General features: G+C 37.5%; 1 protein-coding gene across 1 annotated transcript; it reads right to left on the bottom strand.

Moving 5' to 3' along the window:
* Window positions 1–13,978: 13,978 nt before the first annotated feature.
* Window positions 13,979–39,845, bottom strand: CXXC4 (CXXC finger protein 4). Its single transcript, XM_022567066.3, has 2 exons — window positions 38,760–39,845; window positions 13,979–20,535 (listed from the first exon to the last, which is right to left on the bottom strand). Exons 1-2 carry the CDS (start codon window positions 39,828–39,830, stop codon window positions 20,491–20,493), a joined length of 1,116 nt encoding a protein of 371 aa, XP_022422774.2. The 5' UTR covers window positions 39,831–39,845; the 3' UTR covers window positions 13,979–20,490.
* Between the last annotated feature and the right edge of the window lie 32,244 nt (window positions 39,846–72,089).

Raw genomic sequence — 72,089 nt, 5'->3', positions numbered from 1 at the left:
ATAAACCCACGCACATATGGTCACCTTATCTTTGATAAAGGAGGCAGGAATGTACAGTGGAGAAAGGACAGCCTCTTCAATAAGTGGTGCTGGGAAAACTGGACAGCTACATGTAAAAGTATGAGATTAGATCACTCCCTAACATCATACACAAAAATAAGCTCAAAATGGATGAAAGACCTAAATTTAAGGCCAGAAACTATCAAACTCTTAGAGGAAAACATAGGCAGAACACTCTATGACGAAAATCACAGCAAGATCCTTTTTGACCCACCTCCTAGAAATGGAAATAAAAACAAAAATAAACAAATGGGACCTAATGAAACTTCAAAGCTTTTGCACAGCAAAGGAAACCACAAACAAGACCAAAAGACAACCCTCAGAATGGGAGAAAATATTTGCAAATGAAGCAACTGACAAAGGATTAATTTCCAAAATTTACAAGCAGCTCATACAGCTCAATAACAAAAAAAACAAACAACCCAATCCAAAAATGTGCAGAAGACCTAAATAGACATTTCTCCAAAGAAGATATACAGACTGCCAACAAGCACATGAAAGAATGCTCAACATCATTAATCATTAGAGAAATGCAAATCAAACTACAGTGAGATATCACCTCACACCAGTCAGAATGGCTATCATCAAGGAATCTAGAAACAATAAATGCTGGAGAGGCTGTGGAGAAACGGGAACACTCTTGCACTGCTGGTGGGCATGTGAATTGGTTCAGCCACTATGGAGAACAGTATGGAGGTTCCTTAAAAAACTACAAATAGAACTCCCATATGACCCAGCAATCCCACGACTGGGCATATACCCTGAGAAAACCATAATTCAAAAACAGACATGTACCAAAATATTCATTGAAGCTCTATTTACAATAGCCCAGAGATGGAAACAACCTAAGTGCCCATCATCGGATGAATGGATAAAGAAGATGTGGCACATATATACAATGGAATATTACTCAGCCATAAAAAGAAACGAAATTGAGCTATTTGTAATGGGGTGGGTGGACCTAGAGTCTGTCATAAAGAGTGAAGTAAGTCAGAAAGAGAAAGACAAATACCGTATGCTAACACATATATATGGAATTTAAGAAAAAAAATAAATGTCATGAAGAACCTAGGGGTAAGACAGGAATAAAGACACAAACCTACTGGAGAACGGACTTGAGGATATGGGGAGGGGGAAGGGTAGCTGTGACATAGCGAGAGAGAGGCATGGACATATATACACTACCAAACGTAAGGTAGATAGCTAGTGGGAAGCAGCTGCATAGCACAGGGAGATCAGCTCGGTGCTTTGTGACTGCCTGGAGGGGTGGGATAGGGAGGGTGGGAGGGAGGGAGAGGCAAGAGGGAAGAGATATGGGAACATATGTATATGTATAACTGATTCACTTTGTTATAAAGCAGAAACTAACACACCATTGTAAAGCAATTATACCCCAATAAAGATGTTAAAAAAAAAAAAAAAAAGACTTCCTTGGGATGAACAAAAGTTATCTGCTGTGTGCTCCCAAGTAAGCCCATGCCTAACTCCATCAGTTTTGTATTCATTCCCTCTCCAATAACGTTCTCAGAGCTACCATGTGTCAGGTTCTGTGCTAGGTATATGTGTCATTTAAATGTCTTGTTTTGAGAACCTCTTTGATGGCAAGCCTTATTTAATTTTTCATCTCCTGAGTCTGGTAAAATGGCTGGTACATAGTGCACTTAATATTTTTTTTAACTGAAATACAGATGAATACGTTATATCTAGTTTTGTTAGGGAACTTTTGACAAAAACCGCCTGCCTTGGCCAATCACGATAACAACCACTCGCCTGAGTTGTCTAAGAACAGGAGATCCTGAACACGGTGCTGCTGAGAAAAACTAACAGGGAGAATTCCGGAGGGGCCAAAAGGAGGGAGGAGACGCCAGCCCATAATATGTCTTCTAAGCTAATGGAGAAGAATTTGGGAGGGGCCAATAAGAGGAGGGAGGAGACACCGGCCCACCTGTCCTGCCGACCGCCCAGAAACGCTCACACTGGAATCGATCTTGGCTGAGAGATGGGCCTGCCACCAGGAAGGACCCTGAGGTCAGACCAAATATGGGCCAAGCAAGATGATTGGCCAGAGACAACCCAGAACGCTAACCCCATTACCATAAAACCTGCGACTGCGAGTCAAGTGGCAGAGCAGTTCTCTTGGGTTCCTTCTCCCGGGTTCGCTCTCTGGGCGCCCCTTTCCAATGAAGTCTTTTGCTTTGTCAGCACGTGTCTCCTCGGACAATTCATTTCCCTGTGTTAGACGAGACTCCACTCTGGGGCCCTGAAAGGGGTCCCCCTTCCTGCAACAGTTATATAGGTATCAATGATCCATAGCACGTAGGCCTGTTCAAAAGACCAAGAAAACATAGGTAGAGATTCAGGCAGGAATGTAAGCCCTTGCTATAAAAGCTTCTTATAATTTGTTTAATTGTATTAACATTTTTAAGTAGTTCTATGTGTCAAGCCCTATGTTAGGTACTAAAGAGAGTATAGGTATAAAAAATGAATAGGGTTTATTCCCATATCACAAGTAGCACATAGTATAGTGGGGAAAATAGAGTATGTACCAGCCCATTTCAAATGTATGTGACAACGACTGCATTAATAAAATTATAAAAAGAAAGCACTTTGGACTGGAGTGATTAAAGAGTGCTTCCAAGAAGAGAAGGCATCCAAATTGCAACTTGAATATATAGGATTCTAATTGGTAACAAAAAGGAATTTCAAGAACAGAGAGGAGCCTAAATAGAAACATTGTAGAGGAATAATATTTTGAGATATTAACTGAGATTTGCCTCTTGTAATGTATTTCCTTTTACTCTTTGCCCTGTATTCCTCCTCTCACATTAGGGGAAAGACAGAATATCACTATATACAAAGAAAAACCTTTTGATTTTCAAAAACTAAAGCTTTTAAATCTCAAAAGGCAAGGCTTTTGCAGTGAAAGAAACTAAGCCCTGAACCATTCAAGGTATAAAGTTTATGCCATAAACAAGGAATAAAGAACCATACGTCCCCATTCAGATTACATAAATATTCCACAGACTGAAAAAAAATGCAAGATAACCCAGGAGGAAGCTAGGGCTTAGATATTGTTAGATTCCTGAAAAGGACCCTGCCCTCTGCCCTACCTTAACTTTGGAAGGTATAATTAAACCTTTAGGCTTGAGATACCAAAAAACAGGATGGGACTAATTCAAACCCAAAAATAAGAACAATAAGGGCCAGCCTTGATTAAGCTGTTAATAGGGCCAGGCACTATTCTCACCAAATTTTGAGTCATAACCAGATTATGAGGGACTGACCATTATAGTATTCCCATTTTATAGATGATACAAGTAGGTTACAGAGAGGTTAAGTAATTTATCCAAAGTCATTCCATTAGAAATGGCAGAGTTGGTATTTGAATCTGTAGTCTGATTCTAATTAGGGCTCATAATCATTTTGTGCTATCTAAAGAAGACATACTGTGCTACCTAAGACTTAGATTCTAACCCCAGCTAGGTTTAGGGATCAACATGAAAACAAGTGCAGTTGTAGAAAAAGAAAATTACATTTTTTTGCATGACTGAATTGTGGACATAATCTCCATAATAATGAGAGCCTTTATGTGAATGATCTCCTTCAAATCTTCCAATGGCTCTATGAGCACAACTATAATTATAAATTTAAATATGAAAACATGGAAGATCATATATATTAACTTGGCCAAGCTACCAAAGTGAGTAGGTGGCCCAGTTGTCTTTGAACTCAGGCAATCTGACTCCCAAATCCATGTTCCCAGTCACTATGCCATCCTTTTACAGGAAATGGTAACTGTGGTATCCATGCTAATGCACTGCTTACATCTCCTGTGGGCAACATGATTGACTGATGCCCCAACATGACTACTGTCCTGATAGGTCCACCTCTGCATTCATTTTAATGCTACACTTCTTACTAGTAGCTCCCATGAAATGACTGAGCATGGCAAGGCTACATATGCAGCTCCTCCAGTGGGGATTTTGGCTCAAGGATTCCCATTGGCCTAACCAAATCTTCATGCGAACTGTGTTACAGTCTGAGACTCTACTTAATTCCCCTTCCTTGCCTCTACCACAGCTGTCAAACCTATATCATGATCTGAACCTTGCCCTCACCTTCTGTTGCTTCTTCCCCCAATAAACCTCTTCCATGTCTAACCCTCTTTTGGCATTTGCTTTTCTGTGAGCCCCAACTAAGGCACGTGGTACAAAGTGCGGTCTGAGAAAACAAGTGGTAATATGGGAATTTGGTTATGTCTCACTAACCACCCATTCTGAGTAGAAGGAGTGTTGCAGAAAGTCCCTGGCACAAGGCCCAAGTGCTAAAGATTTCACTGTGGATGATGATTTGCCTTTCAACTATAATGACATTTAAGACATTTAAACATTCAGACATTTAAACATTCAGACATTTAAAATTGTACTGATATTGACACCCTACAGAGAGTGAGACACTAAGAGCCATTATAAGTAGTTAATAAGTATAAGAACTAGAGGGACTCTTAGTAACCTACAAAAAGCCTTTGTCTCCTAGAGCGGAAGAGCAGATCAGCTAAGTAGCAGACCAAAGATCTGTTAAGTCACAGAGTTCCACGGACTTCAGAATGCTCAGCAGAGGAAGAGCTGTTACACTAAACTCAGGACTCTTTGGGAAACCTGGGATCTTGAAATACGGGATGCAGACATGCAGACAGTTGCCGCTGAGGATGTTTGCTTGGCACTGACCCCTCAGAGCTTGCACAGGTGGCCTACAGCTTCACTCCCTCCACCCCATGTTAGAAGATGCTGTACAGACCACAATTCTGCATGGTAATGGGTATCCCCTAAAGGACCCACCCCTACCTCCTCTCCTGGCTTCCAGGACCTTAACTAAAGCTCAATCCCAGAATTATCCAGCTGGGTGTTTCTGGGCTTGATAGGGAGCGCAGAGATTATATTTCAATGTATTTGTAAGAATTAGCTAGCCTGTACCAGCAAGAGCCTGGAAAGTAGCCCTGGGGTTGCATCTAGAAAGTGCTTAATCAAGAGGGCCAGAATGTAAGACTGGATAAGGAAGAATTCATTGACTTGGAGGGAAGGGGCACTTTCTACAGATTCAACCTTCTCCAGGTTTAGCATCCTGACACAGGCCCTCAGGGAATGGGCAAATTCACTGCTTGCATGGATCAGCTTAAGCAGATCTTTCTTGAAACTGTGCTACATGCCAATACTCATGCTACCCAGTTTTTAATCCTGCACTTTCCTTATACAAGTCACACATCCCTTGCGTTCTAAAGGTTCTCCCCACCTTCTCCTGATCCTTCCCGGAATAAATTTCTTGTGCTTCTCATCCTGTATTATTGTGTGCTTCTAGGTGAACCTATACTAACACAAAAAGTAAACACAGTCAGCCGAAGGTTTTATAGGAGCAAAAATAGGAAATGAGGCTGGAAACTAAGGTCCAGATCTGATCATTCACCTTAAAAGCATGTCTTCACCCCTCAGTGATGTGTTTTAGTGAGAACTGGTGATTTATAGCAAGTATTTAACATAAAGGTTGCTGGGAATATAATAATTGAGGAGTCAGGGTGAGAAAAGAAAAAGGGATTAGGGGTCAGACATTTGAAAATCATATAAACTTTTTCAAAACTTGAGGTAGTAATGCATATACCTTGGCATAGATAAGTAATATAGTTATGTTTAAATGATTGACTAACCAATGGGAAATAATAGGAGGTCAGTAATCCCCTTTTTCAATTTGCCTTGGAGCAGTCGCCAGACCCCAAGGTCCAGTTAGGAGGCCCTTTCATTCACCCTTAGCAGAGTTCTGGTGAAGTAAGAGATGGGGCAGCATCCATTTGAGAAAGCATACCTGATTGTATATGAAAGGTTAATACATTTAAGAATGAATTATTTCATTTAAAAATTAATCACCACACATGTGTTGATGTCTGATAGAGAAAAAATCATTAAGTAGTAATTAAGACGGGACTATTTGTCATTGGATGAAAGAGGGTTTTCAGGGCTGAAGGCGGGGTAGGAGGGAGACCTCAACAGAGGCAGCTTCTTTTAAAGTTGCTAAAGTTTGTTTAGTGATTTTTTTCAGTACTTTCCATTTCTTGAAATATGTTCTTGCTTACAAAATAGAAAATGATATAGAAGGATATCAATCATTCCTTTAAAAAAGCAAAATAAACTAAAATTAATGTCATGCTGATATGGACATCAAATGTAGATGAGGCTTATTAAAATGTATGTCTGTTTGGTGTCTAGTTTAACTGTATACTTGTTTTAGTGGAAGCTTTTGAGAAATATAATATTCATGTAATTATATAAGTTCGTGAGCTATTTGTGACATTAACTCTAAGAAGCGACCTTTTTAGGACTGAGCAGAGCACTGGATCCACTTAGTTGACTTCCTCATCCTGAAGAAGAGACATGCAAATAAGTAATTGAACAATAACTTGTGTGAAACATTACAGAGAAATAAAAGTAGCAGTAATTATATACGAATTGTCTAATATCAAATTATATAAGAATTCTTTATGTCAACTATCATTTAGGCTTTTCTATATGTGAACTTATCAATGTCATCAATGTTGTAAAAGCATAAACGTCTTGTTTTTAGAATGACTACCATCTGCTTTTTAAAAATCACTGTTAATACGTATGTGTATACATTCTACTAATGACTCAGGAATGACAAATAAATTGAAAATTCATAAATATGGATAGAGAGTCATTATGAAGTCTAACCATTTATTTTAAATAAGGTATTCCAATTCGATTGAAAGCATTCATTGTCATAAATAAAAGCAAGCATTTTCTTATGAGCATAATTAAATTTCCTATAAGCATACTTAAATGTCATGCTTCTTAGATTTCACAGCAGTGTCCCTGGATCAGACTTTTCATGTTGATGTCTGTAATAAAGGTCTATTTCAATCAAAAAGTTGTCTCTTACTATTCAAATATAAAGAGAATCTTAACTCCGGATTTTACAAATTATTCTTTCTTAGCATTACCTATTTTAGGTGTTTTACTTTTATACATATGTATTTTAATCTGGTTTGGCTTGTACTCATCCCTGAATCACTGGTCCACACATTTATTGATCTAAATGGGCTCGTGGGCTCCCTCCTCCCCCTTAATGTTAAGGATGTGAAATCAGTCTACCTGAACCACAGGGACAGAGAGGAGAGAAGGGTCTCTCTCATGTTGGCCCCAAATTGAGTACAGATTCAAACACTTGGGAATACTACCATGTCTCTCCAACAATATCCCAGGCCCCACTTACTTCTTTCTTCTCTAGCTAAGAGATTTAAATGCTGGCAATGATGAGGGTGTCCATTTCCCTATGCAGTGGACAGTTACTGCGTTTGCCTGCACTGCATCTACTCCCCCTTGCCGTGGTTTTTGACTCCTCTTTTCCTCCTACACTGATCCTCCACTCCCCTCAGTACAGTTGAGAGTGATACATTTTCTAGCTCTCTATATTTCTAAGTGGAAGTCCAGTGTACAGGAATTAGACTTTCCTTTTCAACAAACATACTAAGCATCACTACCACCCATGGTTCAGCTTCTTCTATTGTGCCATCTTTGTCTTCAGAGTAATGTTGTTATAATCATTTAAGTATTTTATTACATGTAGTTTTATTATTTGATAAGATAATACCATAAAGTGGGAAATATGACTTTGCTGTTCCTAAGAATAACAAATAAGAATTTTCTCATGAGCATAAAGTAATTGAGTCCAAGATGAAAACATTAAGTGTGCTGAAACTAGTAAACCTTTGGCTTCAATCCTTCTCATTGGGTCCAATCCAGTGAAATGAAGGTTCAACAATGGGGCAGCAAATACAACTTGAAGAATCTGTGCAAAATGCACGTTAGAGTTGGTGGCAAAAATCTGGATCGTATTTTGAAATTTTGTGATCTTGTCTTAGTTCCCTGAAACAAATCCTCTCATGTATAATCCTATAGCTAATCTTCTGCACGATCAACATTTGTACCCATTTCTATAAAGTAATGGGGTAATTATAAGGAATGGAATTTTGCTGGTAAGTCTATCAAACTCATTGTAAAGTGCCTTCTTTACCCCAGGAGCAGTGTTGTGCTCACGTAGATCCAATCAGAGACATAATGGTATTGTGTGCACCTGTGTGTTGTGTGTGTGTTTATGCATCTACATGACTAATTAATAAAAATGGACCTTTCAAGTTAACCAAATAGAGTTATCATACAATTACACAGAAATTAATTATCCTATTGGAATTCCAGTGAAGATGTTTCTGTCTCCTCCCTCCTGCTGCTTCCTAGCTCATTAACCCTTCAATAAAACATAGTGTAGTAGGTATTTATCGTCAGATCCCCTTCCTTCTTTCTTCCCTCTTCCCTCCTTCTCTCTCTCTCTCCCTCCCTTTTTCCCTCTCTTCCTTCCTTCCTTCTCTTATCCCTCCTTTCTCTCTCTTACTTTCTCTCCTTCTTCTCTTTTCCCTTCTTCAATCCTTTCTTGCTTCTTTTCCTTCCTGTCATTCTTTTTTTTTCCTGCCCAGTATCAATTTCCTTTTTTGATTCTATCATACCCTGATTTTCCCTGGATTACTATTCTTTCATTCTCAGTAAATGTGGTAGGGAGAGGCTTATCTCCACTCTGATCTTAAGGGTAGGTTAAGATTAAACACAATTTTGCATTTTGCATTTGTATAAGATAAACCAAAGCTTCCCTCTTTACAGTGACTAGTTAATGTGTTGGGCACGTAATCCAATATAGGCCAAGGATTTGTTCTGTGATTTTTGCTGAACTTGTCAGGAAAGAAAAATTTTCCCTATAAAAGCATTCCTAGCAACAGAAAATAAATATTTAGAGGCGCTAGTGGCCACAACATAAACAAATAAGGCCTCAGAATAAAGCCAACTGAAAGTACTATAGAGACAGAGAGAATAACATAAAATAGTGTGATCCTTGCTTTAGGCTTTCCTCAGGACTTTTCAGTTATCTGAAACAATAAATTCCTTTCATTGTTTACACCATTGTGAGTAGTTACACATTTTACCTTCTTTAAGGTGGGAATGACTTACGGACATAAAAAGTTCTGACTAGAGCCATTTTTATAGAAACCAGCACTTCATTTACTCTTCTAGAAAACAGGAATACTAATGATATTGAATCTAACCGTCTGATCTGTGGTTCCAACTTAGCAACTCAGAAAAAGACTGAGAAAGTTGGGACTACGGTTATGAGGATATGGATGCACTAGATTTTTTATATTATCTGATATTTATTTTTTCATCCTTTCTCTGTACAACTCTGCTGTAAGTCCTAATTTGACTACAAGCATAAAGTAAGGAGTGACACACTTTACTTCCTTTTAAATGCTTTAGGACTTCGAGTGAAATACCTTTTTCAAACTATAGCCCATCATTTAAAAACCTGTTTACCCACTAGTCTCTGAATAAACCAGTAAGTAGTCTGTTAAATGAGGCTCACCTAGAAGTCGTTGTTTACTTAATTCTCTTTTCAAAAGTAAGTAGATGAGAGAGTCACCTACAATATAAGGATCAAAATGATCAAAAGAGCTATTCAGAGATACTCCAGAGGCAGTGAATAGCCTCACTGTTTCAAAGTTCACAAAGTAAGACATATTAACTTTATGTCATGAATGAAATGCAAATTTATCTTCCAATTACAATTGATATTTTAGAGTTTACTATTGGTGGCAGCTGTAGGGACAATTAAAGAATTCTAATTAAAGCTACTTAAAGTGGATAAAGCCTATGCCAGATTCCTCCATCTAATGCAGTTTCTGTCTTTTAAAGACAGAAAAGGATCCACAGTGATTTTTAATCTAAATCTAGAACAGGTTTATTTACCTATTACATGTTACTTCCACTAATAACATAAGGAATGCACACATACATTATGTAATAGAGGATATAAATGTTCAACATTGGCAGCGTGTGTGATGATTACCGACAAGAATTAATCAGCATTCCTCAGGCCATACACAATGCAGTTAGAATAGAAACAGCAAATCTGTTCAAGTAATGCAAACATGCTGCATAAAAGGCTAAACAAGTAAAAGTATATCATCAGCCGTGACTCAAATTACATCCTTAAATTGTGTGCCAGCTTCCTTTAAATTAGCCATTTAAGAAAGTCTCTGCCAGAATTTATAAAACTGGAAAGTACTACATCTTCTCAGGTTCACAATTTTGTCATGGTGTGAGAATGCATTTAATAATTCAGTGTGTAAATTAACCCTTCCTTGATGCAACAGATAGAGTACAGTGGATACTTATGTGATGTTTTTCTTAATGATTAATCTGTTGATAAACTTCAGAAGTTCTATAGCCATCCATGGGGACAATGTGCCCAAGTTCTCAAAGAACGTGTAGATTGTAGTTTTATTGCTAAATTCTTTTCAACTCAATTTTTTTATTCTTGACATTTCATAAGAGTCTCAACATTTTATATCAAACTGTGAAATCAAGCATTTCAGTTTTTGTTGTAGTCACTGCTTGTTTTCTTGTTCTGGATATATTGCGGGTCCTTGGGATTTTAATGGACTGAAATAATTACCATTTATTTCTTTCAGATTTGGAACTACTCATTGTTTAGTCCTCAGAACTCTGGTGGTAAGGACTCAATGGGGGAACTTGTGGTATGTAGAGATTTCTGTCAAATGGTAGGTTTGAAACTGAAACTCGGGTCTCAGGAAATTCTGGTACAAAATGCTTTCTCTTGTATGCAATAATGAAGAAACACTTCTAACCATGCTCTCTGGAATGCATTTAGGCTATTAATGAAAATAGGCATGGCTATCTCTGTAAAGAATCAAGTGTAAAGAAGAAAAACAATAAATATTAAGAAATTTGTACTCTCATATTTTTATAGTCATGAGTCAACTTGTTCCTCATGAAGGAAAGTTTAGACAAATCTGAAAACCTTATTATTCCTTTTGTGACTGGGAGTCAACTAAACAATCTCAATTCTTGATTTGTAATTTTAACATCTATCCATTTTCTGCTCAAACATTTCAGTTCCCAGAGATGTTAAATAAGAGAGAATGATTTTATCTCCTTTGATGAAATTGCTCACAAAGAATATAAAAATGGACAGATACATTGTGTTATAGCAGGTACAGAATTATGCTTAATATTTTTAGTGCACTAATTCTGGTCAGCATCAAACTTTGAACTTAATGTATTTATATTTGTGTTAGGAGAAAAGATTGCCATATGTAATTGCTGCATTAGAATGTTTATGATAAACATAAATAATAAGTGTAAGTTTTTGCATGCAGTGAAGATGGGATAAATTGAGGGGGATGAATAGTCAATCACCTGTGGATGAAAGGTAGGGGCTGGGGTAAATAAAGGCCAAAAAAAATATGGGTCACTGGGAAGAGGGGAAAATGGAAGAATTCACCTGTAAAAGTTTTGCTTGGGTTTCCATTGCTTCTTTACCCTGGTCATTGTGGGAGATGGGTACTAATCAAGTAATGCTTAGAATGAAGGTGAAAGTACAACTGTTGTAGGTGAGTCCCAGATCTCAGTCCTTGCCCTTCCTCTCCTTTATCTATCCACACTCACTCTTTTGGTAATCTCAACCAGGCTCATTTAAAAAAACTACAATGTATATCCCCAGCCTATAAATGTCCCTTGAACTCCAAGTCCATATACCCAATTGTGTGCTTGACATCTTTACTTGAATGTCTGAGAAACAGCTTAAACATCTAAACCCCAAATTCCGTCTTCCCGTTCTCAGTTAAGGAAAGGACAACTTCACTTCTCCAGTTATTCACATCAAAGGCCCTGGGGTTATTATTAATTTCTCTCTTTCTTACATACCTAAAGCCCTACCTATCCATGCAAATTCTGTTTCCTTTATTTCCAACTATGTGCTGAATTCAACCTCTTTTTTTTTTTTAACATCTTTATTGGAGTATAATTGCTTTACAATGGTGTGTTAGTTTCTGCTTTACAACAAAATGAATCAGTTATACATATACATATGTTCCCATATCTCTTCCTCTTGCGTCTCCCTCCCTCCCACCCTCCCTATCCCACCCCTCCAGGCGGTCACAAAGCACCGAGCTGACCTCCCTGTGCTATGCGGCCGCTTCCCACTAGCTATCTACCTTACGTTTGGAAGTGTATATATGTCCATGCCTCTCTCTCGCAACCTCCACTGCTACCATTCTGTTTCCACCATCTTATTTCATTTGGATATGGCAATGGCCTCCCCAGACTGGTCTCCCTTCCTCCATTGTTGACTTTCTGTAGTCTTTTCTCAACACGGTAGCCAAAGTAGTCCTTTTATAAGTTGGATCATGTCCCCCTCCAGTCAAACACTCCAAATATTTCCCTTCTCACTCTGAGTGAAGGTCAAAGTCCTTAACATGACATGGCACAGTCGTATCCCTCTTCCTTCTCTAACCATATTGCCTACTCTTCTCTCTCTTACCCGTTGCTCTCCAGACACAGTGGGCTTCCTGCTGGTCCTTGAAAACTGCAGGCCCACTCTTGTCACAAGGTCTTTGTACTTGCTCCCTTTGCCAGGTAGGCTGGTTCCAACATAGCCACATCGCTTACTTACTTACCTCCTTCAGGCCATACCTCAAATGTTACCTTCTCCGTCAGGCTTTCCCTAAATACCCATTTAAAATTCCAACTCTTTTCCTCATCCTCTCACCCCACTTGGCATTTGAAATCTCATTTTCCCTCCTTAATTTTACCCATATTATATATTACCATGTGACATTTATATTTATTTACTTCTTTGTTTATGACTTTTTTCTTTCCACTAGAATGTGAACTGTATGAGGGCAGGGATTTTTGTCTTATTTGCTTGTGAATATATTCTGGTTGCCTAGATGAATGAAGAGCACATGATAAATGTGTAATATCTTTTTATTGAATAAATTAATTCATTAATAAATGCTATGAAGAGGTACAAGTTACTCTGAGAGCCCATAATAGGTGAATTTGACAAAGTTGTAGAAGTCCTTTAAAATGTGAAGCATTAGCTAAGTTCTGAAGAATAAAGAGGAATTTTCCAAGAAAATAGAGAAGGCAAGAAGATTCCAAGTATTAATAGCAAAATGAACAAAATGTCCTAAGGTGAGAGGCAAAACCCATCTTGCAAGTGTAAGGACTGGAAGAAAGTCTAAAAGTGGCTGGAGCAGAGAGAAAGGGATGACATGATATGGGATGGGACTGTAGAGCCAGACCACAAGATCCTTGCAACCACATTTAGGGTTTTATTCTAAGAGTGATGGGAAATCACTGACAATAAGCATGGAATCACATGAGCTTTGTGTGTGTGTGTGTGTGTGTGTGTGTGTGTGTGTGTGTTTTAAAAGAACTGCTCAGGCTGCAGCATAGAAAATGTTTGAAGATAGATAGGGATGGATGGAAAGAGAATACTGTGGTAGCTAAAGTGACTCCCATGAGAAATGACAGCAACTTGGACTAGGGTGGTGGCATGTCTCAGGTCTTTTGAACCTTCCTGTTTTTCTCTTCTGCCATTCCAGTCTTTTTGGTTCACTACTTTACCCTTAGATTTTACAACCCAGGGGTGCAAGAGTCTTGCCCTCTTCTCTCAGCTGGGAAGACTTTGACATTAAAGAGCTTCACTCCACCATCTCTTGCCACTCCTTCACATGATGCCTGCTCCATCCACAACAAACATTTTCCACTGTTTTTATTTATTTGTGTATTTATTTCAACTACTTGGTTGAGTTCCATGGTGATGGTAAATGTGTCAGGAACAATGTTTTATTCATTTTGATATCCCCAGCAGTTGGCACATTGAAAATAACAATAATACTTATTGAATAAATGAGAAATTAAAGCAATTGCTGGTTTGCCAACACAAGTTATTCATGATGTTCTTCCTGCTGCTGCTCTGTAGACATCACAAATTTTGGAGAGATAAAGGCCTTTTCCATATGGTCAAAGTATATAAGCTATAGATCAAGTCATCTATTAGTGCTTGGATGTACACTTGAAGCTCAAATATTCATACGTATAAATAGACATCTCAATAATATGTAAATATAGCTAAAATGTTCAAATTATATGAAGAAAATTAATACATTTGGGGAGCAAATTGTATGCATAATTTTCAAAACAGTCCTTTAAATGACTGCAAGTAAGACAGAGTGAAGTGTTATTAACTTATTAAAAGAGCCCCTAAAATGCTCAAAAGATTCCATGTAGCTTCCCCAAATCCCCTGATTCCCAGAGAAGAGGTTAAGTATTAGAAGACGCTGAGTCACTAAATTCAAATGCAACTGTACAATGGTGGCAGAATCTTTTACACGAAAGATGTTTAATAACCTACAGTGATCCTTAGCTACTGGGGGCATGAATTAAACTCTATCAACTAAAAGCAACACACACATATGCACACACAGGTTAATCTATCTGTCTCCACCCCCCCACACACACATGTTAATTCAATATTAATAGAATTATAAATATAAATAAAAAATTATAAATAAAATTATATGGTAATTCACGGAAAGGTGAGAAAAGTTCTTGAAGGCTACAATGAATAAGAATTTTCAGCTACATATGTTTTATGATGGCATCAAAGGTTAAACAGTGCCATTTAAATGTTGTTCTTTTCCAACCTCCCTTCCAACTGTGCAGTTTTCCTGAAGCCATATAATTTTAAATAGAAGATCATTTTTCAGAAAAGTCATAAGCAGAAGATCATAATTCAAACCAGGCAACCAGATTCTCCTAACTTCTAACTATCAAAGAAGTCAGTAACTCAGTCCTGTATTAAAAATGCTTTACATGTAGTCTTTACATGATTAGAATAGCTTTTAAAAGTGTTGTTCTTAGAAAGAGACATGGACACTGCTTCCAATTTGTGAAATTACAACACCTGTTGACCAGAATGATTTTTGTCATAAGGAACATACTATAAACAAAGCACAGACTTAGACTTAAAAGATAGTTGACATTTCATTTTATATAAATACATGGAAAATAAGAAATATTGACTTAAAAACTGGCCAAAAAAACTGAATTGCATAGGAACAAAGATAGATCTTAAGCCAAGATATTAGAATAAAAGATTAGAAACAAAATTTCCAAATAAGCAAAAATGTCCTACATAGCTATGATACTTATGGAGTGTACGCAAATAAAACCTTCAATTTGTGTTCACTGTGTTTACTGCAAATAACATTTTTTCTCCATTAAAAAAAGAGTGGAAACAAAATGGGGAATAACCTCTGCATAAAACATGTCAACTAAAACAACTGCTACCAATAAACATACTTGAAAAAAATGCATGATTTTCCAGAAACCATATGAAATTATTATCTGGTTCAATGTCTAAATAAGTTATAGAGCTCCCCTCTCCTCCCTTTTTGGTTAATTCAAACTATTTTGAAGAATTATTCTCTTATCATTACATATAAACCTCCAAGTATTTGTGTCCTTGAAGATGTCAAGTAAGGAAAGTATTATCTTTGAAAATCCAGTTTTATATTTTTGCCATATTGTTGCTTACACCAAAATATAACAAAGAAGCATAGCAACTCACCTGCAAAATTGCTGAGTATCCAGAAACTCTCAAGTTTCAAGTTTCCTAATTCATCTTTCTCACACTATGTAATCCAATTCTGTTGCCATGGCCAAGATATTTTATATTAGTGATATTATTCTGACAGAGCACATCCTGAAATTTATAAAATTTACAAAAATCTTCTAATGTGGTCTTTTTTCTGTGAACACGAACTCTTTCAATTGTTTAATGTTCCATGTTTGCAACCATATTAATGATTTCCAAGATATAATACTGTGTTCTATGTTTCCTGTAGTTTATGAAGCATCAAAAAAGTGTTAATAAGCAGCATGGGTGGACCGCAATATTCCACAATAAAAAAAAGTAACAATCTCAGAGTATTTCTGGGAGTGGCTGAAGATAGAATTCCAGTGTTGCACATTTCTTCATGCATCTTAATGCTTTCAAGTATTATCACCAGGACTTTTCATTCACAGCACAAGGAATTCATGGGATGCTTTCTCCTGGCACGCTTACGAAGAAGGAAGGAAAAAAGTTTAGATACGTTCATTTCTTCTTCTATTAAGGGGACTTTTTAAAGCTTTCAACAAAAATATATCATTTAGAAATATGAAAAGGATCATGTTCTTTTTTTCCTTTTTTAAAAATATATAAGAAAGACAAAATATATGAAGAAAAAAGATGAACAAAACCGGAATATTTTATGAAAAATTTATATACAGTATTCATTCTGCTGACATAAGGGCAAGTGTAGAATTAAAAATGGTTTTATCATAAAAAAATTAGACTTTCAGGATCTCAGGATCATATGCCGATTACTTAAAATCTCACAAATAAAAATTTGTTCATGGAAAAAGAGATCTTTTGAATACTAAAGTCCTTTATTCAACAACACAGAAATTTCACAAAAACAACTTTACTGGGCAAATTGAATGTGTTTTTTTTTTTTAAGTTTTTTTTTTTTTTTTTTTTACAGTTTTGTACATGCCCCGTAAGTAATTTTCTTTAATAAATACACTGTTTTCCAAAACTGCTTTTTTAATAATTGCACAAGCATACATACACCTTACACAAATATCTATTAGAAAATTTAATAGATAACTGCACAGTTCAGAATAGGAGAACACTGTGAAAGGAGTACATTTTGTGGCCCATGTTCCTGAAATATCTCTGACTTCCTCACAGTTGTGAAAATGGAATCCCTCCTAACAAAGTAGCTGTCTTTTATTCACTAGGAATACAGATCTCAGTGTGAAACTGCCGAATTTAATAAAAACAAAATCTGAAACATTTAGCTGTACATGAGAACCAACTGTTTGATATCACTGTGAATCTAGCCATGATCAAAGACCCACTACAGCTTTTTGCTGAACATATTTGACCCTGAATAGTGTGCTCATTTAACTGCTTTCCTTTTTTCATTATTTGATTACAGATACTACCAGCTTAAAGACTTTATTTGCTTTAGTATTAATTATACAACTTACATGCCAGGGGTTCTGAATGAAAGGAAGGGAATATTCCTTTCTTTTAGTGATTGCTTAATATTAATTCATAGGAAGCCTACCATCTCTTGCTCCCTATAAATGTATTTAGAAGAAGAAAGTTGGGTGTTGGGAATTAAGCAACCAGGAGACATTTTTATACACTCTTACCCTGGGGGAAGACTATTACTGTTTTTTCTCCCAAGGATGGACACATTTCTACTTGTAAATATGCCTCTACTTATGCACAGACAGGCAGAATCCATCAGAAAGCCACTTTGGGTTGAAGGCCTGGAAGGAGAAAGATTTGCACTCTGATGTTCTTGTGATGTTAGGGTGCTGAGTGACAGCTGACAAAGGAATGGGTCCACTGTACTACATGCCAACACCCCAAATACTTTCCATGGTCTCCCCAAATCCTGACAGAATATGGCATCTCCTCATCTACACCTAGAGAAGGCAAGACTCCTGTGTACACAGATAGACCTCTCGTACATGGTTTTTTTATTTGGCTTATCTGATATGTAATTTGTAAGATGTAATTTTTAATCAGATCTACATCTGATCGCTATCTTCTGAATTTTCTTGATACTGAATATGAAACATACAGTGAGGAACTTTTAAAAGTTACATTTCATTGGTATTTTAGAATCATGAAAAATGTAAATCTTTCAATCCCTCAGGGCTGTAATGATACGCTTTACAAGTTCTCGATACATTGACTTACAGGGGAGATAACTGAGGGGAGGCTGGAAGAGTAATATCTTTCAACATCACCAAAGAGAACCATATATGCACCCTACATTATATAAATACAGTTTAACCAAAAGCATAAAAAAATGGGCGGTTTAAAAAAGAACAATGTCAAGAATAAAAACACATAAGAGAATTCAAGAAAAGCTGCACTTCTCCATATCAATAATCAACAGATTTTCTTTCATTAAAAAATTGAATTGACATGTAAAAACACGACATTTTACAATATACAGATTCATTAATTCTTTAAGAAAACAAACAAAAACACACCAGACATGCAATACTAGCATGTATTTTAGACTCACAGTACATTGCTATGAGATCTTTATATGTTACCGTATGCCTAATGCAGCCTGAATAAAAGTTTGTTTCAATTCTGAAATAACAATCATCATTTTCCAAAAAGCCAGGCAACCTTACCATTCAAATGTGAAAGTAAGTTTCCACTTACTTGCAATTCATTAGCAAATTGGTTAAAAAAAAGTCAAATAAAATAAAAAATGGAACAAGAAAGAACTCATACAGCTCTCATTGGTCCCACAGCAGAAATAGAAATTCCAACTAGAACCTTCAAAGGAATATACATCAGGTAGAAAGCTATCTCAAAATTAATATACATCACGTTTTAATTTGTGATAATTCTCTTCTCTAAACATGGATAAGTGTAATACATAATGAATTTTCTTCAACAAGTCTACTTGACAGTAACTGTAGACCTTGCATTCAGATCCTAGGCAAGTTAAGTCACATTGTTTTTCACACTGGCGTTTGTTAAGTGCCTTCTCCACACCCAACGATGAAGTGCTCTTTCTGAGTTTAAAAAAGTCTCCTCTGTCCGTATTATTTCCCATTCAAAACTACAACTAGCCTTTTAAAATTATTCATGTTAGTTTTTCTAAAACTTTACAGTCCTTTTCATCACCCTTTCTCTTCTCAAGTTATTTTTCTTCACATAATCCATGTTGCTAACTTTTCAGCAGGTTTATGGATGTCACGGGCTACAATAGCTGGCTAGTGACTAGAGGACAAAAGTTACAGTAACATGGCAGCTTGGATACTCTATGTGTTTTTGCTAAACTCCGTTTTATTCCTGACGCTGAAAATAGTCTTTCTAATCTGGCAGAAGAAAAAAAAAAAAAGAAAGAAAGGAAGAAAACTCTTAGGGATCATGTCATCACAAACATTTGTCCTAATGGGACAGCCTTAAGAACCCTGACTGCCAGAAGAAAACCAAACGCTACCTGAAAAGGTAGCACGGGTCCTATGAAGCATTAGCTCCTTTTGTTTAGGGGCTGTTTGCATTTATGGAATTCCACAGACTGTGGTCCTGCCTTCTCAGGAATGAAAGCATCCAGTGACAAAAATGGGAATGGAAGCAATGGAACATTCCACTGAGGGCCTAGGGGAAGGCCACCACTGCAACCAGGAGGCTGTGAGAAAGGAAGATAAAAAGAGATTTAAAAGCCTCACTTTCATGAATGTATTTCATTCTTTTGAATTTAAAAACGTACCTAGCCATGCCTCATGCAGGAGGCCTTTACGTATTCAAATTTTAAAACAAAACTACCCTTTTAATATCATACATGGAATTTAAACATTTGGGTACATTTTATTAAGTGTTTATTTATTTTCTACCAAAAAAAAAAAGAGCAAAAAATAGACAAACAAAAAAATACATACAACCCATGTTGGGCTGGGGAAAAATAAAGTCAGTCATAAATTTCTCCCCTAAGATATGATACTTTATCCTGTATCCTAGAAAACAGTTTAAAGAAAAAAAAAGTATACAACTGATTCTGCATGTTCCAACTACTCTGAGTACTCCGCCTTACAGTGCCACCCGAGACAAGTCAACTACACTAAGGATTTGGGAGGTATACCCTTCTGTACAGCTCGTTTGTAAGCAATGCAAGTGCATAACCACTACTCTAATATAGTGCTCAAAAGATTAATTGAAACTTTCCTAACATCTTCCCCTCTTAGAACAATACAACTGAAGGTAATTGCTGGATGCATCATCATCTTTTAGTCTCATAAAACTTGGCATCAAGTCTCTACGGAAAGATGCATGGCAAAACATGCCACTGCTGTTGCTGCTCCTAGAAACAACTGGCAAAAAATATTTAAAGCTAAAATTTATTGCTCCAGATTTAACTCGCAGAACCAGACTGTTGTGTACAAACTGTTAATCTCCATAGATGCTCAGAGATGATTGTCTCCTTGTGTCTAAACACACAAAATACAAGCTGCTATCTGTACAGTTTACAGTACTGAAACACATATATTTGAAAATGAAGTATAGATATGTACTTTGCAAAGATACATGATTTTACAGCAGGGGCTTTTACCCAAACTTATTTTTTACAGCCACTTTCAAAATAGACAACAACTTCACTAGGATAGCTAAATTACATCAAAGAAAGAATCAGGGTATTGAAAGTAAATAGACTGGCCAATTCCCCAAGCTCCCAGATTATTTTTATATGTCTTTTTTCTTTTCTTTTCCTTTTTTTTTTTTTTTTGAAGAAACCCCTATACATAAAATGAAAATAATATCTGGATATTTTCTTCGGTGGTGGACTAAAAGCAGTTTCTTAAAACGAGACACTTAGTTTGCCTTTCACTTCCAAATGCCTTGAGAATAAGATACGCTACTGCTTTAAAAGAACCATCGGAACGCTTCAGCGCTGGGAACAGGCGTTCTCTATAAAAAAAGAGCAAGAAAACAAGTTAAGCTTTCTTTCTGTGTCAATAATAAAATGAGATTTTTCTCCTTTCCACTTCAGTGATATTTTCAGTCAGCTATACACAACATAATGACTTGTATATTTCAACATTTAATAAAAAAATAAATGTTTAATCTTAGAATATTACAAAAATTAGAGTATTGAATTTAATGATAATTTACTAAATATAATGATTAAAACATATTGGTCTAAAAAATATAGGACACACAGCCTAGAACATGGATGGCAATCAGAAGAAAGGGGGAGGTTCAAACTATTAGCCAATAGTAGGAAGACCAGATACAGTATATACTTACATCAGCCTTACATAGGCTGCATTTTTTTTTTTAATTTTTTTAAAATTTTTTTTCCCGCCCCCCCCATAGGCTGCATTTTAAGTACGCTTGCTAGAGCCAGCAAGCGTACTTAAAATCTGTATCTGCTACATACATATGCAGCCTGTGTAAGGCTAATGTTCAGAATTCAGTGAAGTAATTTCTTTATTCTGGAGAGTTTCTTTTACGACAGGACAACAAATATAACATCAATATTACGTCTATATTTAATAACTACTAATGCTAAACATTCCTACATATAATGGAATGAGAACTATACAGACAAAATATACCACTATTTTAAAATGTCTGCATTTGCAACAAATTAATGTCATATATATGAGACAAACTTATAACTAACCAATGATACTCAATGGAGCATAACGATCCTTTTGCACCAGAAAAATACTATAGTTTTCCAAAGGAGTAATAAGCCAGCACTAAATGTATGAGCAATCCTTTTAACGAGAAGCTTACAGTTACTGTGGGGTTTTTCGTTGGATAAACAGTAGTTAAACTATCAAATTTTCCTTTATTTATTAACGTTACAGTAATTCATCATGCCATACTCCTCTTTATAAAACAGAATCACATGAGTACATATTGATGATACATGAGGAAAAACAAGCTAAGAGTAAATTTTCCCGTAGGGCAAAAAGAAGTTGATTTTCTTCCTTAGACCTGTCCAACAAGCCTGTGTAGCCTATAAGACAGCTGCTATAGACTAGTAAGTATGTAAATTGGTATGTTGAATATTACCAAAATACTGAGTAGGTATAAAAGAACACACACACACACACACACACACACACACACAACCCTTGTAAACACATCTTAAGACAGTGTTAACAGCACTTGAATTTTCAAAAAATACATGAAAAATTCTACTACAAACACTCTTTAATAATTGAGCTTAGCTTTTATTTACTTTCTCATATATGACTTATTTGGTTGACAAAGTCCTACTGCAGCAATGTCATCTAAAAATAAAACTGTGTTAATTGAGATGTCAAACGAAATTTAAATGAATAAAATAACCATTTTGGCTTATCTGTATTAAATAGAAGTTTAAAAAAACTGTGCTCATAGTCAACATGATACATTTCACAATGAACGTGTTAAGAACAAACTAACGCTGTCTAATTCAAGTTTACATACAGGTATACAAAAAATATTAAAACTTGTGAATATTTTCTAAAATCACAAACAAAAAGGTCCATTATTCCCAGAAAAATAGTACTGACTCACATTGTACTCCCTACTCCTCATGGGTTAATCTGTCTTCTTCTCGCCAGTTCACTACGCATACCTGGATCCCCATCATTTGACTTGGTTGGTGAGAAAAACCCCTTTACTACTTTTAAAAAAGTAACTTTTAAATGATATATGTAATTATATATGCTCATTACACTTATTTAATCATTATTAAAAGTACTGTATGAAATAATAAGAAAATATATTCATTCATCTTAATATTCGTGCTTTACACACACACATATATATATATAAGCAGTAAATGAAAACCTAGTTTACACCAGATGCTAACTTGCTGCCTGATGCCAGCTAAGAATAAATTTTATATAAGTATGCATACTTATATAAATGTAGTCATTTTTAACAAGATATTACACTTATTTAATCATTATTAAAAGTACTGTATGAAATAATAAGAAAATATATTCATTCATCTTAATATTCGTGCTTTACACACACACATATATATATAAGCAGTAAATGAAAACCTAGTTTACACCAGATGCTAACTTGCTGCCTGATGCCAACTAAGAATAAATTTTATATAAGTATGCATACTTATATAAATGTAGTCATTTTTAACAAGATAAGTTAGATCTAAGCATATCCATGCATTGCAGAATCACACATGAAAAATAAACATGTGCATATATATCCATATATATTCACATTTATGTGTACAGTATGTGACAAAGAGATGCCAACTTACTCTCAGATGCCAACTGGAAATAAGACTGTAAGTATATACTTATATATCTTGTATCCTGATAAACATATATGTTTATGAAGATAAACAGAAGAAATGTATGGAGCACATTTTTTAAATGAGATGAACTCCTTATGTCTTAGTTTCATTTTTAAATCTCTCTTCCAATTCTTGGCTCTTCCTGTGCCCCTTTCCACCACTCGATTTCATCTGCAATATTTAGGAAAAGCAAGCTTTATAAAATGCCACCCGAGATCAAAGGTCATTGTTGTGAGGAAAAAGATAATCGCTTCTCAATGCTTGTTAGCACTAAATAGTAATTAGATAATGCCGATATGAGAAAAGCAGAGAGCTAGTTTTCTTTACTGACATGACCTGTCACAAAATTGCACTGTGATGTGTACATATTAGTATGTATCTCCAAAAATAAGAATACAGACAATTCATTGCTACAGGGAAAGGGAGAAGGTAAGCAGGGATGCACCTATTAAAAATTATTTCTCCCTTATATTAAGATCTTTGAGGTTGAACCCTAAAAATGATTAGTTGGGAAATCACCTAAAATATGTGAGAAAATTTAGGAAAACCACCGGTGCATTAATTGGAACAAATCTTCAAGGCATTCACCAGAAACTTGAAGTGAGGATTCTCTAAGTTTCATTTCAGGGTTAAAAAAAAAACAAAACTCTTCAGCATCCCGCAGGCCACACAAAACAGATGTATATCCAATCTCCTGCCCAATTTTCACTGGGCTCACTGGAAATTTCCTTAAGGCCTGGATTGATTCTTTTAAGCCAGAATGGGGGTAGCAACGCTGTTTTCATATGTAAACCATTGGGTTAAATTATGGGTTCTAATTAAGTCTGTCCTAATTTGGGGACATATCTTCTCTAATGAGGTCATCTTTGTAAGAGGACTTCTATTTTAAATGGTTGGGGGGCTTCACCACACCAATGTGGTGGATCAAGCACCCTAACCAGCTACTTTCAGGTTATATAAATTCAAGAGTCCCAGCTGGGGAATCACATTCTTGATGAGATTACAGTGACTTTCTGGATCTCAGTGATGCTTGCAGGAAATCGTTATCCTGAGTGACAGGGAAGCCAGATTCTCCAGGAAGTGAAGGGGGTGGGGAGGTAAAGAACAGAATTGAGTTGATCAGCATTGTTTAAGGCAGTCTTCACCGCTCACACCGGTGCAAACACTGGCAAACAGCAGCCTTGCTCCCAGGAGGCCTGGGGAGAAACCTGCAGCCCCCAGTTCTTCTGGTACTGCTGTAAATTATGGTGTTCCAGGGAATTCACCCCTACAAGAGCCAGACCCAGAATGACCTTCAAGTTTAAAGGAATGCCTTCTGTTTTCCTCCTAAATAACTTTAAAAGGCAAATTATTGAATAAAATAATTATATAATCCAAACCTAAGTACGTTTTACATTTACTTCTTTAAAAAAATGAATACAAAAATTATCAATATGTCTCTGGCAGAAATGTATTTCAGCTTGATTTTCATTAAATCAGCAATGAAGAAATAATTAAATGACCTAAAATCAGTAAACATCCCCAAATCCGCTACCTTAAGAATTTGAGCATAACTTTCTCTTTTGGTGCTTGGTAGGCAGTCATGTGAACTGTGGTATCTTTAGGTCGGGCATGCACCTACATACTCTTGTTTAAAATATGTCAAGCCTAATAAAAACTCATCTCCTAAAATCTCATCTCCTAAAAACTGAAATCTATACTTTCCTACATATGAATTTATATGGGATTGGCTATTCACGTCTAGCTAGATACAATATGTAAAATGTTGCAGTATTCAGGACACCAAACAAAACTAATCATTTTTAATAAAGCTAGACATGAGTTTTTAAAGAGCAAATAAAAGACAACTCGATGCTGAAATTCACTTCAGAATGCATAAAAGTTATAAATTGAGATAATAATTAAGACATTAGCAAATTCTGTAACTAAAGTTAACTATATCTTTCCAATATTTATTCATGTAGTTTCTAATCCAAAAGTCTCAGTGATTCACATAGGCCTTCAGAATTCTATTGTGAAACAGGATGGCTCTAATACAATACTTCCCAAGCTGAAGTCAGTATTTTGGGGTACCATTATTCTTAGATTAATCAAAAAATAATTTCCTGTTTCCCCATTTATTATTAATTAAAGAAACATAAACACCCAATCATTTTCCGATCCCCATATAATTATGGGAAGTATGCTTTTTCCAACCAAAAGCAAAGCAATTTCGAATTGTAGTTAGCCAATACAGCTTCTTATAAACTCTTTTGTAATACATATATTTCAAATAAAAACTTTTGTTTTCACTGTGAGAAGCTCCACTATAAGTTTCTTAGACTTCTGAGCATCTAAGTCCTTGAAATTGGAACCCCTCACCGCATTTGATTTACCTCTTTGCACTAGAACTTGAAAACCTTAATGAATCACTGAAATTCTGCAACAGGAAGTACATGAATAAATATGACAAAAAAAGAATAGCAGGAATCATTGTTTGCCTTTAGACATTTGATTATATTTTGTTTTGGCTTCATATGAAACTTTCAAACTTTGGGGTATTGTGCCTGAACAAAAGGAAAAGGATTCCTCATGGTTAAAAAAAAAACTACTTTTTTTCTGATTTGATTCACAAAAAATGCTAAAATATCAAGTTATATAGGTTCTTAATTTTTGTACCAACAAAATTTCAAAACCTAATTGGAGAAATGGAAAATTGTATTACATATACTGTACAATATTGTGAATGTGAAGGCACACACACATGCACATTATTACAAATTTGGATGATCAGTAGTTATGGTCTAAAATGATACCTAGTAAATGTTAGAGACTCCCCAAGATGTTTTAGGCAAAAATATTTTTCTATATCCTATTTACAAATAGTATATTTTAAAAACCATAATCCAATAACTATAGTAGAATTATTAGCAAGCACAGGTATAGCATAGTTCAGTAAGTTTGAGAGAACAATTAATTTATGATAAATGATAAACTCACAGCCCAATAATTTACTGTTATAATAAAAAATAACTTTATATTTTAACAATTCCAATATTTTAAAATATATGGATTAATATAAGTATACACTGTTTCCCCTTTTCAAAGTACACCTAACTTACTTTCTCATTCTGTCCTGTTGTAATTTACATGTATCATATATGTGCTGTCTACCAGATTAATTTTTCTCATAATTCAGATTCATTCATCATATAACTGTACAAGTCTTTGGTATGCTCACACCTTATTTTGGCCATGATCCAGATGTAAACTTAAAACACCTATCAAATACCACTAATGGGAATATTAGACCCCTCTTTTAAAGGGAGAAAGCACCAAATAAGTAACTGCATAACTTTTATGTCTCACATTTTTGGGGGTCTTAAATGTGATTATAAGGAGCATTCCACTTTTCTGGTTTCCAAACTGACATTTGGGGCCAGGATTTCTCTGATTAATGGTGGAACTAGAGATGGCTTTTTCATTAGGATTGATTCCCTGTGGGCTATTGCTCCTGCTACTTCTTCTGCCTTGCAAATATGAGGGCTCTTCCTCTTCCCCCCTCCTATGAGAACACCACCACCCTCCCCATCACCACTGTGATGGCATGACTTTAAACTTAGCTAACTTTTGTAAATGGAAAGATGAGATTATATACTATGTTGGAAAGGTGCTAAATCAAGTCAATATGGTGGTAGAGCCAGTAAGGAAAACAACTGTCCAAAGGTGTGTGTGTGTGTATATGGGGAAGGAGTGGGTTGGTAGGAAGAGAAGTAACAGTTTGACACCAAGATTCCCACTGGCCCAGAAGTGGCCAAAAAAGGCACCCACTTTTGGCCTCAGTATCTAATGTAACTACTTGATTTAGGCAAGTGTCTTGATTAATGCTATATAGGACTATATTTCAATTGCTTTTGGTAAAATCACTTCAAACCACATCCTTCCAACAATAAGCAAATTTATTGTGTTACACATGGGTAGTTTAGTGATTAAAATATTCTTGGATTTATAAAAATAAACTATAATAGGGATGGTACCAGGATAAGCAGAAAGAGAAAAAATTTTCAACAATCCATAAATTTAAAAGATGCTTTTGAAAAAATATTTTATATATTATTTTTAACCTATGTATAAGAGGAAGTGTGAAAGGAAATTAAAAGTAAAATTGGTATTAAAAAAGCAAAAATCAGGTTAATAAAATCAATACTGTCAAGAATGATTAAAATATCTAGAGTTAATTTTATTTATATATGCCAATGTTTAAATCTTTATGAAAAAATATATGGTTATATGATAGTGAATCTGAATAGACATACATATATATGAATGTATGAATTCATATATATATATATATATATATATATATATATATATATATATATATGGCAGACACAAGTTAAATAATTCTATCTCCCCTCAAAGTCACTCTACTGATTCCTGTTGACTACAACAATACCTTTAGGTGAGATCATTGCTAATTAGCTATTGAAAACACCACCAGCATTCTTTTCATGACCAAGTTGTTGGACAATTTTTTTAAATTTTGGTTATTTTTTTAAAGCAGACAGTGAACTGTCACCTTTTATTGAAGAGAAGAAATATTCACATAAAATGTGAAGAAATGGGAGGTCAGTTAAAAAACTTGAGGTAATTTTTTTTTAATTTTTTTTGAGGTGATTTTTAAAACCATCAAAGCCATGATTTGGACAGCCTCTAACTTCTATTCAAATAAAATACAATAGTTACACCTAATCTCTATAAGAAATTCAAATTATGGTGCTTCTTTTTGATTATTAGAGATGTGGGAATTTGAGAAATATTCATTTTTTTCTATATTACATAAAAAGTGAAAATAAGTTTAATAGAAAATTCCTCTTGGGCTAAGTTCTATAATATTTTGAATGTAGTCACTGAACTTCATTTGGTTCAGTATCTTCTATGACAAAAAGCCAACCACTGAGATAGACCCAGTCTAGAAACCAAAGCATGTTTTATGTCCATTAATTGCTTGGAGGAATTTAGAGAAAATTCCAAGCATTTCACAGTCATTAGATATTATCAGCAAAATAATGTACTTGATTAAAACTATACTTCTGAGAATCACATGTTGCTTGGAGTATTTCTTTAAAAACAAAAAACTTTTTAATAACCGCAATTGCCATTACACTGAATGTTTAAATTCACAGTCATGCTGACTTCTTGGTTTCTTCCCTTAATTTTCTGTTTAAATAATAAAATTAAAAGGTATATAGTCAACAATTTTAATTTAATCAAGTTATTACATGTTACTTGGCTCTTTAGAAATGTATTTTGGTTAATCTCCCTCATTAAGAGGGCATACACTCTGAAGCAGTCTACATTAACACGGTATCACCATATCTTGTTCTAGAGCAAGTCCTTAATTTAAGAGTCAAATTTCTCCTCAGGGAATTTCCAGGTACTACTTCTTTTTCTATGTGTATCATGTACTCCATCTTCATGCAAACAGAGTCACAATCGCATAGTTAACTAACTAGTAGAGTAAATTAATAAGCCTAACCTTTTTCAGGCACAGGATTTATAAGCTGTAGTGATTAATATTCTTTTCATCATTTTTCTGGACTCTTTTCTATATGTGCAATTCTGTATTTTCCAGGAAATTCTCTGTATAACGCCTTAAAAATTACACTGATATTTTTGAACAGTTAGTTGTTTATAGATGCTGATGGCCTGTATCTCCCTAAACGCCATCATCAATTTTTAGCATCAGTTTTCCCATCTTGGCATTTCTATGTTTCTAATTACAAACTTGAGCAAATTACTCTTAAAGAGAAATTAGGAGGAAAAAAAATCTAGTTAGTTTACATGAAACTATTTTATCCACTATGGTAAATGAAAAGAAAAAATGCTGAGTGGTTCTAGTGAATCTAAACCCAGACTCATGGCATCTTTAAAATAAAATTTGAGGCATTAACCATTTCTACTAATTTCTTATTTAAACCAGACTCAAAAAGATGACCTTGAACATGACAATCCTTTCTGCCAACATGCTCCTTTCTCATTTCTCTTTAATCTATAACACTACAGTCTGCCTGTCTTCCCTCTCTCCCTCCCTCCCTTTCTTCTTTTCTTCCTTCCTTTATTTCTTTCTTTCAATATAGCTCTTTCTCTTATTCAGGTCATACAAGGGTTTCCAGTACTCTGTAAAATATGCTTCATATAACAAGACATACTGTAGATTCTCAGTATGTTCAAGGCAAGAATTCCTTTTTCTTTTCTTATTCCTTGAAAAATTCTGGAGTACTAATAGAAAACTTAATACTACACAACATAACCACATGAGGTAGCCAAGTAGAAATCACAGATAGCAGTATGTGTTTCTTATCTAGATCTGGGAACAACTAGGCCAAGGATGAATTAAGGAATCCCAAGGCTTTTAAATAGGTGTGAGATTGCTTTCAGAGTTTTCTAAAGTTACAATTATATCACTTGAAATGCGTCCATTATTTGGGGCTGAGAATTAAGAATGTAAGTAGGGAGCTAATTATCTTGGATGAAAGATTAAGATGTAGAATTAGGGAATGACATAGGTATTTTAAAAAGGCAGTTAGGAATAAAGAAAAGTTTGAGTTCCTTAAGCGAAGATGTGTGTATGTGTATGTGTATGTATCCACAGCACTTACTACAAATCTCAGAAAATAACAGTTCCTACCTAAAGATATGTTGAATTGAATTGAATTTATCAAGGGTTTGCCATGTGTTTAGTATATACCATGAATTCATGAATATACCTTATAGGTACAGACCTGCCTAGGAGAAGTAAAGACACACTGCTTATAGAAACACATTTACATTTTACTCTTTATCTTGGTAACATTGTTCCATTTACAAATGTAATTTCTTTCCTCACTACAGATTTGTTCAATAGTGTTGTGGCTGTCACTAAACTAGTGTTTTTCAAGCTTTTTTGACTGCAATCAACAGTTGGAAATACATTCTACATAGCAGCCTAGTACATGCATACACATACATTTATGTGTACATACATAACTGAAACAAAAGTTTAACAATATGTACTCTTACTACATGTGATACACATATATTTTCTGCTCCATTCCATTCTATTCTATGTTCTAAAAATCCTGGCGATAAGCCAACACACTGGTTTTCATGGACCACTGATGTGTTGTCACCTGCAGTTTGCAAAACACAGCTTCACACCATACAAATAACATGTACATGTGAAAAGCATCACATGAGGAAAATCCAAACCACTCCACTTCATAACGCATTTAACTCTATGGATAGCAGCCTTACATAGAAGAACCAATATGTATATCCTTTGGCATTTTAAAGGCTAGTGTTCTCTATTTTGTTTTTCATGACTGACAATTAGAGCACACTGAGTGTTTCTGAGAAGATGCCACATCTCACTTTGCATTCATCTACATACAACTGAGAATTTTATCTCTTTTCCTCATTCTCGACTCCATTAAAACCATCCCTGATCTCATTTAACCTATAAACAAGAACATTTCCCATAGAGAAGTCTTTGCCCAGCACAGTTATTTTTCTGCCACTGATTCACCATCACTCATAATCATCATTTCCAATTAAATCTATATAGTCTATTATTCTTTTAAAAATTTATTTCATCTCTTTTCACTCTGTAAAGTTTTAAAGAAAATACATCTTCTCCAGAATTTGCCAGATTTGCTGAAATACACAGAAATGCCCGTGACTCTTCCTGCTCTATAAACATTTATCCCTTTCTTCTATCATCCTACTTGATCTCTATCCTTTTGATACTATCAATCATCCAGAGGTTTTTTTTAAGTCCTTGAGCAAGAAGCAGCACTTTCACCACAGTTTCCCCCATAGTTTGACACTTTTCTTCACTTGCTCCAGAACGTCCTCTGAAATATGAGTTTAGATGAATATGACACCTAAATGGAATCCCATCTTCCACCCATCTTGGAAGTATTCAGTTACACTCGGGAGTTATTCTACCAAATGTTTCAAAGGCATAAGTAAACATAATAACATCAGCTAAAACACAATCTGTTTTTCCTTGTCTCTAATTCAGCTGCCACTCCACTGAACTTTAGACTCAGCTCTGACTCCCTAACCAAATGTATTGAGTCAAGCATGAAAACATTATCTCCCCCCTTTATTCTTTCCATTCTCTGCAAAACGTCTATAACTGCTTCAGCAGTTATAGTCAGCAAAGCAGACTTCCATACCCTATCCTGACAGAACTTCTTCTAGATACTGCATTGCACCTTGGCTTGAATATCTCTTTCTCCTTCATTTTTAAAGCTTTCTTGGTTAGTATTCCAAATCTTTTAGGGCTTATCACTATTTTCTCCCAGAAAACCAACAGCGTTTTCTATTATTGCTCACTAACTTTCTTCATTTCATAAATAGTCTCTTCTTATTAAAAAGAAAAAAGAAAAAGCTCTGCGTAGTCGCTTCACTTTTTAATCTCAAAAATGTGTATCTACCTGTTTAACTTCCTACACACTCACTCTCACACACACACACCCCATCTTCAAAAACAAGAGTAACTCTACAATTTTCCAGTGTTTGTAAATATGTTCTCCAACCAGAATCTGTGACAAGCATTTAACCATTTCTTACAATGATTTTCTTAAACTCACAAATGCACATTTAGAACAACTCCTGTGTCTGTCCAAATAAAGGAAATAGTAGCCAAAAAAAGGTATTGAGTTGAAACGCACATACACACACACACACACACACACACACACACAAAATCTATTAAAAGATACAGAAATTTATGGTAGTGGTGTGCCTTTGGTGAGGAAGGAGGATTTGTTTATCAGGTTTATCTCTTTCCAAGTGAAATCATGCCAGATGTTTGGTGAACTGGATGATTAAGACAAATATTCAGAAAACTCAAAGCCACAAAATAGTCTACATGGGCTTTAATTTCTGATAACTGTAAGTAACTTGTTGGTATACTGAATTATCTGTAAATGTAATTGTCTTCTCCTCTACTTTTTATTGATGACTTTAAATTAGGAACGAGAAATCGTATAGCATCTTTCAGTATACAAAGAACATGAACCTACACACAATATTAAAAGTTGTAGTGAAGGTTGGTATTACTATGTCCATTTCACAGATGAGGAAATAAAGTTCAGAGAAGTAATGCTGATGTAGCTAATATTGTTCAACTGGTAAGTTACTTGAAACTAGTGGCTCTTCCCACAATCTATCACCTAAATGTAGCCACAAGGGCCCAAATATTATTTTTAATTATAAAATAAGTGAAAAGCCAAGAAACTAGTAGTTTATTTTTTCTAAATATAATTTATATTTGGTTTTATATCAGCCAAAGAAATGCATATTTAGCTATTAGTTCTTTGGAAAAGCAGTTGTTTGCTTTGCCACTGTCTTCTGAGTAAGAAATGTAACGTGATATTGATAGGTTAAAGATCAAAAAAATAGAAAAACAAAAAAATTTCACAGGTTCGCTCTCATACCTGGCTATGGATTCTTATGCTCTTGAAATAAATTAAGAGAAAGCCTTGAAGTTTCACAGAGAAAAAAATATTTCTCATAATGTTTTAGAGTAGAAGTTAACAAGCCTGCTGGGATCCTTTTAGCCCCTGCAGAGCTAAGTCTTCAACATTATTAAATGTCTGTCGCATCTGAAGTATGCTGCAACATAACTCAATAAACAACAGAAAACATGTGATGCTGAATAGAGGGAGGCTTTTCGATTACCCTGCAGAATAATTCAATTTCAGGACAGGTGTTTGCATGTGATGGAACAAGATATGACTGAAGCATAAAACCACCTGTGTGTCCCTCCCTCAATATTTTGAAACTACTAAGGATAATAGCATAAATGCTAGATGAAAAAGTATGTTAAGAATGAGCAGAAGCATTGCAGCACAAATGAAGGAATACAATTATGCATGCACAAAATCCTCAAAATTTACACTGATCCCACCAAAGAAAGTACTGTCTTGAAAACAGGTTTTTGTTAAAAAAAAAAAAAAAAAAAAAAAAAGATATTATCTAGAGTGCTCTACTTCCCCAGCCAAGATCATCTGACGTTCTAATTGGTGACTGAAAAATCACACTTATAAAGGTGAAAGATTTTACCATTATTTTGGGCTCATTTTTGCTTTTAAAAAACTAATCCAAAAATAAGAGGAAGGGCTTCCCTGGTGGCGCAGTGGTTGAGAGTCCGCCTGCCGATGCAGGGAACACGGGTTCATGTCCCGGTCCGGGAAGATCCCACATGCCGCGGAGCGGCTGGGCCCGTGAGCCATGGCCGCTGAGCCTGCGCGTCCGGAGCCTGTGCTCCGCAGTGGGAGAGGACACAACAGTGAGAGGCCCGCGTACCGCAAAAAAATAAAAATATAAAAAAATAAAAAATAAAATAAAATAAAGAGGAAAACTGAAAGAGAAGTAGTCCTTTCTCCAACTTGCATATTTACATGGGCCTTTCAATAAATCTTGAATTTAACCTACTAATTTAAGTAGATATTTTTATATGATGAATGAGCTCATTTTTAATATTTGTAAAATGTGAATAAAAATAAATGTAAGAGACTGAAGCATATCCAGGCTTGTGAAACTTATTGGATAGTAGGACATTTTGTTACATTTTTCCAAAGCAAAATTAAAAAGTGAATTGTTTTCTGGTAAAAGTAAACTACATATTCAATCTGACCAATTGAGATTGAACAGTAAGTTCTAAGAGCACCAACTACTTCAGATGAGTTTTTTTTTAAGATACACTTCAACCTGTTCCTGGGGAACACTCCAGTAGTTTTTTGGTTTACGTTTATATCCAGTGTCTCCAGGATCACCCTGACATAGTTCTTCAGTCTCCAACCTTGTACTCTAGAACAAATATGGATGAAATGCCCATGTCTTTTTACACACCTTTCAGTTTTTAGTCTTACAGACTATTTTACTAAATTGTCCTGTATTTGTCAATCTGTAAGTCTGCACTGTGCAAAATTCTTAATTATTCACCCGGGAGAACAGTTGATTAAAACTAATGAAAATATGCAGCAATGCTTCAGTAATCAATTCATTAAAAAGTTTAAAAATCAAGTAACTTTTCTTTCCTTCATCACTAGATATACTTTCCATTCTCACTTAAAATATCCAAATACTTTTATATGATTAAAGTCTAAAGTTTGTTGTTGTTATTGGCTTTTTGATTATTTTTATTTTGTTTAATGATGGCTGAACTTCAAACAAACATTCTTATAGGATAATTTACAAATGCTTTTAATTGCTTTTATTCTACTATTCCTAATTGCCATCCAAAAGATTGGTTAGAATTTGCATGATGTTTGGATGAGAAGGGGTATGATTTTCATTTAGGAATTATTTTAAAATATGTGGTTCTTTTAAAAACAACTTTGACTAACTTGTATTAAATCTAGTGATGGAAAGAATCTCACTGGACTTGCATTACACTTTGATGTCTTGGCAACAAATCTATTTTCTGCCTTTAGTCAAAGGTGAACTTTTCTGAGCTTTTTTCCTTAGCATTTATGAAATTCAGATTCTTTTCCCTATGTTATTTCTATATTATATTCTACTGTTAATCTACTATCATTTGGTTTGAATTTCTTGAAAAGTTTCCTCTTTCCTTTTGATTAAAACAAAAATGTGTATTTTTATACTGGGATGTTTTTGATTCTTAAAACTGAAAACCCATTTTTGAACTATGATATAAAATGACAAACTGTTGTATGTTGCAGTTTAAGATACGAAACGTTTGTATTTTACCTGTAGGTTTTTTTTTGTCACAAACTTCCAAATCTTATATGACATGTTCAATTGTTGACCGGTTTTGTTATTTAACCATACAGGGTCTGAGTTGGAGTGACACACCTATTTTATGTGTGGTCTACAAATGAAAAGGTGGGGAAGCAGGTGCCACCTTCCTGCAAAAATCGCAGACAATGCTCTGTCCAGAATTTTACAATTGCCATTTGTGTGATTGAAGCTCTTAGAACTTAACGTCGTATATAGGAAATGTGTCCCTCCTCCCTTAGAACACTCTTCGAAATCCAGTTACCAAGCATGGGGCAATATCTGGATGCTTTCCACGAGACCTCTTAGGACCTCAACCTAGCTTGCGGAAAATTATTTGGGGCCCGTTCATTCAGCAGATAAATTTTTAAAAGAGAGAAAAGAAAAGAAAGAAGATGAGATTATCCTTTTTCCTGACTTTCCAGTTTCTCAGTCTCTTCACTCTAATGTTCTTCCAACTCCTGCCTCTAGCTCACAGAAAGCCTGGGTGGCAGCGGTATGTACACTCAGCAGAGAGCCAAGAGCGGGGGCAGGGAAGTCTCCCAAGGCACTGCTTACTAATGTAATTCCATAAATCAGCTAATGGGAGAGAAACCAGATCTGTGTGGTCTCTAATGCTGTCCCACAGAGATCAATCATGTCACCTGAACAATGTTCAGGGACTACGAGGCTGGGGTTACCCACGGGACAATTTTCTCCCTTGAGTCATATCAGGTTGGGAGATTTAAAAAAAGTTAGATCTTAGTATCAGAAATGTAACTGCTGTGAATATAAAAACTACAGGATTCCCTTTGTATGAGATTACCTTTGTGTGAGACAAAGGTCGGTCATATAATGTATTATCATACTATGTAATCACATTTCTTAAAATATATGGGAACTTAATATTGATCATTGAGGATACAAGTTTTTAAGATAAGTTTTGTTGCACAGGGGCATACAGAATTTGTAATGACTGCTTTGAATAATCAGTGATAATTTTTTTAGTAGAGTAATTCACTAAATGAATAGTCTTATATGCAACTATACAGTGCACAGTATCATAGGAAAACTAAGTTTGTTTTATGTGCATTGTTATCATATGGAATACTATAAAGGGGTGATTTTATTAATATATTTTAAAGGAATTAAGATGCTCTTAACATGAGGCTAAGCAGGAAAACGTGGAAATAAGTAAAGCAGTTTTAAAAGGAATGCCAGAGGGGAGGCTTTAAAAAATGTGGGCAAGAATCCCAACACATCTATGTGAATCTGTCTTAATTTCAGTTTACTTACCCTGAGAATCTGATTACGCCTCCAGTATTTAGCATGAGAATAAGTCAAAGGGAAAGAAGAGCACATGGGGCTTGAAGTGATAAATAAGAATAGTAGTGATGACTATAATCCAGATGTTAATTGGTGTCCATAATTTAAAGTCAACAAATATTAGCTACTGAACTTACACCTGAAATCCACAGGTAATATCCATAATGAATCCCCAAATCACTATCCTTAGCCAGGGAGTCTACCTGACACCTAAAACATCTCCACAGATGATAAGTTACAGAAACCAAATTAGAGAGGGAAGCAGGTCAGCAGGGGTACTTTTCACCATCCCACAACCACTGCTCCAGCTTTGGTTCAGTCATGTAAACCCTGTCACTCTGACATGCATCCAGCTGGTTTCCTACAACCATAACTGTGTGGTTACACATGTGCTTAAGGCAATCATGCTGCCTTTGCCGCTTTAAAATGACCTAGATAGAATGTTAGCCAATTAAAATTTTTAAAAAAACAAAACTTTTTCTTTCTTTCTGCCAAATTGCATTCCATTAAGAATCTCAGCTTTGAACCAAGAACAATTCTCTGGTAGGAAGGGGTGTATAGCTAGGAGAACATCTTCAGAGAGCTCTACAAAGAGAGAAATGTGTTTCCCCTCCCATCCACACCCCAGTTTCTGAAGATCAACAGAATTTTAAAAGAGAAGAAAAAGTAATACTATGGAATTTTGTGATCAAAAAGCCTAAGAAACTTAAGGATCATGATAAGTTTGTGGGAAAACTATCAAAAGGAAGAAAAAAGGAAACTTATGAAATTTGTTTAGACTAATAAATCAGCATAGAAACTTGTGCAGAAAACCTCTTGGTACTCACATTAAACTCGTTCAGAGAGGTTACTTACTAAATAAATGAGAATTATTCAGTGGTCCTATCTACTACATACCCTAAATTGGGATGAAGGCAGTGCATGAGTCTAGCAAAAGATGAAGGCCACTTAGCAACACCAAATCTATAATTCTAGATTTTATAATCCTAGATACTATAGTTCGAGAGGAAAAAAAAAAAAGCTATGTAGTGCTATCAACTGGGCAATAACAGGAGGCTTTAGTATGAACTGAATTTTAACTGCCCATGGGCCTTAGAGACCTAGAGAAGTTATATTAATCCAGAGAAGATCATTGAAAGCTAAAAACTAATTTTTGCCACCTAAGAAAACACATGGACCTACGCCTTTATAATTGCTATTATCTTTGCTTAAGCAGAGTTGCCAAAGGAAATGTAATAAACCACCCTGGAGTAAAGTCAAACTTTCAACAGAGATGGGTTCTTTTATAAAGAGGAATCAATGCAATATTTTGATGGAATTGATCATAATCAATAATGATATCAATATAAATTGATTTTGAGGGAATTCCAAAGTGCTATTTGTTTTGACTTATATTAATACAACTTAAAAAAAAACTGTATCTTACTTGTGTTCAAACATGCAAAGATCTTTAACTCTTTTCCCTTCTCCTTTTAAAGACCAGTCCTTCTTGGAGAAAACTCCTTTAAGCCACGTTCACAATTTTTTAAAAGAATGTGCAGATTTCCCTCTGATGATAACTTGTGAGAACCACTCTCAGCCTACAATCCAGCCCATTGAATATTCCCTAATGCTAAATCCACCACCTATATATGAACACTTAGCCATCTACTCTGTAAATTATATCAAGAGGCTAAATATGATTACCTGTTCATATTTCTTTACTAAATATACCACCAAACCCATTTACCTCTGATTTTCCATTTTTTCCCCTTTTGTTTTGATCAGGTCACCATATGAAATTTCCACCAAACACATCAATCTTTGTATTTAACATAATTAAAAGCCTAATTTAACAAGTAATTTAGTGATAATCTGTACGTTGTCTGTTTTAAGGGCATATAGGAAAAAGAAACTATTATTGACCAAATAGGGTGTCCAACAAAACAGTGCTTGGTGTATAGAACAATTTTGTGACTACAAAATGGTTAATCTGCTAAATGCAGAACCTCAAATTTATATTTTTTGTAACTGAGTTTTAGGAATCATTCGTTTCTAAGCTATGTAAGACATTCTTAAATAAAATTACCATCACTTGCTACAAATTGTATCTATTCTAAGTCATCTCTCCTTAAAACTGCAAATGGTGTTCAGCTTTCTATACTATATCCACTTTCCGGAAAAATACCAAGTATGCAGAAAATAAAATGAGGAAACAAACATTTTGTCATGGTAAGGAGAAAAATTATCCTAGAAGAGGGTAGAAAATCCCCTTTTGAATTAATGTATTTCCGTTTCAATGATTACTCTGTGTGTGTGTGTGTGTGTGTTAATGGGAATGTAGGCTTGTGTGCCACAAACTGTGTCCTCACTATTACAACTGGGCCACTAATAAGTCTCGCCCAATAAAAGTATATAGAATGTTATGTGTCCCACCCTTTGGGCAGAGATGCTTTTAAAAATAATAATAAGGGGGGAGGGGCCATTTTGAACCACCAAGGGAAATTTCTGACCATATTGAATGTGAAACTTCTGATTTTTCAAACCAATTACATTAGTTTTCCTCCCGGAGCTAAAAAGGAGGGGCGCCCTCCCCATATGGAGGGCGGTTCCAGGCGAAGTGCAGCTGGGGAGGGTGGCGGAGAGGCCATGACCTCCGCAAACCACCTACAACTGTATCTTACAACCTGAATGAAGCTTAAGGAAAGGGGTACTGCGTCTTGAAGCCAGACACGAAGCCCTGAAGGGGTGAGGACAGGGGAGTGAGGAGGGAGGGGGGGAGACTGGGAAACAAGAAATCATCTCCTCTGACCTCTAGCGAAGTGCCAGGTTTTTTCTTTAGCTCTTCACATTTTCTAAATTTGCAGATCTGGTGTCCCGTTTTGCGGTTCCTGCAACTGCTGCAGACGCCACAGTTGATGAGCCTCTTGCAGGGCACGCAGACCCCACACCTTTTCCTCTTCTTCTTGGCCGGGTTGGCTCCGCCAGCTCCCCCCGAGGAGGACGAAGAGGAGGAGGAATGATTCTGCGGGCAGTCTGCCAGATTGGCAATTTGAAACGCACTGTCTGTGACGGCTGCTGAGGCTGCTGCGGGGGAGTGAAGGGCTGTCATGACGATGACCCCTGGAGGTAATGAGATGCCCCCTAAAGCCGGGATAGCGGAAAAAGTCCCCACGCGCTCGGGGAGATTCATTATCTCTGCTTCAGCAGCGCCGCATTTGAGCTTGTTCATGCATTCCCCCGCCAAAGGTCTGCAGTGTTCGGGGGATAAGGTGGAGAGGAAATTAGTATTTGCCATTTGCAACGACGGCTCTGGCGGGCAGCCAGCTTTCCCCAGCCTCTGGGAGTCGTTTCGGTGGTGCATGCTGGTCCTGCTGCCGCCGCCGCCGCCGCCGCCGCCGCCGCCGCCGCCGCCGCCGCCGCCACCGCCGGTGGGGAGGATCGCCGAGGAGGCGGCGGAGGAGGAGGCGGCGGCGGAGGAGGATTTCCTGCTGCCCCCGCCGCCCCCGCCGCCGCCCCCGCCGCCGCCGCCTCCGCCGCCTCCGCCTCCGCCGCCCCCGCCACTGCCCCAGAGCATGGCGGTGGCGGCGGCGGCGGTGGCCGCGTTGTCGCAGTTCCAGGGGGACATGCCGATGCGCGCGGCGGCCGCGGCGGCGGCGGCGCTGCTGGGGAAGATGGGGGTGGTGATGCGCGCGATCTTGGCCGCCTGCGGGAAGGCGCCCCCGTTGGTCTTGTAGAAGGAGGTGGCAAAGGAGCGGTAGCGCTCCATCTCCGAGTTGTAATCCACAAGGCTGTTCAGGGCCCCCTCGGGCAGGTGGCTTTCCTTGGGCAAGCCCGGGGCCTCCGGGCTCGGCCCGGGCTCCACGCAGACATTGGTGTTCATGGTACAGGGGGGGAAGAAGGGGTGCAGGGTGGAAGTGGGGACCGTCTGGTCCGACACCTGGGTGGGAAAGGGGGGAAGGTGGGGGGGAGGGAAGGGGGTGATGGTGGTGCCGGGGTGGGGGCCGAGGCGGGAGGGGAAAGTGGGTCCGGGTGGGGAGAGCAAGGTGAGGACTGCTTTATTCCTCTCTGGGGCGCATTTCCACAGACGGTGAATTCCCAGGTAGCGTCTTCCTTTGCATTATCCTCCAACTGTTACAACTAAAATAAAGAAAGTCATTCCAACAAGCAGCACGAGGAAAAAGATGGACAAATAAATAAACAGCCTCCCTCACTACCCCACCGCAGACGCTGAAAGCTCCCACATTCTTCGTCAGGTCGTTTGCATAACAATCATCAAGACGTGACCCCCCCCATTCCCATCCTTCCCCCACGCTCCCAGGCCCGCTTTCTCCCTCCCCACAGCACACCACGGCTCCTCCCCCCTATTCTTATAACCCTCCTGAGAAAATGTATTAATAGCCAGGATACCCAGGGAAAGAGGAAAGACAGGGGTGACAAATGCCGAGGGAAAAGGGCAATTGGAGTGCTTAAAGACATGCAAATCAGGGGTGGGAGGGCGATACTACCTATAAGCAGAGGGCATTTAAACATTTTGAAATGTATGAACAAGTGCTGCCTGGGCATGCAAATGCTCTAAAGTAGAAAACTGCTATGGCCCTATGAGGAAAATGAACAGGAAATTAGCAAATGAAGTACTGAGAAAGTCTGCAATACATCCGAGTATAAACTGTAAGCAAACACAATACAACTGAGAGCTAAGAGACTGCCCACATACAATCTGAACTAAAGAGGCAGGGAGAAAAGAACTACCAGCTGCCACAGTGTCCTTGTGTGTCTGCGGTCATTAGTTTGAATCCCAGCACAGCTGGCTCTGTTAGGGTCTTAATTCAATGGACCAAGGACGGGTCTCAATTGTACAAGCCATTTGGTGGTGGGGCTTGGAGGGGGTAAGAGGGTGGCGTTCTACTTGTTTAAAAGAAAGAAAAGAAAGATGGACTAGACTAAAAAAATTTTTTAATAATACAAAAAAATGTCAAAGGTTTTAAACCAAGTGCCTGCAGTCTCTGTAAGAATATTCCCAATAATTCCTAATGGAGACTCCAGTCTATTCCCAAGACAAGAGGAAAGCATGGACTTTTTGAGGATCTCTCACAGTCACTGATTTTTTTACATTGAGTAAAAGTAGGGGGGAATCATTTAAGGTGTTCCATGAAGAAATAATCATTAAAATGTTTTTTTTTTCTTTTGCTCTGTTTTACAGGAAAGTTTAATGTTAACTGGGTATTTGCATTCATCTCTTTGCTTACAGGCCATTATTATGCTTAGGAAGAGGTATTTTAGTTGTTTATCACAGAGGGAGAGGTACATCACAGCCTTTTGAGAAGTAAAGCAAAAACATAAAGTGTATATTAACCTAAAAAACCAGTTTCTTTGTTTCCAGATTTTTTTTGGGGGGGCAGAATATCTTTTTGTGACATCTTCTGAAGCCCACATATTGGTCTAGAATGTGGAGTTCAGGGAATTTTAAATGGGGGCCCAGTAGTCTGTCTCAAATATTCAGTTCAAAATGGATAGCAATTATAGCAATTATGCTTATAATTAGATTAATGAACCATTTATGCCCAAACTCCAAGTGCAAAAACTTCAAGACCTGATGATGAGGTGCCCTAAAAAGAGGGGTTTATGTAAACAAATCCCTATTAAGCAAAGTAAATCAAGATAAGGAACCTCACCCCAGGCTGGATTAGAAGCTAGCAGGCATCTTTCAATCACAGCCAGTCCCTAATCATTCAGGAACCACCTCTGTGGTTTCGCATTAGGGAAAACTGCTCCCTTCAGAGGTCTGAAGGCAATACAAAGGGTGCCCCCAAAATGCTCCTGGCTAAATATTCTTGATGCTGGGAAGGGGGTGGGGGAAGACACAGCAAGAATATGCATATAGCTTCAGTTTCTGCGAATCACATTGTAACTGCAAGACCATAATAACTACTACTCAGTAAAAACTAGTTATGCCAACCATGCATTAGATACCAGCACACTGAGTGGAGGGAAAAATGTCAACATTTTAGTCTTTTGACCTTGTTCCAAATAAAGAAATAATTTAATGTCCCTTTTTCCGAGTATCAGAGTGGTGTCTCCAAAAAGAAGCTTTCCTTATTACCATCACCTCCCCCTTCCCTCCTCAAGGTTTAATGCCACCAGAAACTGTAGAAAATGATTGTGCCCAGCATCCAGGTCATTATTGTTTAATCAATGCATCTTGGAGCATGAAAAAGGTACCTAAACCACAGCTATTGTTTGGATTTTCTTTAAAAAATGAAATAAAACACACACAAATAACTATAGTCCTATTCCAAAGCTAAATTAGACATCCATACTTCATGATCCTGTTTTGCCTTTAAACAATGTGACTGTACATGCCTAATATTGTATGTCTGGTCTACCAGAGACATAGAGATCAAAGGTCATATTTAACATTCAGGAGGAGGGGCGGGTGCAGATTAATTAATAAATTAATACAGCGACGCCTTTTATCGCTGGAGTCCAGCATTAATAATCTACTTTTACAATCCCAACGGACAGCAAACATTTAAGAGCAAAAAGCCAGAGAAAGAGAAAGAACAATCACTTACCAGTCTCTTTTTATTTGGGGAGCCTTAGAATTTGCAGACGCTGCCAGTCTGCCTTTAATTAGTTGCACATCACCCCCTAACACAAAGAAACACAAATCCAGATGTGTCTTGGCAGCTCCCAATTACAACTTTAATACTTGTAAACAAACTGTTGGGGACGGGGGAATAAATAAATATGCGGATCAAAAAAAAAATACCTGTAAATGGCTTTTTTTTTTCTTGTTGCAGAGAGAAGGAGGAGGAGATGGTGTTAGTGGTGGGGGTGGAAGGAGGAGGAGGTGGGGGGAGAGGAAAGAGCCGAGTGTGAGTGTATGTGTGAGAGCGCGGGGCTGTTCTCGGTGGTCTCTCCTCTCCCAGCGCGTTGCTCTCCGTCCGTCTCCAGTCGCTGTGTGCGAGGGTGGGAGGGAGCCGGGGAGTCTCTCCTCTCTCTCTCTCTCCCCCTCTCCTCTCCTCTCTCTCTCGGTCTCTTCTCTCTCCCTCTGCCCCCCTTCTCTCTCTCTCTCTCTCTCTCTCTCTCTCTCTCTGTTTGTGTGTGTGCGTGTGTGCGGCTGCGGGGGGAGGGGAGCGGGAGAGACAGAAAGGCGAGGGAGGAGGTGGGAGGCTGGGGGCGGGGGCGGGGGCGGGGGGGTGATCGGCGCCGAGGTGAGGAGGACGCAGCGACGCGGACACCTACTGATGATTGGCTGCAAATTACACGGGGAACAAGAGGCGCACGCGGGCCGGCGCTCCCCTTCACAAATCCTCTCGTCGCCGGAGGAGCCACGTTTCCCGGCTCGCCGGCCGATCGCCCTCCCTGCTGGCGCCCCGCTCTCCGGCTCAGCCGACCAGCCCAGCGCAGAGGGCTGTTGATTATTTTCTTTTGCTCTCGGAGATAATTGTTTGGAAGGGATGGAAAGAGGGCGTTTCCGCCTCTCTCTCTCTCTCTCTCTCTCTCTCTCTCTCTCTCTCTCTCTCTCTCTCTCTCTCTCTCTCTCCGTGTGGGTGGTGTGTGTGTGTGCGGGTGCGGGTGTGTGTGTAAATAAACTTGTCTGGGTTTTTTGGCTGGGTTGAGAAGAGCAGTACAAGAAACAGAAAAGGTCGTGTTTGTTTGAAGAATACTCCTATTTCACACCCTACCGCATGGCTTTTAAGTAATACTCCTGATGTACCCAGGAAGACTTTTAAAAATTATGATCATTTAGATCTTTAAAGTAAGGGAAAACGGATTGGTGTTCTGCTTGTCCGGATCTTTTAAATATTATTATGCCAGAATGCAAAAAAAATTGGTGATGTGTGTAGCCTGACCGATCTCAAAATCATTCTCTCTCCTCTCTCTCCTCCCCCTGCTTCCCCAACCCCATTCTTTTACTATTCCATCTGGTAGTTCCAATGATTAAATATGATTTTTAACTTACTACCCTATTTTTAATTACAAACTTACTTAAACAAAAACTACTTTTATAGCTACATTAATCTATTTTATACTAGTATGACTTCTTGACACTTGGGAAAAATAGTTTCATAATTGAAAGATAAATCTTTTTACCACAGGTCAAAAATAAATAAAACTCACTCATAAATGCAGCTATGAATTAACTTCTTCACTGCTGCCTTAAAAAAAATGAGATATTCCTGGCTACATGCTATCCTACTATTGAAATGAAGTGTGCTCATACTTATCTGAAATATTTAAAAATATGAATCTTTTGGATAATTTTAAAGAAAAAAACAGTGATTCATAATAAGCTACAGAAGTAGGAAGGAAAAAAATTCAGATTGTTTAAATTGGTCTTATAAAGCAAAGTAAAAGTTCTGTATTAAAATTAAAACTGTACTCTAGAATAATACAATAATATAGTTTCAGAGAGGGAAGAAAAGTATAATAATGAGTTGTTTCTTTTATAATAAGAGCATGCTGAAAAGACATTTTGAATCATTTTGTTTTTGAATTTTCAAAAGACCGACCTTGACCATATCAAGATTCTGCCAACTCTGGAGGACTGATTATTGATAAGATGTTAGGAACCGTGGTGTGCATAAATGCAGGTGCTGTACCAAGAGTGGGCAACTATTGAAATAGGGGGCAAATTGTTTTGTGACTCATTGATTAAGATGCATGTTTTGTAATTTAAAAAAATAGAATAAGTTGGTTATAAAATCAATCAAATCGGTTATTTGGCATTTATAGCCAAAAAACTGGGTGGTTAGTAATTACTTAAGTTCATTGGTAAGATATGTTTATACTTTTGTCAATGCTTTGTTAAAGCAAAGAAAGGAATTTTCTATTGGATTTTTTTTTTTTGAGCTGAACGTCATAAGAAATTTATCAGCAAAATGTAGGCACCTTTTAATGAGCGCCTACACTTATTATACTGGAAAGATGGTAGATTCTTAAACATCTTTTCAAAATATTTGAAGTAGTCCAATGTTAGAGGTTTTGAATTTGTAAATAAACAATTTTTAAAATCAAATAAAAATATCATGATTTCTTATGCCAAACTTGCTTTTCTTTTCAGAATGCTTCAAGCTCACTTTCAAGATGAAACTTTAAACAAATGAGAGAAAATAAGCTCTAAATTCCAAAGAATTTTATTTTCCAGTTGATAAAGGGAAAACTCAGAACACTCAGTCTTAATGATTAATAAGAGCAACTATGAATGACCCATCTGTGTCAGATACTGTAGTAAGTAATTTGCAGGTAGTTTATTTTGTCCTTGAAATAACCCTATGAAGTAGTTAGTATTATTTCCACTGGAAATAATAGGTCCATAGATATCAGATAACTTAGATGGGTCAAAAAGTTAGTATGTAATAGGGCTGAAGTCTGTACCCAATCCAGTATCTCCAAAACTTTATGCTTATAACCTCTACTCTAGTCTTACTATCAACAATTAATTATCAATAAACCTCTCTGCATACTAGAACCTTAGCTTTAATTATGATCATAAGCCCCTCATTTATATGACATACAGAATATATTTTAGACAATATACTGCATACCTCGGATATAATGTCCATTGCCTTTCTGCTAGGGAGTTGATTACATCCTTAGCCAAATGTGATAAAGGGAAACATCTCTCTTCTGGTCTGGGATACCTCATATCCTTAATTTTTTTATATATACTAGTTTTACCACTTGCATATCTACCATGTCTCACATTACTCCACGTTCTCCATTGTGTCCTCCAGAATGATGTGTCAGGATTTTTAGGTAAATCGTTGAGGACACTTAGTCCTGTATTAACTCTACTTTGGAATTCGTAGTTCTATAAAGTACTAAAACTTAAGGTTCATTCTCTTTGCAAAATGCCTGCTACGGCTTCCAATTCCCTGGAAGTGGTTTGTGCTTTACTCTGTATATTTTGTGACCTGAAGTAGGAGCACAGGGGCTTCATTGATATCTTCATGGGAAAGATCAACTTGAGTATCACTTGAAGAAGTGTCCCTACTCTGCAGAAATTTTGTGTTGTGCTGTGAAATATCTCTAAAGCATGGCTGCTTTCATCATGATCATGATCAATATTGTCATCATTATCCAGAATCTCTAAAAAGGTAGTTTATCTGTTGTAACAGATAGACTTCAAAATGTGTCAGTGCAAAAAATAGAAGTATATTTGCTGTTCATGTCACAGTCGAGGGTGGGAATTTCAGATCAGAAGATGGCTCTCCTCTATGAGTGATTCATGGATCCATGGATTCATTTTGGGACCTTGCCATCCCTGAGGGACTGCTCATCAACTACATCAAATGACCAGAAGGGCATGAATGGGGCATGATCCCTTCTTAATGACTTGGTCTTGAAGTGACCCACAGCACCACGGCTCACTGACAGTTGTCAAGAACCAGTCACGTGCCATGACTAGCTGCAAAGATGGCGGGGCAATTACTTCTTAGATGCAAACTCTACTACTGTGGAGTAGTAGAGAGTTTTGGTGGACAGCTGGTATTTTCCCCCAAGAGTAACACTGGAAGGAGAATAACCTGCTGGAGAGGTTAAGTTGGCCCACACAGCCATGAATCGACTGTAAGAGTCCTCTTCCCTTGAGAACACTTTTGCTGATTACCACCCTTAGAGATTACCACTAAAAGCAGTCTTAATGACTTTGGGGAAAGTTTAGCAACTCTGAACAAACTATGTTTCCTTAAATACCTGTAGGACAGCCAAGCTATGGATAAAATAGTCAAACAAGAATTTACTAAAGAATAAAGAAAGCAGAAGTAACACAAGCAGAGGAAATACCGTAAATCTAAAATAAACTGACTTAGAGATAAATCTTAGGCATTAGCAGCTTGTCTGCTGGTGTTTTCAAAACCCAGAGGTAAGCTTTAATCCCTCCACCAATAATGTGTACCCTGTTAGTCATAAAAACTACTCACTGTCCAGGTTAGGAAAGGTGTGTGAAGCTCTCTCACCTAACATCCTAGAATCCAGCTTCCCAATTCCTGTTCACAGCATCTGAGGACTGCCTCTTTCCATAGTAATTCATGCTGTAGATAATAATACAATAACCACCCTCTTCGCAGGAGGAATATGCCGATAAGACAAATGCAGAATAATGTCTTCAATTCTTCGCTAACTATAGCTATCTGGGATTTTTTATTTGTCTTCTTTACCAGAACTGGAGATCCTTGATATCAGGGATTGTGTCTTATTCAGCTTCGTGTCCCACCTCATACATTGCCTGACACATGGAAGGTTCTAACATTCTGTGCCATGCTTATTGAAGAAAGTAGCATACACAAAATGTAGAAGTAAGTTCCCCATTGTCCCTAAGATAAAAATGGAAAATTCGTAAAATGTCATTCAAAGCTCTTCTCCAATTGGCCCCATGTTTTGAATCTCGTCTCCTATTACACCTGGCAAGAACTCTACTCCAGCAGATCCACTTTATCGAGAAAATGTCCATCACCTTACCATCACCAGATAAAAAAAAACTAATTAATAAAGAACCATAAGCTAAGATGAAGGTATTATTATTTACATAAAAGAGACTTTTTGCTTATAATGAATTATTCTTTTATAATGTATTAATATTTTTAAATCCCTTAAGTGAACATTTTAGGGAAATTTTCAGAGATTTTCTTAGTGACTCAACAAAGTGAAGTTAGATTAAATTAGTCCTTAAAATCAATATTCTTCACATCCGTTATTTTCTTTCACTTTTAATTAAATATCGATACATCATTATCACAGTGTTGACCTTCATATTCGAAGCTGGTACTCTTAACCTGCCAACAGCAGGTCATGTGCTTTGAGCTGTTTTCTAGCAAAAACAAATTTGTCTTAAGCTATGTACACTCTCTTGCCTTGACTTTCTAATGACTAGCAGGATGCATTTATGGAATGGCTGACCACTCTTAGGGATAAAATCTGTAACTGTTGAGGATAATGAAAATAATAGGTTCACAGGGTTAAACCCATTACCTTGGCCTCATTAGCACCATATTCAAATCAACTACGCTAATCAAGTACATACATTCATCTGTTTTTACATACAATTTGGACACTAGACCAAATGCTAACCTGAGCATTAATTTTTAGAATTGTTCTTTGGAAGATCTAATTTGGTCTAGGCCATTTCTTATTTCTTCATGGCACTCCTTCTTATTATACAAATTCTCGTTTCTATAAAATTACATCTTTAATACTCCATGGCAGTATAATAGGAGTTGTCCCCAAATGCGGAAATCCATACAAATGAAATAACAACAGGCTAGAAATGAAAAGTCTCCAGAAGAACACTTCTTCTATAGGCTCCCTAATTTGGCTTGATTTTGATAAGATATGGGCTTCCTTGTATTTTACCATAAATATTCGGTATATTTTGTTCATTGGATTATTAGGAAACCCAAGCAATAACGTTCCAGATTTTTTTCAAAGTATTTACTCATGAAGGAAATAATGCGCCAATTTTGGTCAAAACAAAACCACCAAGTCATGGTGGGTAGCTTCCAGACACTCACAGATATAAACACAAATTTGCAGTTTGAGCTCCAAGTTCCTTTCGGTCTCTCTTTCCTCTGCCTGGCAGTATCAAGGCACCCTTCATTGACCTTTTTCACAGGAAAATTTGCCTTAGGCATATAATCACCTGTATGCTTTCTTGAAAGTATATCTCTTAAGATAGATCAATAATGATAAAGTAATACGAAGCTTGGGAATCTTATGAAATTGACAATTAAGAGCTGACCAGAAAACACTTCCTATAGCTCTGTCAACATGCATTCAGTGTCACAGCATCCCTGTTTCCAAGAGAGCAGTCCAGAATGTGGCAGCATCATTCCTTGTGCTTTCAGCCATTCTTCCTGCACACAAGTTGTATCTGACAGGATTTACAGAACACTGGAAAGCGAGTGGCAGAGTCTCCCCTCTCAATCCCTCTCCTTATTTTCAGTCAAAATTTCAAACCCAGTAACTCAAGTAACTAATGTTCTCCTTAGCTCAAAGGTGGAAACTGAATCTATATGCAGAAACTGGACATTTTATAAATAGGCTACTGAATCTTCAAATTACCGGATAGGACTTGCCCAATTATTCAAAACAAACAAACAAAAAAACTCAAAGAATTTTAATAATAAAATTATTTCTAAAATTTACTTTTTAGAGACATAAAAGTTGTCTTATAAAAGTCATACTTTTTAAGCTCTGTCAAACAACTCTGAAATTAAATTTACCATAAACTATTTTCTATTAAATAATGTTAATTGAAATTTTTTGATTTGCCATTTTAAATACAAGAAAGATTTTTCATAAAATGTTTGTGATTTTTATTTTTTTCTCCTGTGCTTAGATTTTGATTTCCAAAGTAACCAGGATGCCCCTATTTGCAAAAGCACAGTTTTCTAATATTACTCCCAAGATTTCAAATCAAAGCCAATTTTTTATGCTTGATTTTTAAAAATGTAGGTTACCATTGTTTGGTTTATCTTCAATTAACCGTTCTCAGTATAAAGGATTATTATCTTTCTCTATTGGGAGGAAAAATTCAGGATAATATCCCTCAGTAGTTAACGTTCAATCCAGGAAGGTGTTTTTTTTTTTTTTTTTTAATTTTCCCCAGTGCTGACCTTTGTTATGCTGTAGTTATAGCAACAATAAGAGTTCCTTCTGTCTGTCTGTTGTGTTCTCTTTCCAAACTAATGACAGTCTTTTCTAAACTGTTGTATAGTATAAAGAAAGCTTTACATGCACTGATTTCTTGATTTATTGATGCATTTAGCTAAACCAGCAATTTAAATGGAAATATTTTAAGTAAATGTAATTAATTGGAATTTGCATATTATAAATGTTTAGAACTATGGATTGTTCGTTTAGCTATATTTCCATATTGTCTTTAAGCTTCCCTAATCAACTTGCAGTTTAACTTCTCAGTGATCAAGTTTATTTATCCTATCATTATATCTTCTTAATCTAAACATGGAGAGAGAGAGAGATTGAAAGAGAGAGCTAGAAAAGCTCTCTCCAGAGGAGTAATACATTGTAAGAACATGTAGTTTGTCTGCCAAACTAGGCCACACAATCTTGGCTATGACCTTGGGCACTCTAAATCTCATTGTACGGATCCAGAATATCAGTTTAATTATAGTCATTACCTATCTCAAGGGTTTGTGAGGTTTAATTAATGTTAGCAAAGTGTTGGAGCTATTTAGTAGCATAGTACTATAAAAGGCAAACTACCTGAAAATCACAACTTCCTCCTCCCTACATAGTACTTAATTTTATACACTCCTTTTCTTTCTTCTTCAGTTAATATCACATTTATTACCTTTTCCCCTGCCCTCCATATCTATATCTATGGTCTCTCCTACTTGAGACTTACCTTGGATGACAAATGGCTTCTGCCCCACATCCCTCACTTGCACCATCACCTCCAGGAGCTCAAACATTCCTGAGCCCAACAGGATCAGGATAAACATGGTATCTGAGTAAGCAGCTATGGCTTTGCACTTCCTTTAAGCCCGAGTCACAAGCATCCAGTCCACAATTTAAATTTGGGCCTCACACTCCTTTTGCTTGTGTCCATGGTGTTAAATAAAGTGCATTAGACTTCCAGCCTCTTTCAAAAATTGGGAGATGTGAAAACACTGTGTCTACATTCCCTCCTGAAAACAGTAGCTGGAGCCATGATTAGATGGGGTCTCTAGCTTGCCCATTCTCAGCGCTCCCTATTATCTAACACTTGTCCACCTAAACACTGGAATTTGCAACCCAGGGCCTCTGAGTACATTTGTGCTGGCTGTTCACCACACAACAATGCCTAGCCAAATGGACAAGAAGGGGCTGGAATCCAGCCTATTGCTCTGCTTGCCAAGCCATGTTCTGGTGGGTCTCATTTGCATAAAGGCATTCTAGGGACCAAAAATGGCCTGGTCGGTATCCCAGCTATAAGTCAATTAAATAGAGCAGTGAATGTCACAGCTACCTTAATTAGTATTGAAAACTTGGCATCCAATTTTTGAAATTGTATCCTACAACACTATATCTAGACTGAGCTTAAAAATCATATTCAAGTTTATCCTTACCCACTTTTTGTCGTGGACCCTTTTTCACCTAAAACACATTCCAGTATGAACTACTTTACAAATAGGATGAACATAATATGAAAATTTTAATTGTTTTAACTCATTGCAGCTGAAACGGAGCTGTATTTAATTGAAAATTAAAATGACTAAAACAGTAATGTATATTGGATAGTCATAATAATGTTATATTTCTTTGTCTGGGAAAAACCACTCTTTAAAAGAGGAGGCCACTGTTCACACCCTAGTCTCTTGCTAACTGCTAACATTTTATAATGGTAGCACTGCTTAAAAGAGCAGTTGTTTTTACCTATTTGTAACTTAGCTCTTTTAGAATGCATGATGATTTGATAGCATTGCCTTTTGAGTGTTTCTGTTTTGAAAGCTATTCTATTCCTTTAATTTCGGCTACCTTATATTAGTGAAAAAGAAAAAATTCTGTTACTCAATGGCAGCACTAATTGATTTACACTTCTTTCTTTACCAAATTTCAAGCGTCCAAAATTTGAACATTGTCCATTGAAAGCTAACCTCTAGCTATGTTACTGCCACTAATGTACTTCCAAAAGAAATCCAGGCATCTTTATCTTTTCGTTATACAAAACATAATATAAATTTATTCTTTAACCATAGCGAGAAGGAAAGTTGTCTGATTTCTACTGACTACAAGTAAGATAAAATGACTCAAACTGGCTTAAATGAGGAGGTCCCAGGTAGGGCAGGCTCCAGGCAGGAACAATCTGAAGCTTCAATGTGTCATGGGTGGTGCAGGTTCTTCCCACTCTTTTGCTCTGTCATCCCCATCATCTTGGCTCTTCCCTCAGGCAGGCTTCCCTCACAGGTACTGTTGCAGCAGTTCCAGCCAACATATGCAGGCACAAAAAGCATTCAAGGAAAGAAAGTGACTATCGTTTTTTGTGTCTACATCTCTAGAGATAAAATTTCCTAGAAGCACTAAGGTTGACTTCACCGAAGATCTCATTAGCCAGAATTAGGTCACATGCCCACACCTAAACCAACCACTCTCAAAGAGAATGAGATTGACTTAGTTTTATAAGTATGTACTATTCCTGGAGCTAGAGATGAGATCATCTTAAAGCACATGCCAGTGTGGAGGATAGGAAATACCTGAACATAATGGTGGTTCAGTTAAGAGAGAGGAAGAAGCAGATAGGGGGATTAGATGGTTGTTTGTGAGACAAGTATCAGTGTCTATTGTTGCCTTATTCAACTCCATCTTCTCATTTCTGCTCTCTGAGAAAAGCTAACCAGCTCTAAATCTCATGACTCATGCCAAATTACACATGATAAAAGGGAGTCAGTTTATGGACACCAACTCTTTATCATGAATGAATTAGTGAATTATAATTTCAGCCATGAATGTCTGTAAGTAGAGCTTGTTTTTAGCAACATGACTTTCTGGGCAAAGTTTTGATATATCAACATATCCTTATAGAATCCTTCAGGTTCTTCTCAAAATTGTATATTATGCTACACAAATCAGGTAACAGCTGACCTTAAGATATAAGAGATGGGGCTAAAAACTCTGGATAAGAGGAGGAAACAAAAAGAATGAGGAAGTTAAAATAAATTAAATTAAGAGGAATGGTAAAAATTTTGTAGTATGACACATCTATTTCCATAATTAAGTCCATCATGAATAATTTCCTCTTATAACTTCTGCTGGCCCTTAAAACTGTTACTTTAATATATTTGCAAGGTATCAGAAGCAAAGTACATAGCCAGTCTTTAAAATTTCAAGTTGATCCCCAAACTGACTCAAATTTGCAGAAATCTGGCATAATTTAAAAGTAAATAAATAGAAGCAACACTTAGCAGAAGGTTCCTAACATAAACAAAGCTGTGCACGTTTTGTTTATTTATGGATCCATGCAAAAGTGCCATATTCATTTAAAAATATCCAGCACAAGAGTGATTGATTTAAAAAAATTGAATAGAATTAAGGAGCATTCCTTAAACCTAAAAGTTTGGTAAAAAGAACAATTCTTTTATTGTAATATTATGCTTGGGAAAGCATTTTTCTCCTTTATGTATATTCAGATTTTTTTTTTTTTGAGGTTGACTGTGAGAAAAGTAGACATCATTTCTGAAAAGTGCACTTGAATCGGGACGTAGCAAACCTCACCCTTCATATAACTCCTGTATGTTGTTCAAGGTTAAGTGTTGAGATATAAGTGTGAAATCTCCTATATTAGTCTTTTTCATTCAATGAATTTTTACAGCACTCCCAAAAGACAAAGCAGTTTAAAATCCCTATCTTTGTGGAACTCACATTCTACTGACACCTCCTTATTCAGCTGATGGCCATTCACTCTTCCTTGCCAGCCTCGATTATTCCCTGTCATATTTTAATTGAATAAACATTTCTTTAACACCAGTTATATGCACAGCACAGTATAAAGTACTGAGGGAATGAGAAACTGCCCTGGAGAAACTAATAATCTAACAGAGAGTACTCAGACTGGGAGAAAACACACACACACACACACACACGCAGATTTAATGACAATTATCTCACTTCTTTTTAACAAGAAGAATTTAAATGAATAGCTAAAGTGTAACAAAAAGCAGACTCTGAAAACATCTATATTGCAAGTGTAAGTAGAGTGTCATGATAGCAAACAGGAAGTACTGGGCAATTTGGAAAGTTGAGATGCTCCTCCGAAAGACCTCACAACAGAAGTCTTCTCTGAACTGGATTGACTGACAAATGGAGAAGAGGGGAAAGAATATTGGGGGTAAAGGAAATAGTGTAAGAAAAACTGAAGGAACACAAGTGTATAGCAGAACCCACAATTTGTGTGTTGATAAATGTGACAGTTAAGGGACCCCTAAGAAGAGAAAAAGTGATGGAAAATGAGACCCAGGAAGAACAGAGTCAAATTTGCATATAACCTTCAACATTAAGCTAAGGAAAAAAGACTTGCTTACTAGTAAATAGAGGCCATTAAATGTTTTGAGTACTGGATGTTTACTATCAGTTTTTGGTTTTTGAAAAAGTCACTCTGATTTACATTGGAGAGGATGATTTGGCGGAAGGAGAGACATTCTGTCCCTTGAGGGCATTTAATATTCAGATCCCTGCCACAGAATAAAATAGGAAGGAGAATAAGTAGAAAATTTTAGGAATGCCGACAGTTTATTTAAGGGACAGATGAGGTTCAGAAGACAAGGAAGGTGACTCAAGAAAGAGTCATCACGGGCTTCCCTGGTGGCGCAGTGGTTGAGAGTCCGCCTGCCGATGCAGGGGACAAGGGTTCGTGCCCCGGTCCGGGAAGATCCCACATGCCGCGGAGCGGCTGGGCCCGTGAGCCATGGCCGCTGAGCCTGCGCGTCCGGAGCCTGTGCTCCGCAACGGGAGAGACCACAGCAGTGAGAGGCCCGCGTACCGCAAAAAAAAAAAAAAAAAAGAGAGATAGCGATAGAAATTCCCACAAAAGGAAAGGTAATCTTAAATTGCCGAGTGATCCAAAGAAATATTGATGCTGAGAGATCCAGAAAGGCCTGAAAGAAGCTGCCAGGGGCAATCCTAGGGTTGTATTCAGAGCAGTTTTATTTTCACCACTAATTGGTTTGGGAAGAGATGGCAGACTTCCAGTACTGTTACTGCTCTGAGTACAACCCCACAACTGGCTTCTGCTCATTCATGTGCCAAAACTATGGTTATTTTATAATTTATTTTATGGGAATTTATTATTTATTTTAGGTGGGGAAATGGAAACTTAGAGGTGCCTGCTATGTATTTGAGCTTGCCCCCTAGAGAAGCCAACAAATTTGGCAGTAAGGACTTTTGGCCATAAAGAAAAAGTCAAAGACTTTATGGTTCTATGGATAACTATGCAGTTAGATCATCCCTTCATTGAAGTCCCCACACCTCCATTAAGATGATGAAGAGAGGTCCATAGATTCTAAACTTTGCGTATTTCCAAACACTCACCTCCTCATCAGGACTCATCTATTAATTCACTTTATCACTACTTTTGTCAGTCACAACCTAGGTTCCCAGAACATAGTTCATTTTCCACATTCTCATCTCTATACAGCTCTCTACCTTTCAGTAGCCAGCTCCCTGAATTCTGAAACTGATTGTCATTAGCAACCCGCACCCCCCCCCCGCATTGTCCTCAACAGCTCTGCAAGTTCCCTTTATCTTCTTGTTCTTGCTGAAATGTGGTTCCTTCAGAGGCCCTGCATGACCTGTATCTCAAATGGTGAAGGTAAGGAAGGTTCATCCTTGCTCTTCATTGCCACTTACATACAATTCTATGCTCCCCAACACCTGCCTTTCCCGCTCTAACATAAATGTCATCACGCTACACCATCTACTTCTGTTTTTTGTTTCAGTCATCTCAAGGACTTTGGGGTTCTCCTCAATCTTTGAAATTTAGCTTTAGCTCCCAGCTCACTCCACCACAACTCTTTCCTTGAGTCTGAGTCATTTCAATATTTAGGTATGAAATTCTTCCAGTAGTCTTGCCTCCTTGACCATCTCCCTCCAATGATAGTTTCTTCCACCTTGACTCAGTCACTAAACTCTATGTTCACACTCTAGACCCACTGTATACTCATCACATCCTGTCTTTCCAGATCACTTTCTCAAATCCTCGGCTCTCAAATATCATTCAACGCACCCCCTCCCACCAGACCTATAATCCACCGATCCTACCACCCCTCACCCGTCATGCTTTTGCTTCCCTATATGCTCGCCTTAGTCAAGCATTACAAGCATTCTCTTTCAAACATTCTCAGTTTTACATGATCAATTATTTTGAACACCATCTTTCATAGATCTCAATTCACTTGGCTTTCTTTTGGCTAAACTTGCTAAGCAAAACCCTCACTCTGGTTAAAAACAGCTCTATATCTCCTTCATTCCTGTACCCAAATTGCTAAATGTGGCTGGAAAAAAAAGTTTACAAATCTCTTTCTCACTTTAACTTTGTGGCGTTTCCTCAAGTGAGCATTTAATGATACAGAATAATTGTATTACTTTTACTTTTCCTCTTTCCTCTCTATTTCATATTCTTCTCAAACCTCCAAAACCTCTTCCCTGTTCGTTATTTCAGTTCTCTACTTTCACTGAATTCATGAAAACCATGAGAATAAGAATTCTATAAACTCCCATCATCACATCTACTCATCTTCTAGAATCTGTACAGACATTTTTTCCTTTCCTTCTATTAGAATAAACTCTAAATGTTCCTTTTTAAAGTCAAACTCCACATTTTCACTAAACCTCATTTCCTGTGTCCCCACTCAGGGACCTCACTCCTGCAATTCTCCTGTGTTCTTCATCATCAAATTATCAACATTTCTCGCAACTGTACCATTACCATCATACCATCAGTATACAAAGATATATATATATATATATATATATATATATCGTTAACTCCATTCCCCACCCCCAACCTAGAGTTATTCTCTCCTTTGACAGAAAAATTTCTTGAAAGAATGGTGTGTATGCAATGTCACAATGTCCTTTCTATCTATTGAACTGACTCCAGTTGGGTTCTTGTGAAGATTTCCAATGACTTGTACCTTGCTAAATACAAAGTTTTGGAGTCTCCCTTTTATTTGACCCATCAGCAGCATTTGACATTTTCTTCACATGGCTTTTAGGAAACCATGTTCCTGGTTTACCTCCTGCCTTGCTAACCTCTTAACACTGAAGTGATCCAAGGTTTAGACATTGAACCTTTTTCTTATCTGTCTACACTCACTCCCTTGCAGTTCTCATCCAATCTCATGGCTTTAAATTACACCTATATGCTAAAGACTCCAATATGTAGATCTCTTATCTGGACTGTTATATGTAACAACTTGAAAATTCCATTTAAATTATTTAAAATTGAACATTTCTCTTCCTAATGCCACCAAAACTGACCCTAAATTAATGGCGACTACATCACTCCGCTTACTCATATCAGAAATGTTGGTGTCATTCTTGACCCTTTATCTTTCACAGTCCACATCTAATCATTAGCAAATCCTATTTGCCCCATTACCAAAATGTATCAAGAATCAGATATTACCACCTCAACTACTAACACTCTGGTTCATACCGCCAGCATCTCTCACCTAGAGACCATCATGACTGGTCTTTTTCTTCCCTCCTTCTCTCCTACAGTCTATTATCAACACTATGATTGACCCTGTGGTCAGCAAAGAGCGAAAGCTGACAGCTCAGTATTTAACTAAAGAGGAGTAGAGCTCTTTAGAAAGTAGAATCCTCTACTCCAGGAGGTCTGTTATGACAAAGTCAGGTCCCAGACTGGGAAGGAGTAGAGCCCTGAAAACTGGGATGTGGATGTCTGGGTTGCAGAACTTTCACACGTTAAATATCCAGATACTCCTGAACCCTCTGAGACTATCAAAGTGATACACTCCTCCTTGTTAATTAATAGGTTAGACTACCATTGCTTGAGGTGTCTTCTCTGCAAGACCAAATATGCTCTTCTCAGTATATGCCTCCACTTCTCCCTCTCCCTCTCTTCTAGGCCCTAAGCCAACAACTGTGGTTAAGTCACAAACTAACTCATCTAGGGTAGTGCTGAATCTTCTAAAGTAGCAAAAGGATTGTAAGCTGAAGGAAGAACTGATCAATATATACTGGCTGGATCCAGGAGACTATACATGGGATTCCATTCTGAGGATGTAGAATAAAAGAGGGTTTTTTGATGTGAGAGCACTTTCTCAGGTTACAAGATTTAAAACCCATGCAAAGTCCTGGGAGGGGGGGCAAACGGGGTGCTGGGATGGCTCCCAGAAACTTAGAGAAAGTGATGGACTATACTCTGTGAGGCAGAAGTGCTAGAACTGCTGTACCTTACAGTTGTAGAGGGATCAAAGAGCTCACAGAGGTAGGCATGCCTGAATGAATACACTAGATAGGTCAGAAAACCTACCAGACCACTAAGTTCCAGGAGAGAAAATTCCACTTGCCAAAGGAATAAAGAACATATTGGTGAGAGGAATGTGAGCATTACTGAGATGTTCTCTAGAGGGTAGAGATAACAGTAGGAGATAACTGTTAATAACTGGGCTCACTGACAGCAATGGGACTCAGGCTCTCTAGTTAATAGAGGCAAGGTGACCATGCCAAACTGTCAGAAACCAGTTAGGGCAATTACTATAATGAACAGAAACATCGGAGTGGAGGTCAGGAGAGGATCTCCAGAGAGCTACAGAGATGGTTCTAAGGGCAAGATATGTGGGCAGCCAACAAAGGTTCTGCTCAAGCTGTACAACCAAAATAAAGGATGGATGATCAGGGGACTAAAGGCAGTTACCCTAATAAAAAAATGTTTCCATCTCTTACCCAGATTCCAGACATGAGCCAGTTTACAGACCTAGAAATTTTTAATTGAAAGAGAGACTTGTACTTTAGAAAGAAGAAACCTGCAATATCATGGAATGGGTACCCAGTACTCACACAATAATTATTAGCCCAGTCCCCTCCAAGTGGACCTTGCCATTTACTTGGCCAATTTTACACTAGAGTCAGAGAGAAGGTCCAAACCTTTCAAGATCTCTTGCACAGGGCTCAAGTTGACATAGCTACCTGGAGCACCAAAGCATCATTATGATCCTTTTATTTGGCACAGGAGTCAGGGTACTTAATCAATGGAGTCAAGTCCCAGGTGTGGCTCACAGAGTGTTCACTGGGACCACTGAGTTTTCAGACTTACTTGGTCTCTGAATGCACAGTTGAAATGGACATATTTAGCTTTTGAAAATACCCCGTATTGGCTGCTTGGCTTTTAGGTTAAGAACCATCAAAGTGGGAAAGTCTCTGAAACTTGTCCCTCAGATATATTATATTGAAACCAGGGAGTAAGCAAATATTATGGCCTCTGTTAAAGACGTAATGGATTCAGGATTAGTGATCCATCTTACATTTCCATTTAATTCACTAGTCATGTCTGTACAAAACTCAGATGGATCCTGGGTTTACAGTGGACTGCTGACTGAAAACTCAACCTAGAAATCCCAAGTGCAGTTGCTTTGCTAGATGTGGTATCTTTGCCAGAGCTGGTTAACAATTCCTCAGGTTACATGGTATAGAGTAAGTGATCTGGCCAGAGTGCTTTTTCTCCACCTCTTCAGGACAGAGAGCATGAATATATTTGTATTCACTTCAAATGGACTATAGTATAGTTTCACAGTCTTGATCCAGCACTGTGATAACTCTCCTGCCCTGAATCCAGATATATAGTCTGAAGGTACCTTAACTATAGCTTCTACTAGGCTAGTGGACTTGTTCCCAGATGAACACTTCTAACAGGAGTCACAGTGAGTGTGCCTTCATCTTGAAACTATGGCTACCAATTGGTCACTTTGGGCTACTTGTGCCTATTTCCTTCCCCCATCTTAGCTTAGCATCTTCTTCCCAACAGCATTCTCCAAAACACTCCTGAATGCAAATTACAGAATCTGATAGTCTGTTTCCCTGGCAGCTGGCCTTCAACAACTTTAAACTTATCATAGAATTTACTCATTTATTGTTGTTTTTACTTATCTTCTCTTTCTTCCCTATAGAATGTGAGATCCATAAGAGTGGGAATTTTTGTTTGCTTTCTTTTCAGATATAACCCAACATCCTAGAGCAGATCCTGGTTCATTGAAAACACTTAAGAAATATTTGAATAAAGCTTTTAGACCATCTTACTATGTGACCTAAATGTCTTGAAATCTATTGAAGACTGTATTTTAAGTATATCTAGTGATTATATAATTTGCTATTAATTTTTAAGTAGCTTTATAATTTTTCAAATTATCTAAATAATTTTTACTCAAATAGCATAAAGCACAATGGACAGGTAATGTTACAACCCAGAGAAATACTATCAGATGACCATTCTTTAATATTTCTTTCTCAGCATTACATAAATACATTTCTAATTTTACTTAAATGAGATTTATCTTTTTTGTTATCAATATTTTTATCTTCTATTTTGTTTTGATTACTTGTACTACCCTCAGCCCAATTGTTTTCCCCATCACCAAGGTTTATATTCTACTTTTCCCTGTGCATATGTGGTCACTTACAAATATGTTTGCACCTTTTGAGTTTGGGCATAATTTGCTTTAGGTATTGTGATGGGTGGAGGCACCACCCAGATCTCCCCTCAATGAAGGACTAGAAGCTGGGGGTGCTGTCAGCAGATGCCTTCAGCTCTCATTTCCTTCAGGGATTGCCTTGGCTGCAGAGAGCTGCTTCACCCAAGATCACACAATTTCCTGAGCAGCCCACATCAAGTAAGTGCCTGATACAGATCAGAGTATGACTTCCTGGCCATTTTGTCCCAGTGCAGGGACATTATTCTGACGGCCCACTTTAGTCCTAGACCGTCCCCCTGGGTCAGCCAAGATTCTCATCAGTCCTGTTTCACAGTTCAGTTTCACCCTCTGCCCTGTCTTGCTTTTTACCCCTCCCTTCCATAGGTGTTGATTCTTAAATATTCCTAATGATTATCCTACAGTCTAAATTCCATCTCAGTTTCTGCTTCCTGGAGAATCCAACCTGAGTATCAGATCACATTATGTATTCCTCTCTGCATCTTGCTTTTCTCCCTGACTATAATCATGGACTCTGTCCCAGACAATTGACATAGATCTAATGCTTTCTTTTGAATGACTGTGTAATTTTCCAGGGTTTTCATGTATCACAATTTGTTCAACTTTCCATACAAGCGAAGATTCTAGTTTCCAATTTTTATTTTTAACCACATGAAAAGTTCTGAAATAAATGTCCCTACCAATTTAAACTCAAAATTACATGATTATTTGCAAAGTTCCTATTACTTTCTTTCACTAATCAACTGTCCTTTATTTGTTTAATGATGTCCACAGTAGTCCACTTATGTCTTCATCTACCTTCTGAGCATTCCAATATTATCAATAATTTAAGGAACTCATGGTTGATATCTATAGAATCAAAGTCCTCCATAATTTCTCAGTCATTCTTAATTTTGTGAAATATCTGAAAACAGTACTATCAACATTCTTCTTTAGCTGGGATAAATCACTCCCATAAAATTAATAATGCCACCTTTACTCTTGTTGTAATCTAATCCACATGCACTGAAAAATATATTAAAATCTATAAATTTTGAAATCACACACTAGGTTGGAGTCCTGGCTGTATAAAATATTGCATGTCCAATATCCAAGTTATTCAAACTCTCTCCACTTCAGTGTCCTCATTTGTAAAATATACCTACCTTACTTTTAGTGATCTGTAACCTTTACAGAACTAAAGATTCTATAGGTTCATTGCCTAGCAAAGTACTTGGCATAGAGAAGATGGTCTATGAATCACTATACTTATTTTCTTCATATTCTTGGGTTTCCATGCAGGGGTGTGTGTGTGTGTGTGTGTGTGTGTGTGTGTGTATGTGTGTATGCATGTGTGTGTATTGAAATTCTATACTCACATTTTTTAAGTTATTTCTTTCTAAAGAAAGCCACCTTTGTTCTGTTTAATAAAACTAAAGAATACTATCTCATGTGGCCTTTGTGATATCTAATTAGATGCATTTATATTCTTCTAAAATTTCAGGTTCCCTATATTTCTCAAGTCACCCAAGTACAGTTCATTGCCCACATGAAAAAGTAAAGGTAGATAGAACAAGTTTATGGACTTGATACGTTGAGTTAGTTTCAAAACAGAAACAAAAACAAAAACCACTCCTGGTTCAAGGAGTCAGTTCAGATCTAAAATAGAACCATTGCAGAAGCCTCAGCATAGAATAAATCCGTGTCATTTCCCCTCTCTGTCCCCTGCATCAGGAGCTGGTTTCCTTAGCTGGGGGTGCCAGGAACATTTTATTAAATGTGTCTATAATATCTTTATGAAATCTTTCATTTAGTGGTTCTCAAGCTGGGGTGTCACCTATCACTCTTTGAAGCATCTGAAAATGTGTGAGGGCATTTCGGATCATCAGAATGACTGCGGTGTGTTACTTGCATTATGTTGGCAGTGACCAAGGACGTAAATATCCTTTGTGTATTCCTGGAAATCCAGTCTAGTAAAGAATTGGTTTACATGAAATGTCATTGATACTCCAACTGAGAAATACAACAATATAGATGCAGACATGCTGCTAAGCTATTCATAAACTCACTGTTTTACGTGTTACCTGGTAGGACTCAATCCACAACGTAGCAGTTACTCCTGCACCCATCACCTCTAACTGGCTACGTAAGTACTTTCCGTAGCATTCAAGCTGGCCTACTCAATATCAGGGGTAGAAAGTCAAGATACTCCCTTGCTATGGAAAATCAGAAAAAATACAAAGCCTAGCAGATGGGGACTTGCTCCTTTCTAAGATATTGTATATTTCTCATCAGCTGAGGGCTCTTGTTTTCAAGAAAATGTACACAACTGAGAAAACAAGGTGCCCAGAGACTCAGAGAACAAAGCTCACCTAGGCCAAAGGTTTTTAAGTAAAACACACAGATATACACATGCATACAAACACACAGATACCCACACACAACTTGTTAAGCAAATCAGCAAAGACTAAGGCTGCTTTTACTAAAAGACAAATTCTCCAAGAAGGGTATTGATAAAAATGTAAATAATAATCTACGGGAATGTTACTGGGCATGCTCAAGATACAGATACTGATGGCTAAGAGATGTGTCATCATTATCACAATGTACATAGCAGGACTAGTAAAAATTTCACGCCTGGTAAGAACTTCTGCCAGCTGAAAATGTTTTTAGCTATCTGTAAAAGTGCTATTGTGCTCTTGTTAGTGGGACAGAGACTTAAATATTCACATAATCATGTGGAGAAAGTTATGCCTGCCTGGATTAACAGCTGTAACAAAATTTTTCTGACTAGCATTGAGTGGATTTGTGGAAAATAACAACTGAGAATATTAAGAATGATCCCCTCCTCTTTTCGATGTGCCAATTTGAATACAAAAGTTTTTCTTTACAACATCGGATTCAACGGTTCTCTTAAAGATCTCATTGCAAAGTGACTAGCTAATTAGAAATTTTGCTTAACATCTGAATAATTTTCATCTAGGAAAGATTTTGAGGGGAAATTCTTATTTTGAAATCCATACAACTAAATAAAAGTGCCTCCTTGCTCCTAGGACTATGTTCCAACCTCTCTGTGCTAGTTTTTACATGCTAAAATTCTCAAAAATGATTTTCCTTTTTCTTCCTCTTTGCACTAGCAACTGAAGGAAAATACTATTATATAGGGGAGATTCCCTCCAAAAGCACAAACTGCATAGAATTTCATTAATACAGCCAAAAATATTAAAATTGTGTTTACAGCAGATAACCCCACTCTATTGTTATGCTTTAAACTTTTAATAATATTTGAATTCCATCCCATGTTCAAACAAAAGCCGAGTATCTTTGATCCAGTTTGAGGTTCAACTTAAAAAGAATCCGTGAGACACTTTCGTAGAGACACAAAAAGTAACAAGGCACAGGTGTCATAAACGAGAATTGCAGTCTGGCAGCACCAGGAAAGAGGCACAGCCCAAAAAGCCTAATTCTCTAGACCAGCGGTCTCCAAACTTTTTTGTGGGGGATGGTTCAGGTGGTAATATGAACGATGGGGAGTGACGGGGAGCGGCAGATGAAGCTTGGCTTGCTCGCCCACCGCTCACTTCCTGCTCTGCGGCCAGGGTCCTAACAGGCCGGGGACCGGTAGCGGTCCATGGCCCGGGGGTTGGGGACCCCTGCTCTAGACCATCCAGAGAACAAAGTACCTTTCTGTTATCATCTCTATGCCATATGAGCATAAGTGAAATTTGAGGCTTCCTAGCTTTGGAATATTAGATATTATCAAAAGAGCTGGGATTGGGACCATCGGTTAGTATCATAAACTGCCCAGGAGTTAGGCAGAACTGCTTTCTGCCCTAGGCTGTACCGCTTAGAGGTCTTCTAACCTCTCTAAACCACATCTTTCTCAATGAAATTCTCATGTGAAAATGATGACGTCTAGCTCTAAAATTCTGTAGTGCTAAAAAAAAAAAAAAAAATCTTTATTTTCCTGAACTTTTTATAGAAGTTTCGATAGAAGCATGGAAAATAAAACAAAGGAAGTGACTGATAGATTTTACCACTCAAATAAAATAAAACATTCTCTAGGCCATATAAATAAAATAAAATATTCTCTATGCCCAAAATCATGAGCAAAAATATAAGGCGACCTCCCAAATGGAAAAAGACTTATAAAAAACATCCCAAAGCATAATACCTTGGTACATGAAGAAACTCACACAAATTCAAAAGAAAATTATGACTCAGATTTTGAAAAATAAGTAGAAAACATAAAAAATGAGTCACAAAATTCGTATAGCTAGTAAACTTATGAATAAAAGTACTAGACTGCCTGAAGAACCAACAGTTTACCTTTTCCCATACTCCATTTCCACATGCTTTAAGACTTTTATTTTATAATTTCAATTTCTTCTCACCCTTCCTTCTGCACCCAGTCCACTTCTCAAGTAACTGAGTCTTCTCATTCTACATTGAGGAAATAGAAGTAATCAGGCAAAAACTCCAATGCCACAGCATTAAATCTATAAATCCATCTGATTTATTCCTATATTCCCTATCTTTCCATCACAAGGGTTGAAATGCAGCTAGTGTCTCTGTTGGCTATAGTTACAAAGATACTGCATAACAAATCACACAATTTCAGCAGCTTAAAAAATACTCCTTTATTATCTCATTCACAGAACTGTGGGTTGGTTGGAGCTGTTCTGTTTCACTCTGCACACCTGAAGGATCGCTGGGATGGTTCTATTCCATCAGAATCACTCTGGGCTTCAGGTTGAAGGGGCACCAGTTTCCCAGAGAAAGCTCTTCTCATGACAGAGTCTGAAAACTCCCAGAAGGGAGGGTGGGAACACATGGCACTTCTTTTTAACTTTATTTTATTGAAGTATAGTTGATTTACAATGTTGAGTTTGTTTCTGGTGTACAGCAAAGTGATTCTGTTACATATATATTCTTTTCCACTATGGTTTATTACAGTATATTGAATATAGTTCCCTGTGCTATACAGTAAGACCTTGTTGTTTATACCTCCTATATATAATAGTTCACATCTACTAATCCCAAATTCCCAATCTTTCTCTCCCGCTTGGCAACCACAAGTCTGTTCTCTGTGAGTCTGTTTCAGTTTCATAGATAAATTCACTTGTGTCATATTGCAGATTTCACATATGTGATATCATATGGTATTTGTCTTTCTCTTTCTGACCTACTTCTCTTTGTATGATAATCTCTAGGTCCACCCATGTTGCTGCAAATGGCATTATTTCATTCTTTTTAATGGCTGAATAATATTCCATTGTACATACGTACATTTTCTTTATCCATTCATCTGTCGATGGACATTTAGGCTGTTTCCCTGTCTTGGCTATTGTAAATAGTGCTGCTATGAACATAGGGGTGCATGTATCTCTTCAAATTATAGTTTTTTTCTGGATATATGCCCAGGAGTGGGATTGCAGGATCACATCGTAGCTCTGTTTTTAGTTTTTTGAGAAACCTCCATACTGTTCTCCATAGTGGCTGAAGCAATTTACATTTCTATCAGCAGTGTAAGAGGGTTCCCTTTTCTACACCGTCGCCAGCATTTATTGTTTGTGGACGTTTTAATGATGGACATGACATTTCTTATGAGTAGGTTTGGAACTGACATAGTGTCACTTTGCCCATACTGCATTGACCAAAGCAAGTCATTTGGCCAAGTCTTATATCAGTTTGTTGGGGGAAAGTATGCTGTCTCTAAAGGAGGGAATGTAAAGGCACATAGATGTGAATACAGCAAGGGACAAAGAACTGAGAAGAGAAGTACAGTCTACCACAGTCAGATAGTTGTTCAAAGGAGTGAACAAGGAAAATATGGTTTTGGCTGTTATAAAACTTAGTCTAGTGGGGAGATGGAAGTTATAAGTAGAGAGGTGTGGATGACAGATATATTTTAGATTTGAGAATAATAAGTACTTAGTGGATACCTGATGTCACTTTTGAGGATGAGAGAATCCAGAATGAAGAAAGAAAAGATCCAAGGACAGAATCACACATTTAAAAGATAGCAAAGGATTAAGATCTCTTGAAAGAGATGGAAAAGGAAGGTACAGAGAGATCAAAATAAAACCATGAGAGTGAAAAAAATAATCAAAGTCAAGAAGGAAGTGACCTTCCAAAAGGCGAGTAATATATCAAAATCTTGCCAAGAGTTCAAGAAAACTGTGGACTGACAAGTGTCCATTTGATGTGACCATTAAGAATTTGTTGGTGACATTGATGATGATAATGTCAGTGGAGTGATAGGGCTAGATTCTAGACTGAAGTGGGTTGAGGAAAAAGAAGCAGTGAATATGGTCTACGAAGTTCATAAGCTTAGTTATGAAGGTAATGAAAATGACAAGAAAACTGAAGAGGCTTGATTGAAGAGATCAAAGAGAAGAAAGCCCAGAAGGTAAAATAGAACATAAGGCCCTCTATGAACAAGCCACTACTTTATCTCAATTCTCATCTTCTGTTTTTTTTCCCTTTCAAGCCTCTTTGTCACTTAGAGTTCCTCAAATAGGCCACACTGTTCCCCATGGACAGGCCATTTTGTGTGCTTTTTCCTGCTTGAAATAACTTTTCACAGTGAGGCATTCTCTTGTATCCCTACATGTCTTTACAGGGATGAGAACTAACACTTATGGTTACATACTATGTACTAGGCACTGTGTCCAGGGCATTAAATCAACTGCCTTAATGAACTGTCACAGAAACTCTCATACAGGCATAATTATCCTCAATTCACAGGTGAAAAACTGGACTTAGATAGGTATAATGACCTGCCCAAATACACATCTCCTATATGGTATATCAGAAAATTGAATTTATGACTATTTGACTCCAAAACCTGTGTTCTAGGTTCAGCTTAATTTACTGAAAAGTAAATTAAGTATCTTAATTTTACAAAGAAGTATCCAGTTTTTTTGTAAATCATCCCCTATTCCAAGGGTGTGATCCCTCCTTTGAGTAGTGAAGAAGATAAAGGAAGTTTTGCATCATAACAGATTAGTATTGATCTTACCCACTTTTGCAACACTGATATATCTTGCATGTGTCAACTCTAGCCCTTATTACAGCATATTGTAACATTAAAAAATATAAACAGCACTCTCACAGGCAATAAGGAGCCATACAAGTATTTGAGTCTTTAAGTAGGGAATGACATATCACTTAGATAGCTGAGAGAGAAAACACTTATGCTAATAGGGAAGGTGAATTGGAAAGAAAGAGACTGAAGCAGAGAGATAAACTAACATAATTTCTAAATCTAAGTGAGAGAAATGAGGGCCTAACTAAAGCTATCATAGAGAGGCTAAAAATGAAAGGAAAGAGTTGAGGGAAGTTTAAGAAGCAGAATCCACACCACTATGTATAAAATAGATAACCAACAAGGACCTGCTGTATAGCACAGGGAAGTCTACTCAATATTCTGTAATAGCCTGTAAGAGGAAAGAATCTGAAAAAGAATAGATATATATGTGCATAACTGAATCACTTTGCTATACACCTGAAACTAACACAACATTGTAAATCAACTATACTTCAATAAAAATAAATAAATAAAAATAATTTTAAAAATAATAAATTTAAAGAAGAAGCAAAATCACTAGGACTTGGCCAGTTGGATGGGGAGAGATGGATGACAGAATTTCCTAGCTGAATGGATTGAATGGATTGATGTACCTCAATGAAAGTGGAAAAATAGGTGAGAGAACAGATTTGAGCAGGAAGTATGGAGCCAACCATGAAATATGTGTGAGACCCAGAGGAGAGGAAAAGAGACCACAACAAAGAGATCCCACATCAGCATGCTTACAGACAAGTCTGAGAAATTCTATACCCAATACTCATTTGATCTAAAGGAAGTTTTAGTTCTCAATTATTATCTGTGGATTTTGACTCACAAGGATCTGGCAACCAAACATATTTTTATCCAAGACTTCTCAACAGAACACCATTTCTTTAGTTTTCTGATGACATACTACAAGTATATTTTTCAAAAATATTCCATCTTGCTCTTTCTGCAAGTAGACTAAGGTGATATCTGAAAACTGTTTGCTATGCACTTGACTGAGAAAATCCCACAAAATCATGCATTTCAAGAGTTTTAAATCTTTGTGTGCACTTTAAGAACACCTGTGAAACTGCGCAGGCCATCAAGCGTATGTGTATCTGAATAGCCACCAAGCATCTGAAAGATGACACTTTACAAAAGCAAGTGTGCACCATTCCATTACTACAGTGGTGGAGTTGGTAGGTTTGCTCAGGCAAAACAGTGGGTCTGGACACAGGATCCGTGGCCCCAAAAGAGTGCTGACTTTTTGCTGCACTTGCTTAAAAATGCAGAATAATACTGAATTTAATGGTTTAGATGTAGATTCTCTAATCATTAAGAACATCCAGGTGAACAAAGCCCCTTAGGGTGTGCTGCCTATTCACAGAGCTCATGGGTGGATTAACCCATACATTAGCTCACCCTGCAATAGGGAGATGATCTTACTGAAAAAGAATTCATTGATCTATATTTAAAATGGATAACCAACAAGGACCACCTGTATAGCACAGGGAACCCTGCTCAATATTATGTAACTACCTGACTGGGAAAAGAATTTGAAAAAGAATAGTACATGTATATTTGTAACTGAATCACTTTGTTGTACACCTGAAACTAATGCAACATTGTTAATCAACTATACTCCAATATAAAATTAAAAGTTAAAAAAGAAAACCCAATTTTTCTTTTTTAATGTAATTTAATTAATTTACTTTTTATACAGCAGGTTCTTATTAGTTATCTATTTTATACGTATAAGTATATATATGTCATTCCCAGTCTCCCAATTCATCCCATCACCACCAACAACCCTCCCCCCACTTTCCCTCCTTTGTGTCCATACTTTTGTTTTCTATATCTTTGTCTCTATTTCTGCCTTGCAAACCAGTTCATCTGTACCATTTTTCTAGATTCCACATATATGTGTTAATATATGATATTTGTTTTTCTCTTTCTTACTTACTTCACTCTGTATGAGAGTCCCTAGGTCTATCCATGTCTCTGCAAATGAGCCAATTTCATTCCTTTTTATGAGTAATATTCCATTGTATATATGTACCGCTGTGGAGCACAGGCTCCAGACGCGCAGGCTCAGCGGCCATGGCTCATGGGCCCAGCCGCCCCGCGGCATGTGGGATCTTCCCGGACTGGGGGCACAAACCCGTGTCCCCTGCATCAGCAGGCAGACTCTCAACCACTGCGCCACCAGGGAAGCCCATGTACCTCATCTTCTTTATACATTAGTTTGTTGGGGGGCATATAGGTTGCTTCCATGACCTGGCTATTATAAATAGTGCTGCAATGAACATTGGGGTGCGTGTATCTGTTTGAATTATGGTTTTCTCTGGGTATGTGCCCAATAGTGGGATTGCTGAGTCATATGGTAATTCGATTTTTAGTTATTTAAGGAAACTTCATACTGTTCTCCATAGTGGCTATATCAATTTACATTCCCCCTAACAGTGCAAGAGAGTCCCCTTTTCTCCATACCCTCTCCAGCATTTGCTGTTTGTAGATTTTCTAATAATGCCCATTCTGACCCATGTGAGGTGATACCTCAATGTAGTTTTGATTTGCATTTCTTTAGTAATTAGTGATGTTGAGCAGCTTTTCATGTGCCACTTGGCCATCTGTATGTCTTCTTTGGAGAAATGTCTATTTAGCTCTTCTGCCCATTTTGGGATTGGGTTTTTGTTTTTTTAATATTGAGCTGCATGAGCTATTTATATGTTTTGGAGATTAATCCTTTGTCCATTGATTCATTTGAAAATATTTTCTCCCATTCTGAGGCTTGTCTTTTTGTCTTGTTTATAGTTTCCTTTGCTGTGCAAAAACTTTTAAGTTTCATTAGGTCCCATTTTTTTGTTTTGTTTTTATTTCCATTACTCTAGGAGGTGGGTCAAAAGGGGTCTTGCTGTGATTTATGTCAAAGAGTGTTCTGGAGAGGATTAGAGGGATCATCAAGATGGTGGAGGAGTATGATGTGGAGATCACCTTCCTTCCAACAACTGAACAACTCCTACAGAACACCAACTGAATGCTGGCAGAAGACCTCAGGCTTCCCAAAAGGCAAGAAACTCCCCATGTACCTGGTTAGGGCAAAAGAAAAAAACAGAGACAAAACAATAGAGATGGGACCTGCACCTTTGGGAGGGAACTGTGAAAGAAGAAAAGTTTCCATACACTAGGAAGCCCCTTCACTGGTGGAGATGGGGGTAGGGTGGTGGGGGGAAGCTTGGTAGCCACAGAGGAGAGCGCAGCAACAGGGTTGCAGAGGGCAAAGCGGAGAGATTCCCCCACAGAGGATCAGTGCTGACCAGCACTCACCAGCCTGAGAGGCTTGTCTGCTCACCAGCCGGGGTGGGTGGGGGCTGGGATCTGAGGCTCGGGCTTCAGAGGTCGGATCCCAGGGAGAGGACTGGGGTTGGCTGTGTGAACACAGCCTGCAGGAGGCTAGTGCGCCACAGCTAGCCGGGAGGGAGTTGGGGAAAGTGTCTGGACCTGCTGAAGAGGCAAGTGACCATTGTTTCTGGGGGTGCAAAGAAAGGGGATTCCTTCCCAGTGTGCCCACAGAAGGCAGAGCAGTGCCTAAGCGAGCTCCAGAGACAGGCACGAGCCATGGCTATCAGCTCACACCCCAGAGATGGGCATGAAGCGCTAACGCTGCTGCTGCTGCCACCAAGAATCCTGTGTGCAAGTACGTGTCACTACCCACACTCCACTGGGAGCCTGTGCAGCCCGCCACTGCCAGGGTCCCGAGATCCAGGGACAACTTTCCCGGGAGAACACACGGCGCTCCTCAGGCTTTGGCAATGTCATGTCAACCTCTGCCATCACAGGTGGTGATCACATGTGGTGCTAGCCCCACAGGCTGTACACCACCCTCCCCCTGACCTGAGTGAGCCAGAGCCCCCTAATCAGCTGCTAGTTTAACCCCATCCTGTCTGGGTGGGAACAGATGCCCTCAGGCGACCTACATGCAGAGGTGGGGCCAAATCCAAAGCTGAACCCCAGGACCTGTGCGAATAAAGAAGAGAAAGGGAAATCTCTCCCAGCAGCCTCAGGAGCAGCGGGTTAAATCTCCACAATCAACTTGATGTACCCTGCATCTGTGGAATACCTGAACAGACAACGAATCATCTCAAAATTGAGAGGGTGGACTTTGGAAGCAACTGTAGATTTGCTCTCTTCCTTTTTTTTTTAATATACAGATATATATTTTCTTTTTCTTTTTTCTCTTTTTGTGAGTGTGTATGTGTATGCTTCTTTGTGTGATTTTTTTCTGTATAGCTTTGCTTTTACCATTTGTCCAAGGGTTTTCTCTGTCTGTTTTTTCTGTTTGGTTTTTTTTTTTGTATAGTTTTTAGTGCTTCTTATCACTGTTGGATTTGTTTTTAGGTTTGGCTGCTCTCTCTTTCTCTCTTTCTTTTTTATAAATTACATTTTAATTTTTTTAATAATTTATTTTTTATTTTTTATTTAAATAACTTTTCCTTATTTCCTTCTTTCTCTCTTTCTTTTTTCTTTCTTTCTTTCTCCTTCCTTCTTTCTTCTTTCTTTCTTTTCCTTCCTTCCTTTCTTTCTTCCTTCCTTCCTTCCTTCCTTCCTTTCTTTCTTTCTTTCTTTCTTTCTTTCTTTCTTTCTTTCTTTCTTTCTTTCTATTTCTTCTCCCTTTGCTTCTGAGCTGTGTGGCTGACAGGGTCTTGGAGCTCCAGCCGGGTGTCAGGCCTGAGCCTCTGAGGTAGGAGAGCCAAGTTCAGGACATTGGTCCACCAGAGACCTCCTGGCTCCACATAATATCAGATGGCAAAAGCTCTCCCAGAGATCTCCATCTCAAGGCTAAGACCCAGCTTCACTCAAAGGCCAGCAAGCTACAGTGCTAGACACACTATGGCAAATAACTAGCAAGACAGGAACACAACACAGCCCA

This window comes from Delphinapterus leucas, chromosome 5, assembly GCF_059928025.1.
Source record: "Delphinapterus leucas isolate spDelLeu-1000000601 "Yukka" chromosome 5, BTC_Dleu_Yukka2, whole genome shotgun sequence".
NCBI lineage: Eukaryota > Metazoa > Chordata > Mammalia > Artiodactyla > Monodontidae > Delphinapterus > Delphinapterus leucas.
The sequence above is the reverse complement of the archived record's forward strand: the minus strand, read 5'-3'. Positions and strand labels throughout refer to the sequence as shown.

What these genes read in the sequence shown, in the direction of transcription:
- CXXC4 (XM_022567066.3), bottom strand. Translation starts at nt 39,830, where the DNA reads ATGAACACCAATGTCTGCGTGGAGCCCGGGCCGAGCCCGGAGGCCCCG. An exon ending in AACCTGGCACTTCGCTAGAG is followed by an intron (nt 20,536 to 38,759) that starts GTCAGAGGAGAT and finishes CTTTTTTTATAG; the next exon opens with AGAACGCCTGTTCCCAGCGC.